The sequence below is a fragment of the Brassica napus genome, chromosome C9 (assembly GCF_020379485.1).
Source record: "Brassica napus cultivar Da-Ae chromosome C9, Da-Ae, whole genome shotgun sequence".
NCBI lineage: Eukaryota > Viridiplantae > Streptophyta > Magnoliopsida > Brassicales > Brassicaceae > Brassica > Brassica napus.
Genome location: NC_063452.1, coordinates 19,337,181 through 19,409,022, shown reverse-complemented (window position 1 = coordinate 19,409,022; position 71,842 = coordinate 19,337,181). Strand labels below are relative to the sequence as shown.

Sequence of the window (71,842 nt, the reverse complement as noted above, 5' to 3'; positions counted from 1 at the left end):
AAGAGCTAGATTTGCGAGAATTTGTGTGGAGGTTAACCTTAATAAGCCATTGAAAGGGACAGTGATGATTAATGGTGAGAGGTACTGCGTATCATATGAAGGAATCTCGACGATCTGCTCGTCATGTGGTATGTATGGACATCTAGCCTATTCATGCCCACGTAAGGTACTGGAGGAAACTCCTATAAATGCGGTTCTTCCAGTGGACATGACACAAAAGAATACGGAGGTTGCAGGTATGGATACATATTTTATCCCAGTGAGACAGGCGAGGAAAGGGCTAACTCAGAATGGGCAGAGAGGAGTTACACTGCGGAATAATGAAAGTAGGGAGATGGTAGAAAATAAGACGTTGATTGGTAGTAAAAGTCGGGGGGCTCGTCAAGAGAGTATGTCGGAGGAGATAAGGGTTTCGAATAGGTTTGGAGGGTTGAATGTGGAGGAGGATACGGAGGAACAAGTGGAGGAGAGTGGGAATAGAGAAGAGAATAAAGAAAATGAGAATACTACTAATATAGTTTATGGAGGAGCGAGCAAAGAGACTGGGAAGGAATTCTCATTTGGAAAGAATGGGAACATAGGGAACCAACAACCAGCTCGATTGGGTCCAAAAGATAAGAAGATTAGCAACATGAGAGGCCCAAATCCTTCTAAGACCAAACTGAGAAATGTTGGGCCTATGCGTGGTTTGGTGTTTGGCCCAATAAGTGGGGAGAGTGGTCTGTCAGTGAGAGGGAAGAGACTACGAGTAGAGAAGGAAAATGTCGGCCGACCAGGTGGTGTTTTCGCAGGAGATGGGGAGCTAGACAGAAATGAGAAGAATTTTGGGCATGTGTACGATAAAAGCAACGCTTAAGAGCAACTTGCAGAGATGGAGAATCTGGAGTTGGATGAGGCAGAAGCTAGTGCGAGCCAAGGACGAGAAGTCCTGGAGAGTGTGGTGGCATAACATTTTGCCCCGGTGATTCTATCTATTGATTATAAAGATCTGATGAAGTGCATTCTGTGGAATTGCCAGGGGGCAAATAAACCCCAATTTCGAAGATCGATTAGATATTTGGTGAAGAAGTTCAAGACAGATATCCTTGCTGTTTTTGAAACTCATGCTGGTGGAGAAGCGGCAGGCCGGATTTGTCGTGGTCTAGGGTTTGAGAACTCGTTTCGGGTGGATGCGTGTGGCCAGAGTGGAGGTTTATGGATGTTATGGAGGGAGGAGATTGGAGAGCTTGAGGTGGTTAAGTCGTCGGATCAGTTTATACATGCTCGAATCGGGAATGGAGCATAGGTGATTATTCTGATTGTTGTGTATGCGGCTCCTTCACCGAGCCGTAGAAGTGGCTTATGGGCTGCTTTAGAAGAAGTTTTGCGTAATGCGGAGGGTCTGGTGTTCGTTGGGGGAGACTTTAATACAATAGTGAGGATAGATGAAAGGAGTGGTGGGAATGAGAGATTGTCTGAGGATTCTCTAAAGTTTGGTGATTGGATAAATGATATGTCACTGATTGATATGGGATTTCATGGCAATCAATTCACATGGAAAAGAGGGAAAACTGAAAGCACGTTTGTAGCGAAGAGGCTGGATATAATATTATGCTGTTCCCAGTCTAGACTCAGGTGGCAGGAGGCAAGTGAGAGGCATTTACCTTTCTTAGCATCAGACCACGCTCCTTTGTATCTACAGCTCACACCGGAGGTTAAGGGTGATGCACGTCGGCATCCATTTCGTTTTGAGGCGGCATGGCTACAACATAATGAGTTTCAAGACTTGCTAACAACTTCATGGGATCGTGATATTGATACAAGAGAGGCTTTGCAGAGGTTGGAAGTGACACTCCGAAAGTGGAACAGAGAAATTTTCGGAAATGTCCAAAGAAGGAAAGAGGACTTGTTGATGGAGATTACAGAGGTACAGGACAAAATTGAGCAAGACCTCTCTGATGAGATCTTGGTAAAGGAGGGAGAGCTATTAAAAGAACTTGAGATCGTCCTCGAGCAAGAAGAAGTGCTCTGGTTTCAAAAGTCGCGGGAGAAGTGGTGTGTGCATGGAGATAGAAATACCAAGTTCTTTCATATGTCGACAATCATTAGGAGAAAGCGAAATCGAGTGGAGATGCTAAAGAAAGATGAAACTCAGTGGGTATCAGATGCAAAAGAACTTGAGAAGCTAGCGGTGGATTATTTCAGAAAACTATATTCTCTGGAAGACGTGGATACAAACATACAAATGCCATTGGAGAGGAGATTTGTGGGGCTTACAAGACAAGAGAAAATGGATCTTGACAAAACGATTTCTGCGGAGGAAGTAGAGAAAGCGGTGAGAGCTATGGGCAGCTTCAAGGCACCAGGTCCGGATGGGTTTCAACCAGTTTTCTATCAGAGGTGCTGGGAGACAGTTGGTGCATCTGTGATCAGGTTTGTCCTTCTTTTCTTTGAGACGGGGAAGTTACCGGAGAATACTAATGATGCACTCGTGGTGCTAATTCCGAAAGTGATGAAACCTGAGTATATTACTCAGTTTCGACCGATAAGTCTCTGCAACGTGTTGTTTAAAACTATCACGAAGGCCATGGTAGGGATACTGAAGAGTATTATGCCTAAACTGATTGGTCCTGCTCAGTCAAGTTTCATCCCGGGTAGATTGAGTGCGGATAACATTGTTGTGGTTCAGGAAGCTATTCATTCGATGAAAAAGAAGCAAGGCCGCAAGGGTTGGATGCTGCTGAAACTAGATTTGGAGAAAGCATATGATAGGCTGCGTTGGGATTTTCTAGAAGATACACTAAGGGCTGCTGGTTTGTCTGAGAATTGGGTCAAGAGGATTATGGAATGGGTGTCTGGTCCATCAATGTGTATTTTGTGGAATGGGAAGAAATCTGAGCCGTTTAAGCCATCAAGAGGACTGCGACAAGGTGATCCACTCTCCCCGTACCTGTTTGTCTTATGCATGGAGAGATTATGTCAACTGATTGAGAAAGCAGTGGAGGATAAAAAATGGAAACCGATAAGATTGTCGAGAGGTGGTCCACAGCTATCTCACATTTGCTTCGCAGATGATCTAATCTTATTTGCAGAGGCATCAGTGACGCAGATTCGAGTGATCAGGAAAGTGTTGGAGAAGTTTTGTAAAGCCTCTGGTAAGAAAGTAAGCCTCCAGAAATCGAAGATTTTCTTTTCTAATAATGTCTCTAGAGGAAGAGAAGAGAGAATAAGCAGAGAAAGTGGTATTGCATCAACAAAGGAGTTGGAAAAATACTTGGGGATGCCGATACTACAGAAAAGAATTAATAAAGATACTTTTGGGGAGGTACTGGAGAAAGTAGCTTCACGGCTAACAGGATGGAAGAAACAAACATTAAGCCTTGCAGGAAGGGTAACATTGACAAAGTCGGTTCTGTCATCAATCCCGGTGCATACGATGAGTACGATTAGCATGCCAGTGGGTACACTGGAGAAGCTTGATAGCCTAGCGAGGAGCTTTGTGTGGGGAAGTGGACAACACTTAGTCTCCTGGGATAAAATATGCAAACCGAAGGCGGCCGGAGGTTTGGGGATCAGGGTGTCGAGAGATATGAACAAAGTCTTGTTAGCTAAAGTGGGATGGCGTCGGTTACACGATACTGAGAGCTTATGGGCCAAAGTTTTACGAAGTAAGTATGGTGTGGGGGACATACATGACACAGATTGGATGGTAGGGAGTAGCTCTAGCTCGTCAACATGGAAAAGTGTGGCAATGGGGATAAGAGAAGTGGTTCTTGTGGGCCATAGCTGGGTCACTGGTAATGGGAGAAATATCAGGTTCTGGACGGATAGTTGGATAGCAGGCCAACCACTCATGACTGAAGTGATTGCAGGGCTTCCAGAAGGATATGAAGATATAACAGTTAGAGATATGTGGGGGGGTGGGAAGGTGGAGGTTGGGATTTTGATAGAGTTACCCCGTTGGTAACAGCTGAGAGAAGACTAGAGCTTATGGCAGTAGTAGTGGATACTGTTACTGGAGCAAAGGACCGTTTGGCATGGGGGCAGACTCCGAATGGGCAGTTTACGGTGAAGTCTGCATACACCTTGCTTACAAGAGATGAGAATCCAAGACCGCAGATGGAGAGTTTCTTTCGATCTATGTGGCGCGTTGTAGCACCTGAGAGAGTTCGAATGTTCCTCTGGCTAGTGGCAAACCAAGCAATCATGACGAATGCAGAGAGACATAGGAGGCACCTGAGTGGGACTGACTTATGTCAGGTCTGCAGAGGAGGAATTGAGACTATAATACATGTGTTACGTGATTGTCCTGCGATAAAAGGTATATGAGAGAGATTTGTTCCGAGAACGAGAAGGGATGCTTTCTTCAGAATGCAGTTACTGGAATGGTTATATAAGAACCTATGTGACAACAGTGCAGGTGGTGGTATTCTGTGGGCTACTATATTCGCTTTGACTCTGTGGTGGGGATGGAAGTGGAGATGTGGAAATGTATTTGGTGATACCCGACTGTGGAGAGATAGAGTCAAGTTCTTACGTGACTTGGCTAAGGGAGTCATAGCAGTGAATAGAGTAGAGAATGCTCACATAAAGGAGAGACATATGGTTGAGATAATGGTGGGATGGAAGCCACCTTGTGTGGGGTGGATGAAACTGAACACGGACGGGGCATCACATGGGAACCCGGGGCCGGCAGCTGCAGGGGGAGCACTGCGAAACGGAGAAGGCGAGTGGTGTGGTGGTTTTGCGATTAATATAGGTAGTTGTACGGCACCATTAGCGGAGTTATGAGGTGTGTACTATGGTTTAGTGGTTGCTTGGGAGAATGGGGTGAGAAGGCTGGAGGTAGAGGTCGATTCTATGATGGTGATGGAGTTTCTTACGATAGGGATTGGGGATACTCATCCGCTGTCTTTCCTGGTACGCTTGTGCCATGGCTTCTTGACAAGGGACTGGCTGGTCTGATTCGTTCATGTGTATAGGGAAGCAAACTGCTTAGCTGATGGTTTGGCTAACCTTGCATTTTCTCTTTCGTTTGGTTTTTATAGTTTTGTTGTGGCACCGATTGAGGTCGCTGTTTTAGTTCATGAGGATGTTGCTGGACTGTTGCGGCCACGACAAACTCGTCTTGTTAGCTGAAGTTTGAGTTTTTTTTAAAAAAATAAATTGGGAGTCATTCTCCCATATTCCTACCAGAAAAAAATGCTTTATTAATTAGAACAAAAATAACCTTCCAAGCCCACATAGCATACACGAACGAAAACATTATCCAAATCTCGAGTGGCAAACATGATGAAAGGGAGGGCCACCAGAGATGCGATGAAAGCTCCAAAGAGATGCAAGAATAGAGAGGGAAAGGGAGACAAAGCGAAATCAGAAAACCATGGAGCCGTCCTCGAGCTATGAAAGAGAGCATAGAAGTCAGAACACCAAAAACTAAATCTTGAAAACCAAAACGAGCAAAGACTATTGACGGTAAGCCAACGACGAGGAATACAAAATCAAAGACGAATAAACTCTGACCCAACCAAGGAGATGCAGTTCCTAACATCAGCTGAATCTAAGGAAGAAGAGGAGCAGTCAATATTGACTGGAACAGCCTACAATGCCTTGGGAAGCAACCGAACAACTGGGGTTTGTTGACATGTGTCCTCATATTTTTTTTTTGTATTTAAATTCTTCTCCTTTTAAATTATTGCAATTTTCTCCATCAATTTCTAATTGTGTATTATCTAATCCTTCTCACACTTATTGATCTCTAAAATTCAAGAAATAAATAAAATAATATAAATATATTTTAAATATTTAATTTATTCACACCTAAAAATAGCAAGACTTTTCATCATTTTATTATTTTTACTAATTTTTATTCTGTCATTTACAAATTATATTTATTTCACTATTAGTATCATAAGATAATCAAATTAAGAATAAGTAACTAGACAACCAACGCATAAACTAAGAAAGCGGGCCAAAGGGAGAATAATAATCGAAAGGCCAAAGCCACCAAAAAGCAGGAAAATATATGCCTAAAATACCGGAATCACAACCAATAGCTAAAAAGTAAGAAACACCTCACAAACTAAACAAGAACATACAAGACGGCATGCAACTGAAAAACCACAAAGCTCTGGATAGAAGGGACCAAAGCTCCAAGAGACTAACTCCGCACACCTATACCAAGGAAAACATGGAAAGAAAAGAAACAACTTGAGAGAGGGAGAATGAAAGACAACCACCAAAAAATCAGAGACTAAACTTGAGACCAAAAATAACCTTCCAAGCCCACATAGCATACACGAACGAAAACATTATCCAAATCTCTAGTGGCAAACATGATGAAAGGGAGGGCCACCAGAGATGCGATGAAAGCTCCAAAGAGATGCAAGAATAGAGAGGGAAAGGGAGACGAAGCGAAATCAGAAAACCATGGAGCCGTCCTCGAGCTATGAAAGAAAGCATAGAAGTCAGAACACCAAAAACTAGATCTTGAAAACCAAAACGAGGAGAGACTATTGACGGTAAGCCAACGACGAGGAATACAAAATCAAAGACGAATAAACTCTGACCCAACCAAGGAGATGCAGTTCCTAACATCAGCTGAAATCTAAGGAAGAAGAGGAGCAGTCAATATTGACTGGAACAGCCTACAATGCCTTGGGAAGCAACCGAACAACTGGGGTTTGTTGACATGTGTCCTCATATTTTTTTTTTGTATTTAAATTCTTCTCCTTTTAAATTATTGCAATTTTCTCCATTAATTTCTAATTGTGTATTATCTAATCCTTCTCACACTTATTGATCTCTAAAATTCAAGAAATAAATAAAATAATATAAATATATTTTAAATATTTAATTTATTCACACCTAAAAATAGCAAGACTTTTCATCATTTTATTATTTTTACTAATTTTTATTCTGTCATTTACAAATTATATTTATTTCACTATTAGTATCATAAGATAATCAAATTAAGAATAAGTAACTAGACAACCAACGCATAAACTAAGAAAGCGGGCCAAAGGGAGAATAATAATCGAAAGACCAAAGCCACCAAAAAGCAGGAAAATATATGCCTAAAATACCGGAATCACAACCAATAGCTAAAAAGTAAGAAACACCTCACAAACTAAACAAGAACATACAAGACGGCATGCAACTGAAAAACCACAAAGCTCTGGATAGAAGGGACCAAAGCTCCAAGAGACTAACTCCGCACACCTATACCAAGGAAAACATGGAAAGAAAAGAAACAACTTGAGAGAGGGAGAATGAAAGACAACCACCAAAAAATCAGAGACTAAACTTGAGACCAAAAATAACCTTCCAAGCCCACATAGCATACAAGAACGAAAACATTATCCAAATCTCTAGTGGCAAACATGATGAAAGGGAGGGCCACCAGAGATGCGATGAAAGCTCCAAAGAGATGCAAGAATAGAGAGGGAAAGGGAGACGAAGCGAAATCAGAAAACCATGGAGCCGTCCTCGAGCTATGAAAGAGAGCATAGAAGTCAGAACACCAAAAACTAGATCTTGAAAACCAAAACGAGGAGAGACTATTGACGGTAAGCCAACGACGAGGAATACAAAATCAAAGACGAATAAACTCTGACCCAACCAAGGAGATGCAGTTCCTAACATCAGCTGAAATCTAAGGAAGAAGAGGAGCAGTCAATATTGACTGGAACAGCCTACAATGCCTTCAGAAGCAACCGAACAACTGAAAACTCATAAACCCGATCTGCAACAAATACTATATAATCTCATAGGTGAAGAAGGCAAGAAGAACAAGAGAAAAATGTGAGTCTTTTTCCAGTGATGGTGAGAAGCACCGCACACTAGAAATGTAACGAAATACATAGACGGTGAGAGCTCAAGTTTAAAATATGGGGAGAGGGCAAAAAACATCTTAAAAATACAAATGCGTAGATGAAAAGTTATTGAAATTCAATATTAATTTACGTTAGAGACTCATTTGACTACTAACAAGTACTATACACACAACAACACATTATTCAAAAAAAAAAACAAACGCAAAATATATTAACTTATCACCTACTACATAACACACTAAAAACATCAAATAATGATCTTAACAAATAAAAACGACAACATAATTACACTATCCAAAAAAAAAATCATGCTCTTGGCAATAGTAAACAATTCTCTCTTTTTCAAGAGGACACGTCACTAAATAGGATCACCAGAAACTGCCACGTGTCCCTCTTCATTGAAACTTTGCGTTTCATTTAATAAGTTTTGGGTTTATTCGTTGGGCTGCATCTACATTATTTGAGCCCATATATTGATAGATAGATCTAGGCTTCCCCCGTAATGAAATGCTGCATTTTTTTAAAGGGTTTGTGGTGGCTCCATCTTCGCGTCTCTCCTCCTCATCGCGCAAGCGATCTTCCATCTTCTTCCTTCCGGCGCGAGGTGGTAACAGTAACCAACATGCTCTCTTAAAGCCATCCATTAATCGACCACTCACGATCCATATTCAATGCGACTCTTGAGATTGGAAGGCGGTGGCGTTCGACTATAAAAAGGAATGAATTCCTGCTTTTAGAATCATCCTCTCATCTATTCTAAACTAAACAGCAAACAAAAAAAGTCTAAGTTATGGCTAATGCTTTGGTCTTCCTCTCTGATTTATAGAATGGTCGCTCTTCCACCACCGTTCAAGTTTGCCTGCTCCGTTTCTGGGACGCCAGGAATGTACGCCGTGGTGGAGATTGTATAGGAGTCGACATGCTCCTTCTTGATTCTCAGAACTCCGATTTTAGTTCATAGTCTAAATAATATCTCCATTCTATACACATCTCTGCCTTATTGAATCCAAAACTTATTTTTTCATTGTGTTTTGAAGTTTCTGTTATAGGATTTTGGCTGAGCCATTCCCCAACTATTGATGATTGCTATGTCTTTTATTTTTAAAAGTTCATATTTTTAACGTCTGTGTAATTTCTCCGGTTAACTTCTTTACACATCTCCCCCGTCTTCAAATTAATTAATGAAATATGAAGAATGGCTAATTGTGTTCACCTCCTCGCTGATTTGAAGTCTGTCTGTGATCTACTGCTTAGGTTTTGGGAGGCAAGAAATATGAAGAGCGGCGGCAACCAAATCGGTGTAGACCTTCTCCTCCTCATGCAAAAGTGATTCCGGTGAGAAACTCATGATCATCAAAACTATTTCAAAAAGATTGAGTTTACCTGTTTGGGAGATGATTTGGTTTGTTTGTTGATTTTAGTTTTTTTTTGTTTCCGTATTTGTAGGCGACTCTCATCTAAGTCACCGTCCGGTTCATGACTGCACCTCTATCTCCGGCGAATGCTTCTTTATTTACAGGTCAAATGACTCCTCAAAGCATCAGTTGAGGAAACGAGGGGGATTAAATATCTGAGATTACACATTAAGGCAGTGCTTATTCACTCAGGTAACTTCTACAGTAGTAAGTAGCACAGGTTCTACGAATGTGTCAGACTATGATTTAATATCCTAAAAGCAGGAAAGTATCGAACATAAAAAGGTAATTTCTGCGGTTAGTGGTGGATTTGTATGAGCTATTTAGAGGGTATAACATGACATGAGTATGAGTTATATTATGGGTAGGGCCGTCAACTAGGCGGCCCAACATTCAAATGGGTGTGTTCAGTTGGACATATATTTTTCTGGACTCAAAACACTCACACTCATATTTAGCCTACACCCAATAATACCTAAACCCAACTTCACCCATCACCCAGCTGAACAGCCCAAACCCGCCTAATTATAAGTAAATCTGTTTAAACTCAATCTAAGTCCAATTTTAATGTCGTTAAAAAATTATGAATACAAATGTGATGTAAAATAAATTCAATAGATTTCAATTTTTGATAATTGTGTTTTATGTAAAAAAAATTATAACTCTCTGTTTTATATAAAAAAAAATTATCTCTCTATTTTATGTAAAAAAATTATAACTTTGTTTTATATAAAGGAAGTACACTAGGATAACAATAAAAAAGTTTATGTCACAAATATAAATTCTAAGGATCAAAATGACCAAAATGTTTCATTAAAGAGGTAAATATACACTAGGGGTGTTCAATCCGGATATCGGTTCGGTTTCGGTTCGGTTTTTTCGGTTTTTCGGTATTTCGGTTAGTAAAATATAACTACCATTCTAAATCCATATTTACTTCGGTTCGGTTCGGTTTATATACCGTCGGTTTTTGGTTTATTCAGTTTTATACCAAAAAACATAATTCTTTATTTTGGAATCATATTATATGAATTTTAGAGTCTTGTTGTCAACACATTCATTTATTAAAAAATATTATAAGTTTAAATAAAAGAACAAAAATAAAAATGTTTCTATCATCTAATAAAATAATAAAATCTATAATTAAAATCAAAGCTCAAAATTTTGATAATAAAAATATAAAACAAAAAATAAAACAGAAGCACAAAGCACAAAAAATAAGTTATTATATTTTTTCATATTTAGCGTTCATCAAAGTCATGTTTCTTCTATTAAACACGAAACTCTATTCGTTTATAGATAAAAAAAATTGTGAAGAATTTCCACTAATTATTATCATCAAATTTATAATCGTTATTTCAATTTAGTCAATGCTAAATTAAAGCAAAAAGATCAAAAGAATGCTAAGAAAATAAGAAGCATGTTTGCGATGAATTGTTATTTAATTATAGTTCAAGTGTTTTACAAATGAGGACTATTTTATTACTGTAAAAAATATGGTAATACTTATTAGCAAAAAAATTAACTTATGATTTTCATACGTTGTTATAAAATATATACATATTTACATGTTTCTATTTTTTGATCGGTTTTATTCGGTTTATTCGGTTTTATCGGTTATATTCCGAAACATATCCAAATCCTACGGTTTTTAAAAAATCATATCCATTCGGTTTGTATGGTATATACCAAATCCAAACCATATTATCTATTTCGGTTTGGTTCGGTTCGGTACGGTTCGGTTTTGCCATATTGAACAGCCCTAATATACACTTATACTCCTAGGGTTAACTAATCCAAACCTTAGGGTTTAGAGTTAAAGGGTGGTGATTTGAGATTAAGATTTAAAATTTTATAAAATAAAACTAAATATTAAAAATTTGAAACAAAAAATTTTAAAATAGTTTCAAAAAGTATTTTCGAATTACAAAAAGTAAATTTGAAAAAAAAAATTAAAAAAAAATCGAAAAAACATTTGAAAAAAAAAAAGTTTTTCTAAAAAAGTTCGAATTTGAAAACATATAATCTAAAACTATTAATTTTTTTAATTTTTTTTTTAATTTTTTTTAATTTTTAATTTTTTTAATTTTTTTATATATAGAGTATTAGAGTCCTTTTACTTATTAAATGAAACATTTTGGTCATTTTCTTTTTTGTGTTCTATTTTTGTGATCAAGACTTGAAAATAGTCTATTTAGGAGAATTGCCCTTTATATAATGGAGAAATCTGGTTCAGACCGAAGAAATCAAGTCACAAAATCGCAGATGAATCATATTGTTGATTTTTCAATTTCCCCCAATATTAAAAAACCTATTTTTTTAATGTAAAGGGTTAACCCATTATGCAATTGGATTGACCCAACTTGTCCATGAGCAAATTTGGTGTTCAGCCCAACTGGACCATGAAATACATGGACTCACCCATTATCCGTGCAACACAGTCTGGACTGGACCACACATGAGCACTCAACCAATTGACAGCCCTGATTATGGGGACTTAAAAGGATTTTTATCCTAAGAGGTACCTAAACTCTCTACTCGCTGGTACTTTTCCTTCTTCTCGGAAAATTTCATCATTGATCGCATGATTCTTTGATCATTGTATTGTATGTTTAAAATAATCTTTGAACTCCAGTGGACGTGTGTCTTGCGTCTGAAGAAACATTTATATCTAAAAACCAAAGTGTCGTCTGAATCAACGTTTATGTCATTGTGGTTACTTGATACTAGGTGACCGCCTGTGCGGGCATGATAAAATTCAAAATATGGACTAAATCTTATATGATTTTATAAGTAACGGATTTTATACTATGTCAACAACCGTCTTTGGGAGAATTCATCAGACGTGGAAAAAAGATCGCACACCAATTTGAGATGGACGAGAGGGAACAAAGTAACTTCAGTATGAAGAGGCAGATATTGTGGGTACCGTGTACGTATAATTGCAACGTCCATATTTTCTTTGTATGTTTACGAAGGAACTTTCATTCAAAATATGGAATAAATATTGCATAGTTTTAGAAAATTCAGATTTTATATTATCATTAATTAGAAATGTATTGTATATCTGTCGTTAAAATCTATGATGGAGAATAAAATATTTTGTTTCCATTAATAATAAAATAAACTTTTGTGTAGACATAGTAAAAGAAAATATATTTAAAAAAAATCAAAAAATTGTCCATAAAAATATAAATTATGAAGTACAATTGTCGAAAAATAATGCAAAATAATTTAGAAACCTGCAAAAAATTAAATAAATATTGTAAGTAATTTGTCGGATGAACATTATTTTACAGATTTATAAGTAAGAAAATAAAAGTTAACATGAAATATTATTAAAGTAGACATACTTTCATCGAAATAGTTAGAAAACGGGATGCTCCTGAATACAATCAGTTCCTAACCCATCACTACCCATCTGGAAAATACAAAAAGTAGATTAAAATTGCATACCGTGACTATGAAATATTCTGAAAAACTTGTTTGTAGACAACATTCAACATTTTTGTCTGTGTTTTCCCTTCTTTACCAGTTATTAGGATTTTCAATCCAGATCTCGACTTAACTCTTGAAAGTGCAACGTAGAGCTGACCATGAGAGAACACTGGCCTAGGCAGAAACAACCCAACACTTTCCAGTGTTTGACCTTGACTTTTGTTGATGGTCATCGCGAATGCCAAAGTAACTGGAAACTGTCTTCGACGCATTCTGAAGGGGAACTTGGTGTCAGGTGGTGTGACAAACATTCTAGGGATCCAAACCGGATGTCCAGCAATTTTGTTTCCGGTTATAATTCTACCTTCTATCACATGGGGCAGTAATTGAGTAACAATTAGCCTAGTACCATTACATAAACCATCTGCAACATCCATGTTACGAAGACACATGATAGGAGCACCAACCTTGAGCTTCAAGCAATGTCTAGGCAGTCCAGCCACTTTAACACTGTTCAAAAACTCTGCAAGATATACGACATTTTCTTCTATGTCAACATCGGATGGGATAATACTGTCAGAGCTAAGGTAAACATTCTCTTCTCCTAAAAGCATATGTAAATCCGTTTGTTTAGTGATATGTACAAAGTTAGTTGAACATAAGAATAAATGATAAAACATGTTACCTGGCAACTGCGAAAGCATGTAGTCATTTATTTTATCCACTTCATCATTTGTGGGAGTAAGAATGGCTCGATGTCTATACAAATCCTTATCTGTTGAAGTTTGAAAAGCTTGTCTATAAATCTCTTTTGCCATAGTCTCAATAGGGTCTTCTCCACTATTTTGTATCAGCAAATCATAAGGGATGTCAATCTCAACTTGACCGTCGTTAGGCAAATTTATTTTTCCATCTCCTATATCCAAAATCCAGTTTGAGAAGGATTCAAGCTCTTTTGCTGCATCATCAGTAAGACCAGCCAGCAATCTCATGTTTTTTGTTAGCTTCAGAACTTTGCAATGCTCCCAAAGATATGACGAATTCAGAGCCGCCAAAACAGTCTCTGCTCTACCACCTCCAGGTATAACCGGTAAAATCTGTCTGAAATCTCCACCGAAAACAACAACTTTACCCCCAAAAGGTTTTTCTTCACAAGATCTTATAATATCACGCATAGTGCGATCCAACGTTTCAAAACAGTGTCTGCTCATCATAGGCGCCTCATCCCATACAATTAACTTTGCCGCTTTAACTAATTCTGCACGATCTGATCCTGGCTCCATTTTCTTGCAAGTGCTGAATTCGTCTGCATCTATCGGAATACCAAATCTGGAATGTGCGGTTCTACCTCCTTCCATTAACAATGCTGCAATTCCACTTGATGGGGTATTTAGAACAATCATACCTTTAGATCGGATAGCTGACGAGAGTGCTCTGTATACGAAGGTTTTTCCTGTGCCTCCATAACCATAAAGAAAGAACACTCCACCGCTATCATTTAAAACTGCATCCAGAATCTGTTCGTATACCCCTCTTTGCTCATCTGTTATCATCGCCATAAGTCTTTCATTTTCCTTTAGATGATCTTCCACAACATAATTAAGCTCATCATCTATAAGACGATTGCCGTTGTAATCTCAAAAATTTTCTGGCTTTGGCATGTGGGGCCATTTCTTGAGGCTACGACCATTGCTGAGCAAATGATTTTCGATCTCAGTAAGAGCAATATTTTTGATCTGCTCTATGGTCAAGTTCATATCTGCAAGTTTGATAATTCTATTAAATTAACATAGACATTCTTACAATAAGAAAATTTAATTGGACAAAACTCACCAGGTCTTCCAGTTTCTCGCCGTCTTGTAAAGAATATCGTCGGTAAGATACTCCCAAGTAGCTTCCCACACTACATGAGGCTGAGACAACGATTTGGAAACCAACATTCTCGCAAAAAGCTTCCTTGCATACGTCGCAGAACTACAGTCACTGGCATCTTTGATAGCTTCTATGAATTCCTTGTCATCATCCATCAATCCCAACGCATAGCAAGCATCTTCGTATGTATAATATAAAACACCATCAACTGTTCTTATATCCTCGTATGATGTCGGCCCTCTTACCCAGTTTAGCAATACTCTTAAGAAATATAGCTCATCACCTGATGGCTGAATATGCGCAATCCTCCCTATCGCAAAGCCTCATTTCCGTGGTACCCATTCTCTCGTACCTGATTTCCAAACGAATTTTGTTGGAAATTCCGCATATGTCAACTCTCTTGCCTCTGCATATTTTCTGTTTGCTATGAACCAGACCAAAAACATGGTTTGGTTGACAGTCTTTTTGTTGAGAATACTCTCAATAGGTTCGTCTTCATCAAAAAATACCAGTTCCTGATCCGGAAGATGAAAGCCAAGTTTCTCTACAGAAGTAGTACGAAAATGTGTAGGAAAAGCAAGAATCCGCCAAGACGACTCGCATGCAGTAATATATCTAATTAAGAAACACGAAAACATAAATGAGTAAAGATGAACCTTGGCCAGAAAATTAAAAGATAGATAAACTCTATTTGTTAATAATGTATTTATTTTATTTATAACAAATGAGTTATTTAAATTTCATCTATGATATTTGATATTTTTTAAAGTTTATACATATATATTTGTACTAATAGTAATAGATTATTGATGTAATTTCGTTTCCTTTGAAGAGACATAGAGTACAATACAAATTTTGTATTATCTTAGAATTTTTTCGTATTATATTTTTTTAATAGCGGATTACTTGCGCAAACTTGGATTGGAGAAATTAAGTTAATGTATAAAGTTCAATATTCTAATTAGTATTAATTTATTGATCTTCTATAATTAATGAATAGCTTATAAAGTTTCTACTGAATTTTTAATATATTGTTATAAATTTATAGAATATAGTACTTTCTAAATAGTAACACGAATTGGTATAAATATAATAATACCTGCAGTCGTAATACGTTTTGATTTCCTCAATGACGCCATCTTCATCTTGTTTATCTATTGCAGCTGAGGCATAATCAGGTCCCTTATGAATATATTTGAAAAGATACTTAACAGCTCGTGTTTGGACGCACCACTCTACATTCATATGGGCGCGATATCGAAGCATGAGGTCTCTGTTGTATGGTACAACAAATCCATTGTCTAATCTGATTCCATTTTTCTCAATGAACCTACCATCAATCCGACGCATGTAAGCTGGAAATCCATTTGCGTCAATCGATGTCCTGATGTTGAGAGGTTTCGGAAACATCTTAGAACATTTACCGTTAACCATACATACATTATCCTTCTTTGCTGCACCGCAAGGAAAACGATCACATACAGGTCTGGATCTACTGTCTTGTCTGGTATTTCAGCGGAAATAATCTTATCTATATCATCGGCTGTTGGAAATTTTAATCCTTTTCCATGAAGACAAGAACATGAGCGTGTGGCATTCCTCTTTTTTGAAACTCAATCGTGTACATTACTGACAAAATAAAAAAATAAAATAGTTAGTCAATTTTAACAAACAAAACAACTATCTACATTAGTTGTTTTGATTAAACAATTAATATAAGTAACATGTAAAGGAGATTTACCTGCAGCAACAGGACCGAATAAGGAGCCGTTCTTTTTAGTCAACTCGCCGATAAGATTATCGAGTTTCATCTTGAAAACTCTACACAATATTTCTGGCCTGTCTTCGGTGGTCAGGTTATATTTTTTCAGATACCTTGTAACTTCAGGCCATTTTGGATTACACGTAAAAGTGATGAAAATATCGGGAAATCCATGGTATTTGCACAGAGCCATGGCATCATAGTAGTGCTGCTTCATATACCTTTTTCCCCCGGTGAAAGTTGCTGGAATGAAAATTCGGCTCCCTTGTTCCGCCATCTTAGCTCCAGCTCTTGTAGCTGCTTTCTGGATTGCAGCGTAACTACTTGACCGGAGCTTTTTCTGATTCAGCCACAAGTAACGTAGTCTACTCGATTCTATCATTGTGTAAGCGTCCACAAGGAACTGATGAAACAATCTGCCTGATCTTGTAATTGTAGGTGCTTCCCACCTCCTCTCTAAAATCCGAAATGCAAAGTACTCACGCATAGTTACATTCTTGCGTTTTCTCGCAGTGCTGTCTTCAAAACCAATAGGAATATTTAATCGAAAGCCATCCTCTCCATATGGAAACAATAGTGGATATTGCAGAGGCAAATACGCCGGATGTAATTCACTTATCCTTTGCAACTTTCCACTTGTACTCTCTAGAACAATATCTCGTGTCTCCATATTTAAAACAAAATCTCCAGGTATCAAAGCAGCAACTTCATTTGCAGTCGGCAGATTATGGGTCCGTCCATCAGATTGTTGACTTTCAATCAATCTCATCCTATAACCTGTTGATCCTTCCACGTCGAATCTGTCTCTTGCAGACCTAAAAGCCTTGACATGAGGGTTATACTGATCTAACATATTCTTCAGAAGAAGAACAAGTGGTTCTCTTAGTTTCTTAGCAGCAGCTCTGTCAGACCTGCAAAGTTTTAAAAAAATCCTAATATAAGTTAACAAAACGTCAATCATACTACAAAGCGAACAATATAATCATAGTAACTTCATATAATGAAGTAAATTACCCGGCATAAGCGTCAAGTCTATTTTTGATCTCATTTAAAGTGTCAATGATATAGAGCTGGGAAAATTTTGGAGCTTGTCCAGGCTCGGGAACTATATCACCAATACGATGATAGTTCTCACCGGACATTCGGAAAACAAATGGTCCACGACCATTGTTAATAGAATGATCTATCTTCCCCCCAAGAGATGTGAAAGAGAACATCATATTGTAAGCTCGTATGAACTCTCGATAATGTTTGCTTAACTCGTCTCCTTTGCATAACAAAGTCATTAACTCCATTGGAGGATTCGCGAGCCGAGGAAGTACAACTTTACCATGTTTACAACACATTGTGAATACAGGATTGGCACTACGCCGGCGTTTTCCAATTCTTTCACCATACCACATATATGCTTGACAAAACTTACAATTCCAACCTGGATCTCCGTTGTCGTAGTAACCTGTGTTTCGTCAAATATCTTCATTAAAAAAAACTAATATCGAGGTTATTTATTTGTAAGAAACATTGTAGTAATTTTCAGGTCATCACCGTTTTTTTGTATCCCAATGACAATAGGCGAAGTAACTGTATTATTAGTTTCTTGTGGGATATGTTGTGGTGATGTGTTTATCAAAGTCTCTCCAGGAGGATAGGTAGTGTAAGTCTGATTCTCCTCATCTTCATTATCATTTTCATTTTCAGACTCACTTTCCATTGCATATCGATTATTGTAAGCTGCGTGAAAAAGTGTACTACAAAGTCAAAATATATGATCCATAAATAAAACGTTTTGTATATGTATAGATGGAATAGACATTTTACCTTCAGGATGATCCTCGACGATGAACCTTGGTGGAGGAATGAATTCATTGGTTTTGGTTTGTTGGAATGGACTTTGAGTAGCTGAAAAAGATTTATTTAAACATATAATCAAAGGTCTAGCGCAAATAAATTCATGAAATAGGTATAATATTAATTTTTACCTTTCAGTATACATCATATTAGTACGATTACAAATATCTAAAAAATTACCTTCACGAGGTGCATCTTCTACAGACACTGCTGGACCAGTCGGGATACTATGGTGTGTCATGTTGGGACCTTGTCTTGCTGTATAAATTTGTTTAAGTTTAGTCGCACTTTTGAAATAGTAGCATAGAACTTATAATAACGACAAAACATTATTTAAAACCCGTTGTTACCTTCCTTATGTCTTGTCTTTGAATTCACCGATGGAGGTGATCCAATTGTCTTTCGTTTCCTCAAGGTACTCCGGGATATAATTTCTTGATAACCAATAGTACCTTAAGGAATGATAATTTTTAATTATATGTAACTTGTGCTAAACTATTAATTTATTACTATTTTATTAACTATTTGTATACGATCATACTATATAAGCACTACTTATATAATAAGCAGTAATTAATAAACAATGCTATTACTCGATGGGTGCATGTTGATTCCAGAAACACTCAAATTTGCAACAGTAGGTGAACTTTGCGTTGAATTATAGGGACCTACAGACATAAATAGAATTCATAAGCTAATTTTCAGAAAAGGTTCCATCATTACTCATTCTTTAAAAAGTCATCATTACTTATTCGTTTATTAATTATGCTTTTTTTGGAACTTTAACATATATATAACAACCTTATGTTTAAAATGTCGAATATATAGTTCTATACTATCTTCTAGTGATAAGTTCCGCACTTTTAAAGTTTAAAACAATAATTTTGCTATAATGTGGAAAAATAAATAGATTAAAGGAGTTGTTATATATAACGAACCAAATAACACCTCATAATTAATTCTCATAAATATAAAAGCCAAAAGAGAGACAACGGAAAACATTATGAAATTTGATGAACAGAAAAAAAAATTAATTCTTAAACTCTTGCACTTTGACGGCCATATTGGACTTCAACTTAGTTCCTTAAGAAAGGATTAGCATCAGTCCTCGTCCGACTCATAATCATTAAAAATCACAAAATGTGGCTGCAAAAAAAATAAAAATTCGTTAGAACTTATACTGGTCACAATTAATTTTGATTTATCACTATTATGATTGTTACATGTGGATCGAAGTGTTGAATTATTTCTGCATTGTCAATCACTAAATCAACAACATATGCTGCATTATGTTCTTGTTGACCATTACTTGCGATAGTAATCTTAAATAGAAGTTTTCTCCCAATCAAATCAGTCAGAGACTGAGGTAGAAAATGTGGATTTTCCTGTAAAACAATAATACATCTTTCAAAGAATATATATAAATGCAATTTCCTTAGTTCCCCTAATCTTGAAAACGAAGAAAATACCTGACCAGCCTCTTGGACTAACTCAAACGCAGGTCTCCTAATGAGCCTCTCCGCAATATTGTTGAAAAGCAAAAACTTGACTTCTCCCTTTGAGTCATCAGAGACACGTACAACCAAGTAGTAACTAAAAAAATACACTATTTAAATTAGTATACAAACATATAATACTGATTTATTACAAAGGCAGCAAGATAAATCTTTATAAACGGCCATACCAGTGAATAGCATGTTCAAAATCCTTGTTGCATGTTTTGCAGTTGTATATAGGATTATGTTGAAGATGTTGCACGTTTCCCTCAAAACCATCTCCTTGTCTGGCCATTTTTCTTTTGCAAAAATTGCAGGCAGTGTAGTACCATGGTTTATCCAAATCAATGGCCTCAATTTTTGCAACAACCATATAAGTTCCAGCCTAATTTGATGCATTTAAATGACAATAAATTTGTAGTTAAATCATATTTGTCTTCCTCTTTCAGAAGAAAAAAAACGCTTTCATATGATAATTCCCAAAATATTTACCGTTGGTGCTTCAATAATTTCAGAAATTGTTCTCTTCATGGTAACATTGCTTCAAGAATACTATGTTTTGACAAAGACCTATATAAAAACTACTTAGATCGATTTGTATAACATACTAACAACATAATAACAGAGAAGATATAGAGTGGAGATTGTAACCTCTTTGTACTGAATACGATATAGCATGTCGAGTAAAGGTTAGTTTTATTTATAGGAGCATATGAAAAACCTAGCGTCAAATTAGAAAATCCAACCACTTAAGTAAAACTGATTTTATTATTCTTGTTTGAACAACAAAAAATTCTTATTCGTATGAATAAGGACATGAGTACTGGTCAAGTAAACTTCTAACTTTTATTATCTTTTAAGAATGAAGAAATCTCGGATGAACTTATTCAATTGATTTAATGCATTTCCTAAACTAATACATATCGGATATATTATTACCATAAGTTTAAGTGGTCTATTGTTTGAGAAACTATTCTATTCAAATACATACTAATAAGGAAATGAAAGTTGGTCAAGTTATAGTTTTACTTTTATAAGTTTTTGTTGAGAAAGCTTTAAAAATCCAGTCTATATAGTTGTTTAATTGTCACTTCGATTGGTAATATCAATAAGCATGCAAATAAAGCAACGACCAACTTTTCTGAGTACGTGACAACTCTTCATGAACAACAACCTTTTATCAATGCATGTGTTGTCTCTTGACCTTTTTAGCACATACTTCTAGCACTTACACAGCATTTTCATCATGTACAATCACATCATTTTCCCACCACCAGCTTTATAAGTATCCTCCTACAACATCGAACATTACCTATCCGCATTCTCATCATCGACTGAGAGTAGAAACAACTTTCACAAAACTTAAAATATCAAACAAAATACAGACAGTTATGTGAATATGGGAGAAGAAAAATCGGTGAACAATTATGACATTGTTTACATCGGTCATTCCTCTAATTCAAACGACGACCACTCCATCTCCGATCCCACCATCTATTTCAGAAACATTTCCTTGTCATATTTTGCTGCCGAACCTTTCGAAATGCTCACCAAGCACTACAGATTCAAGGAACTATGCTTGGAGAACGATAACCCTGAGGCACACTATATTGAGGGCATACTTCAATATTTCGTCCACAAAGAAAAACACAAAGGCCTCTATCATCTACGCCAAGCATCCATTGGTGAGTATAGAAACGGTACTTATCTCTACGGTTTGTTATTGCTTGCATTAGAACACTATCCAAAAGGTAAGAAGTATCTGGATAAACTCCAATGGAAAGAAAATCTATCAACCTCCGATTATTGCTGGAAAAGAGTCAAGAAAACTCTAAGTACAATCCCTGCAATTATGGAGACCCGCTACTATACAGCTATGGTGAACCTTGAGCCATGGACTGAGTGCCATCCCGATAACATGGCTGAAGTATGCAAGCATTGTTACTACTCCAAAAGGCTTACTCAATTTGTTCAGTTTGCTATGAATCAAGACTGAAACAAGCAGAGTTGTGGAGATGTATTATCTAAGCACGCATGTAAAATAACTTATGTTTTTTACATATGTGATTTATCTATTTCGTTCAGTTTCGTACGTTGCTATTTTGTATGTTTTGCTTGTATTTTTATATAATATCAATTCCAAATAACCTCAGTCTCATTATCGTTATTTTAATCTTATATAAACGTTTTTTAATAAATGGTGTGTCCGTCTAGGAACATCCACTTTCAAAGATCTACAAAATTATTACGCGTATATCCTCTACTCATATTTACTGGGAATCTTAAATTTGTTACCAAATCTAATTAAGAAAGTTACCGACCAAATATCTACGATGATCGACATCTGATGTAATATAAACACATTTAATTATTAATTCGGCAAGTGTGTGATATACAGTTTTAAGAAAGATATCAATATGAATTACGTATTGGTCAAGTTAAATCAGTTCCTAGGTTATACTTTATAAATTTAATATTAGAACGGCTTCATGCATGTTACCTATAATATTTCTGATATTAAGGTAACTGATTTTTTCTTTCTTTTAAAAGTTGGTTTTACTAATTTTGATATTTAGCCGTCTAATCACTTCAATATTTAAGATATTATTATGCTTCAAATTAATGTATATAATATAAGCATAATATTACGACGGCTGCATTCATAGTAACAGTAATGGATAAATATATCAGAGAAACTTCTATACGACAAATGAAGATTTTTAATATTAAAATTAAAAAAAAAACCAACGAAGTAATTAATAAAACCAAATCCAATAATTAAGAGTTAAATACGAAAAAAACATATAGTAACTTCAAATCTCAAATTTAGATGACCATGTTTTAGTCAATGGATCCCAAACAAAGTTACGAACAGCACAACACTTTCTAATCAAAGACTTTAGATTTACTCCTTTACGTATTTGTTTGTTAGTCTCCATCCAATCCATAAACTTGAATTTATCTGGTTCATCGTGGATATTGGCTGAATGTTGGTTTCCGTGTGTAAAGCGCATCATAATGTGAAACTGATGCCTCTTAATGACTTTATTGTCTGTATGATTGTCAACTTTTTCGTAACACTGTCACATAACAAACATCAAATTATGACTTGTAAGTACTCCAAACGTATAATAGAAACAAAATATTTTATGTGTAAAAAAACTTACATAGCCATAGGAATCCAATGGAGATTTTTCAGGATCAAAAGTGCATAATTCCTATAGGATCATAAAAATTATCTTTTATGCTGAACAAATTTGTATTGCAAAAAAATTTAGTTTAGTAGCTCGCTAATACCTGGGTAGGAATTGACCAATTATATTTGAGCGGCTTCATTGAAAGGGGAGAATGTTCAGACGCTATGATTGTAATTTTTGGTAGCAGATTTATAGAGACCTACTAAACACGTCGCTCAATTTAGGGTTTCGAGTTTTGAAATCCGTCTTCTTTATATTTGGGCTTAACTATGTTTTCAGATCGACTTTTTAAATGGGCTTTGACTGTATTAATGCATATAAAAGCCTAATAACGGGGGATCAGTTCCATTATGGTTTTCTACATGTTTAAATTCATAAAACAAGGTTGGTTTCATTTGGATAATAGTCGGTTCTGGGTTTATTTATAATCAGGACTCAATGTCATATTGTATAATAACATGTTTAAATCAATGGTATTTTATTATCGGTTTTGCACATTGAATGTTTGTGCTCTCTTGGTGATACGAAATAGTTAATTAGTATTTCTTATGTTCATGCCATCATTATTTCACAGAAAAATGATGGGACGAAATAAATGTCATATATTTCTCAACTCTAACTGAAGAAACTCTTTAACCCAAAAATGAAGTCCTATACCCTAAATCCAAACCGTAAAATTAAAATCCTAAATATATATCCCTGGACCCTGTACTGTACACCTGAAATTCAAACCCTAAACCCTAAACCAAAGTCCTATACCTTAACTCCTAACCGCATACTTTCTATTCAAATTCTAGACCATAAACCGAAACCGTTAATTTGAAATACGATTTCCCAATATACTTGTATTGCTCCTTGACCTTAATCACAAATCATATGCAATAAACCGGCATCTTAGACTTAAAACCGAAGCCGCAAACACTAAACCCAAACCAAAGTATTTAACAAAATTAGCATGAAGGACATATTTGACATTTTTTAGGTTAAATATAGGGCAATTTTACATAGGCTGCGTTAAAATTTAAAAATCAGTTAAACCCAATATCTGTAAAACGATATATGCAAATCCCCCCTTTCAAGTAATATTTAGTATGTGTCGTTTTATAATTACGAAAATCTAAATCTAATAGTAATGGCTTAAAAAAAATATTTAAAAGGGTTTAAATATGTTTAGTCAGTGAACTGGTTTTATATTTAAAAGGGTTCTTTTCATAATCGCGTGTCAAGTTAAGACCAAATGATGAACAAAATCATAACTTTTTTTCACGATTTCAACCAAATTCATATCACAAAATACTCTTCAAGTAGATCGAAACTACACTGACTGAACACACAAGCTCAGCAAAGATTGTGTAAAAATCATTTAAACGCATTGTTCAACAATCATATTCCCTATAATGCAATGATCCAGGCTAATATAAAAGCAGTTCATCAATTCAGTACAATACGTTGAAACTATTGAAAATAACATGTTATTAAACTGGTTTACAAAACCAAAAGATAGATTCCGATATTGGTAGCCGAAACAACACAAAAACTAAAACATTGCAAACTTGGAGATTGTTAAAACAGAGACGTCAGTCAAACATTTGTGGCTCACCCATATTGAACCAATCAACGTAAGGAATCTTAACCCCATCCATCTTCTCCTTTGCGAGCACCAGTTCAGTCTTTAGTTTATTCTTCTCCTTCCTCCTTGCGTCTTTCTTGAAGAGTTCCTTGAGTAACTCTAATTTACCTTGCACGCGGTAGACTTCACGCTCTTCATCATGCTTGGCTGTGATGGCTTCCAATTGGTTCTGATACATAAAGAGCATGGCTCGGTAACGGTCCCTAGTCTCATTCTTTCCCTTGTTGAAAGCCTCTTCGAGAGAATAACTGTAATCTTCAACGATCGGTTTTTTGAGCTTTAGATCTCTGTTGAATGCCATCGCGAGATCTTGCCTTGCATGTGGAGCAAAGAAATATTGATTAACATATACGTCGTTTATGTAAGCAACACAATTAAAAACAAAATTATATTATTGCTAATTCAGATCAAACATAGAGACAAAGCGACTAACAGTACTGAAAATTATCTATTTATTTTGATCCTCAAAATAAATCAACTAAAGATTATATAAGCAACACAAATTATAACATAATTTAACTATACCAATTCAGATCAAACATAGAGACAAAGCGATCCACAGTGAAATATATATATTTAGTTAGATTCTCAAAATTAAACAATACATGATACTATAGAGATCTTACAAAATGTATTTAACTATTCCGATGACACCTTATATTTCCCTACAAAGATGATCCACATGTATTGAAAACTGCCCACATTATATTACGTCAAATTGAAGTAACAAACCGTGATTCGATAATCAAAAAACTGAGTAATGATATACATGTGTTGCTAAGAAATAAAGAAAATCAGTTCAAAAAAAAAAGAAATAAAGAAAATGAAAGCTTACAAAGGATTTCTTTTGAGGGAAAGAATTGTAGAGACAATGTCGGCGAAGATGACTGAAATTAGGTTTGATAAAATAGGCGTCAGTCAATAGTTTATATAGAAATATGGGTTCTAGAAAAATGCCTTTCCGATTGCCCTATAAATGATAAACCCTTTAGATTCATTTCCAAATATTTATTAAATATCATTGAAACTATAAAGGTTTCCAATATATATATATTACCTTATAAAAATATATAGTCCGAAAAAACAGAAAGCAATAGATTTTGAACTAATATATGGATCGCAATGTAGATCGTCATTTAAAATGTTGCCTTCCTTTCCGAAAAGTAGATTCTATCATGTTTAAATATATGTCAAATAATTAGATATTTATAAAATATATTTATAATCTTGCACGCATGTCAATAAATTAAATTATAAAGATTTCAAAAAATATCATCATTTCCATACCTCGATCAAATATATTTAACTTCACAAATCCGATACGAAAAGACCTGTAGTTAAATTAAAGATATAAATTCTTATTACGTAATTATTTTGTCAGTACATTTCCTTCTTAAATTTTATTAAATCAGTTTCCATTGGTATTCTAAGATCTCAAGAATCCAAACATGATGCGATATTGTCTTTGACATACTCACGCTACCTTGACTAATGTGATTTAGACAAATCTATGAACAACTTACCCCACCACTTAGGTATAACCTACTTCCTTTTCCAGTTCAAAAAACTACTTCCTCTTCGAAAGTCTTATATACAGAAATTTATATTTTGTAACTAAAGCAACTAAATCAAACGAATGTGTAATTGGAACATGAAAGCCAATTATAACAATAAGAAATAAATTGAGATAGGCTAATATAAAGACAGATTATAATATAACAAACTTCAAATAGTTTAATAACCGACCAAATTTTGCTGGAAAACTGGTTTTAAAAACCAGAAAATATGTTCCATAATACAACACCAAAATATAAAAAAGATTAAACGTTTTAACTTGAAGCAAACAAGGTTAATCAAACATCTGTGGCTCATTCAACTTGTACCAATCGATGTAAGGAACCTTCACATCAGCCGCCTTGGCCTCTGCAAGCACGAGTTCCGACTCTATCTTCTCTTTCTCTTCGCTCAATGCAGACATGTTGAAGAGTTCGTCAAAGAGTTCCAGTTTACCTTGTACGCGAGCGACTTCAAGTTCTTCAGCATGCTTCTTGATGAGCGCATCATGTACTTGCTTGTACATAAAGAGAATGGCTTTGTAATGCGCAGTCGTCCCCTCCATTCCATTTTTGAATGCCTCTTCAAGAGAAGTACCGTAATCATCAGTCATTGGAGACTTGCGTTTAAGGTCCTTCTTGAATGCCATCGCCAGATGTTGGTCGATCTGCTTATTATAAACAGTATTAGTTATAAACGTTATATTATGCCAGCGGAAAAAATAGTTACAACGATCAATAATAAGCAGTTGTACACATAAGATCTCCTAAATACTCATTGATTTTCACAGAAAACAAGCCTACCAAGATCCTAGACAGGTTTTTGAACAAAAAGACGCATGACGGATACAAAACCTAAAAAGTCTTGATTCAATTGGTAACCGCTTATACAGAAAACTGATGGATCTACATGCAATATATTTGAAAGAAAAAACTAAAGAGAAAGAAAATAAACTTACCGAAAGTTGGAGAGACTCAATCGGAGAAGAAGTGAGATGAAAGATTTTGTATACAATTATTCACTGCTGTCTTTATAATGTCTAGGGGACTCTCGATGAGTCGTGTCTTTTCACATTACTTATCGAAAACATAAATTATAAATATGTTAATTGTATTTACCTTTTCAGATAATTGTACATTATACCGACTTAATCATATTTTCCGTGTATGTTTTTATTATAAATATGATAATTATTTTCTTCCAAAATAATCTCGATAACCTTACTCTCTCAAAAGGTTATGCATTAAACTCCAGTTTTTTTAATAATTTTCGATTTTCACTTCCTGTACAAAGAACCCATTGTTTGCACTACCTTGGGTTTATATCTATGATCTATTTGCATGATTTTTTTTAAATAAATGTTTAGTTAAAGAATCAACAAATTAATATACAAAGAAGTTTTCATATTAAAAAATATAGTCTAATACTGTCTATAAAAAACGTCAAAAAGTATTTAATAGTATAGCAGCTACAAAATTATGGGCTTAAATACTATTCGGGCAATAAATTGGTTTTTAGTTGGGTATTACAAATGGGCTGAGACTGTATTACTACCAATAAAATTCTAATAAGGGGGATCGGTTTGATAATAATGTTACGATTAGTAAAATTTCGGTTACATTTTTTTGTTATTCAGTATTTCGAATGGGCTAACTTTGTATTTATGCCAATTTGAGCTTAATACAAAATCTATTGTCAGAACCAACCAAAGAACTCTCTCAATAAGGAATTTTACCAATGTAATGATTCTAAAACGTTACCGATTGGCATAAATACTAAATCAAAAGTCAGAGACAACCAAAGAAAAGGTTGTCTGGTTTATATTGGAACTTGATAAATTTTTATTCCAATTAAAAGCAAAAAACAAAGATGATCAGACCAAAATCTTAAACAAAACCAAAGACAAAGATACTCAGACAAAGTTTTAAAAAATGAAGCAAAAACAAAGCCATAACAGTATAAAGGACGGCAACTCATCAAAAAGAGACAGCTCACTCGCCCTTGAGTTTCTTTTGAGAGAGTTTCTTGTTAACAGAGTGTTGATCCTCAAGGCAACTGTCGTCATCTTGTTCGCTTTTTCTTTTGGACAAAGGAGTTGCTGTAAAACCAACAGAACCAGAGGAAATATCATCTGCGGACTCCAACATTAGTACCTGCAAGAAAAGATTTAATCGTATCACTATTATGCTCCTATAACAATCAAATTAATCGCAGGTATGAGCGAAAATTACCGTCTTAGATTTAGGAGGCAAATCAGCAAATTCCTCAACCATTTCACGGTCATCAGTAGCCAATCGAACAACATACTGAGAACTCTTTCCTTTGATGTTATCAGCGTCGACTGAAATCTCAAAAAGGACTCTTACCAAAGAGATCGCTCACTGCTTCAGGTAAGAAGTCTTCATCTTCATTCTACAATTACATAAATAGCGGTCGGCTAATATAATTTACTGTGTTAATTGATGTACAATGGAATTTATAAATGAACCTCGTCATAGAGTTCAGCAGCAGAATGACGCACAATTGCTTGAGCATTAGCATCAAACAACAGAAAATTAGCCTCGCCGCTATCGTCCTTGACATTGGCAATTAATTTGAACCAGAACAAATTCAAAGGCAAAACGTCACAGACTATTTCAATGACGATCTACCTAACTGATATTTTTGTATATCTAACCCGATCAATACCTGGAAATAACATCACTGTGTTCTTTGTCACACGTATTGCAGAAGAACAAGGGCCGATCATCAGCATCAACATTAGTTGTAGGCATCACTTTTTTGTTGTGGTATTTGCAACTTAGATATTGCCAGCCACGTTCAGTATCAATTGTTTCAATGGTCCCAAGAGTAACAAAAGTGCCAACCTATTATTACTCAATGAGTATTTTTTAAAAGCACTGATAACACATGGAGTATATAAATGTGTAAAAAATTCAAAAGCGAAGAGTGTAGTCTATATACCACAGAGCTATCAATGATCTCTCCGATGGTTAGCCTCTCATTAAGAAAAAAAAACCTGGCACGAATAGAAGTAGCAGTACCAACAGACCATTGGCTACTATCGTTGTTCGTAAGAGCAAGTGAATCATCAGGGAGACTGCCAAATAAAATAATCAAACTTTATGTTAAAACGTTTCAGTGAAAACGATGTTCAAAAAGAAAAACAAACATCTATATGTAGTGAACTTCTCCATAGGTTTCCATCCGGTGAACATCGGATACATACCTTGCTTTGAACTCCTCAATAAAATCGAGTGTTGGGTTGAGCAGGATATGGGTTGAATTATACCCGCTAGATATGGAGTAAGCACCTACAAAGTATATTAAGCTTATTAATATGTTATGCTCAGTAATATTTTACACAAACCGGAAGAATATAATTTACCTTTCCACTCTTTAACAGAACAGAATCTGATCACACAAATAATCATGGTGGACATGTTACTCCTACTGTAATCGTATACTTGTTTAGCATAACAACCCCACAGAGTACACATCATCTTCACATTACTGTATAATATAAACTTAAGTTAAGGTCCAGTTAATAGAGATTTTCTAGCAAAGTATAAATAAGGTTTAAAACCGGGTCTTATTTTGGGTCACGCAACTCAACCAAGAGCCTCATGTTGTCCTTTCCTTTTATTATTTTGTTTTCCAGAGACCTGAAGTTAACTATTTGGCCAACCACGTCTACATTACAAAAATAAGACTAAAATCAGAAACAAGTATATACAAAGTGAAAGACTCTTTAACTGAGTAAGAAACTAACTCACCAACCAAACAGCTATGATCCAGATTTCCACCAAGAATATCAGAGAAGTCCGCGAAATACTTTTCGGGAACTGCAGTTGGAAAATCATCAGCTATTCCAACAAATGTTGTGTGAAAGAAGCCAATTTTGTAAGGATGTGGCGTCGTACGTTATTCACCAGTAGCATCGTACACTTTGAACAGCTGGAGGACAATCGCATCTCCCTCGCGTAGCTTGTCATCGAATTTTTTGATGAGTTGTTCACCAACTGAAGCATGAATTCTGGTCCCCTGGACAAAAAAAATTATGAAAATTTTGTATATGCAGAATAATTATATAAACGATGCTTCCAAAAAAATGCATTGATAAAGTTACTTACTTCTTTATCAACAACCACCATTTCAATGGTGTTTCCTGATTCTTTGTTATAGTTTCTCCACAAGCGAACAATCCTAACTTCAATACGCGACGTATCTTTACGGGGTTTTAATTCTCGCACATAAGAAACAATATTTTTTTTGGCACGCACCATTGCCATTGTTCTTGTAAGAGCTAAATGTTTGTACCTTAAGCATTCGGGTTTCTCATATATATATTAAGCCATTTTATTTATAATATTAATGACCCCTAATAAAGATTGAAATAGTTTAAAGAAATATATTAATTGTGTATTGTCATAAATTGATTTGCATATAATATCATTTTAACTTGCGCAAGTAATGTAATAAATATGATAATAACCGGCGCAAGCAATTGATTCGAATAATAAGGAAAGTTATTAATATGCAAATTAGTTTACAATCTTGAGCAAGTTATCTACTCATATGGGCTTAATATCTATCGACAATATATTTGGGATTTCTAAATAGGCTTTTCAATTTTTTTCTCATAATTAAGAAGACCAAAATTGAAAATCTTAAAACCAACAGACCGGATACCGACTGACTAAATTAGTTATTTGAACCTCTTAATCGTTCTGCAATTAGCGATGCAACAGACTATTGGAATTAGTAATGTAAAGCTCTAAATCGTGCGAATGAAACAAAAAAACAAAATTTAAAATCGAAAGAGAGGACTCTCCAAATGCTTGTTGAGTTATAAAGGAGAAAGTAATCTTACAGTCCTTCTTCAGAGAATGAAGTCGAATGCAAGTTTGTTGTCAATATCTGCCTCTGCTTGTTCCATCAGTAGAAAGTGAGCGAATTACATCTCTGGTCGTGGCAATGGTCTTGTTTAAGAGAAGCAAGACCTCAACAGCAAGAATGTTAATCAATCAATTAGATACGCAGATTCAAAATGTAAAAGTTTTTTTCCCCTCATATCTTAAAAGTCGAATCCAATCAGAAAACAAAAAAAACTTTAAATTTCGAGAGTCATGACAAACTTCACCTCATCTGGTTGTCGTTGCTGTTCGCGATGGATAGGATTGAGTCTTTAGAATATGGAGAACCAAACTCATCTGGTCGGACTGTCTTCATCGGTTTGATACCATCTCCCCCTTCAATTGACACGCGATTGGAAAAAAAAAAAAAGAAAAAAATTCAGGAAAACGACGGCGTTTTCAATGACGCGGAAGGGAGTGAAAAAAATAAATCAAAAAGAAAAATTCTAAAAAATCAGCTAATAGAATTATAACGTTTTTACTGAGAAGCTCTATATTAATGTCACCTCAGCAGAAATCACTAAAGTGACTTATCTTTTAATGTATAGGGGGATCTTCCACTACAAAACCTAGCTGGCCAACTTTGACAACGTGGACCATATAGTGTTTGTTCATTATTGTTTTGTAATTATCAATTATAAACTTATAACTCCATAGAATTGTTTTAACTGATAAATGCTTTCACTCTTTCTCTTTTCTATTTAATTTGTGATGTATATAGGTTAATCCATTTTTCACGCCATACACGGCAAGAAAAAAAGAAGAGGGCGATAATGAAAGAAAGACAACAACATTACACATTCAGGGTCGACAAAAGTTTCACGTTTGAAGACAATGGAAAGAACAAGAAAAACATCATGCAACTCTGTATCTTACAGTCTTATCATTATTTGTTGAGATTAGTTGAGTATATGGGTATGAAGAGATGAGGAGGTGAAGAGAAGAAGAGATGAAGGAGTTTAGGGAAGTTTAGAGGAGTATGGTACGGCCATCCGTACAAGCCGTACCATCCAAGCCTCGACCAAGACTTACCTCAACTCGGCCAAGTAAAACGGTAACTAAGGAGAAGTTACTTTGGGGATCCATGGAGATGGATCAGACCGTTGAGAGGATAAGGGAAGAGCGTGACAGGCTGGAACAGACTGTAAAGAGCCAAAGCATGTGAGCCTTCCCGTCCGTCCATTCCAAAAGGAGCATTTGACTCCACATGCTTGAATAGTGCTTGTTCTCCCTCTTGTAAACCCTTATGTCTCTCATATAAATATTGTAGCCACATCTTATAATAAGATTAAGCAGTTCTGAGTCTCTTTAATCTCTTAAGACACAATGATTCTCTCTTAGACACTAAATCTGTTCGTAAGTCTTATAATCTCTCATAAACTTTCCCTAATCTTTCCCTAATCTCTCACTAGTGTTGTAATTACTCTAAGGATTTATAAAGATCATATGGTATCAGAGCCAGGTTCCTTAGAATATGGGGTTGATCTTTAGAGTGTTACAAGTTGAAGGCTTTGAGGCTACACACGGGTAGCTTTGAAGGTGTTGAGGCTGCGATACGTTATATGTGTGTGCGTGATTCAAGACTCAAGTTTGGTGTGTGTACGTGATTCAAGACTCAATATTTCATCAGATTCAAGCTTTTCAAGTCAAGCTGAGCAAAGATGGAGCATGGGATGAACATGAACATGAAGGTAGCGGTTACTTTCAAAGGAAGCATCTATCTAGTGTGGTCTCGAATGGTGAAGACCACTGTGGGAAGTAAGGGCTTGTGGGGACATCTCACAACAGGAGAGGCTCCGAAGCTCATTACTCAGGGAGGAGATCAAGAAGAGGTCTCCAATGAAGCGGCTGTAGAGAAGTGGCAACAAGAGGACATGCTGGTGATGTCAGTTCTTCAGGCATCCTTGGAGCCAGCTATCTTGGATGCCTACAGCTACTGTGAATCAGCTAAGGAGCTGTGGGACACGCTGAAGAAGGTGTATGGAAACACTTCCAACCTCAGTTGTGTCTTTGAAGTGAAACAAGCAATCAACGGCTTAGTTCAAGAGGATATGGAGTTCACCAAGCACTTGGGGAGGTTCAGATCATTGTGGTCCGAGTTGGAGATGCTGAGGCCAAGCACAACTGATCCTGATCAGTTGAATGAAAGGCGCGAGCAAGAAAAAGTATTTGGGCTTCTCCTCACACTGAACCCGTCCTACAATCATCTCATCAAGCATATGTTGAGGGCAGTCAAGCTCCAGGATCTATGGGGTTGTTTGGTGGCAAGGGGGAGCTGTCTCTTGCAAATCAAGCAGCTCACGATGATCCAACTGAGGCTCCACAAGCAAACAAGGCATCTCACGGGAAGTATGAGGACCGGAAGTTCAATGGCAACTGCGACCATTGCAAGAAGCATGGCCACAAGAAGAGCCAATGCTGGATACTCCACCCACATCTCAAGCCGGCCAAGTTCATGAAGGAGCGTGAGGCAAGGGAAAATGTGACTGAAGGATCAAGCGGAGCCAGCACTAGCAAGTCAAGTGAAGGAGATGGACATGGAGGCAATGATGGGAAGTCTCTTGTTGCTTACACGGGTGCACCAAGCTCACACAACAATGATCACGACTACATAAGGAGATCAGACCTTGATGCTCTCTTCAAAATGCTTAAGGAGAACGGTAACACCTATGGTTACTCTTTTGGAGCATCTATGATTGCATACAAAACTGATAAGATGGCTAGAGAACTAGTGAATGCTAAGAATGATTATGAATTTGCGCATATTGCTAGAACTGATAGTGTGCATCAATCACTTAGTACTCTTTGTCATAATGCTAAAAGAGTGTCTAAACCATTGATTGTTGATTCTGGTGCATCTCATCATATGATAAGTGATGAAAACCTGATTAAGGATATAGAACCTACTAATAGACATGTAATGATTGCAAATGGAGATAAGATACCTATTAGAGGAATAGGAAATCTTAAATTGTTTAGCAAAGAATCTAGAGCCTTTTATATGCCTGAATTCACATCGAAATTATTATCTGTTAAGAAATGCACTAATGATTTACAATGCAATGTTATCTTTAGTCCTAATGATGTGAAGTTTCAGGATATTGAGAGCAGCAGATTGATTGGGAAAGGAGTTACTAAGGGAGATCTCTATATGCTTGAAGAGCTTGCTTATGTTCCTGATTTTAGTTGCTCATTTACTACTGCTTCTTTGTTGAATAAAAATGCATTGTAGCATGCTAGAGTAGGACACCCTCATGTTAAAGCTTTGAACTTAATGGTACCAGGTGTTGTGTTTGAAAACAAAGATTGTGAAGCTTGCATTTTAGGCAAGCATTGTAGAACTGTGTTTCAAAAGTCTACTACTGCTTATGACAATTGCTTTGATTTAATTCATTCAGATGTTTGGACTGCTCCTTGCTTATCTAGAGATAATTATAAGTATTTTGTCACATTCATTGATGAAAAATCTAAATACATCTGATTAACCTTAATTCCAACCAAAGATAGGGTACTAGATGCATTTAGAAACTGTCAAGCTTATGTAACTAACCATTATCATGCTAAAATTAAAATTTTGAGATCAGATAATGGAGGAGAGTACACAAGCCATGTATTCAAACAACACTTATCACATCATGAAATCTTGCACCAGACAAGCTGCCCTTATACTCCACAACAAAATGGTGTAGCTGAGAGGAAGAACATGCATCTTATGGAAGTGGCAAGATCACTTATGTTTCAGGCTAATGTTCCAAAAAGATTTTGGAGTGATGATGTTGCTACTGCTTGCTACTTGATAAACAGAACACCAACCAAGATTCTGGCTGAGAAGGCTCCATTTGAGGTGTTAAACAAGTACAAGCCGGCTCTTGAGTACTTGAAGGTCTTTGGCTGTCTATGCTTTGTGCTCAAACCAGGAGAGATGCACAACAAGCTAGAAGCAAGGAGTACCAAGGCCATGTTCATAGGCTACTCAGCTACACATAAGGGATACAAATGCTATGATCCTATATCTCGGAGAGTACTTGTATCTAGAGATGTGAAGTTCTTGGAAGATAGATGGTACTATGAAGAAAAGAATCAAGAAGACTTGAAGGATTTGACATCAGACAAGGCTACAACCTTGCGGATCATACTTGAAGGTCTTGGAATCAGTACATCCCAGGATCCGAAGGCTAGTGATAGGAGACATCACGCAACTACACCCCCTGAAGCTGTTATACAACCTCACCTTGATCATGAGGGAGGAGAGGAGCCTATGCAAGAGGTTAACAGTGATGGAGGAGGCGTAGAGAATGAAGAAGAAGAGAGCATAGGCTCTGATGATCATGATCATGGTGTGATACAAACACCTTCTCAAGATGAAGTAATAGAAGAACAAACACAGCTGCAAGAAGAAGAACCGGTTGTGTAGCCATTGAGAAGGAGTACAAGGATAAGGAAGGATCCTTCTAGTTGGGTAAACACGAGAGTGTACTACAATGCCCAGGCTGTGGAGCATCCTTCTCAAGCCGTGTGCTCCTTTGCTCAATACCCTGAAGAGCATTGTGCTTTCATGGTAAACTTGGATGAAAACTATGTACCAAGAAGCTATGAAGAGGCAATGCTTGATAAGGAATGAAAAGAATCAGTAGGAGCTGAGGCAGGAGCTATGATAAACAATGATACATGGTATGAGAGTGAACTACCAAGAGGGAAGAAGGTTGTGTCTAGTAGATGGATCTTCACAATCAAGTACAAGGCTGATGGGCAGATTGAGAGAAAGAAGACTAGAATAGTAGCAAGAGGATTCACTCAGACCTATGGAGAGGATTACATTGAGACATTTGCACCAGTAGCCAAGTTACACACCATTTGTATTGTTTTGAGCTTGGCTGTTAACGTTGGATGAGGATTATGGCAAATGGATGTAAAGAATGCGTTCTTACAAAGAGAACTTGAGGATGAAGTCTACATGTATCCTCCACCAGGTCTGGAACATCTAGTAAAGAAAGAGAATGTGCTGAGGCTAAAGAAAGTTATGTATGGGTTGAAACAATCACCAAGAGCCTGGTACAACAAGCTGAGCACAACACTTAATGGCCGAGGCTTCAAGAAGTCTGAATTGGATCATACCCTCACTACTCCCTCAGGTATGGTTGCACTCCTTGTGTATGTGGATGATATCATTATCACAGGAAGGATAAGGAAGGTATCAAAGCAACCAAGGAGTTTCTTAAGTCCATGTTTGAAATTAAAGATTTGGGAGAAATGAAATACTTTCTTGGAATTGAGATTTGTAGATCCAAGGAAGGTTTATTCATATCCCAAAGGAAGTATACACTTGATCTCTTGAAAGATGCAGGTGCTTATGGAGGCAAGACAGCAAGGATGCCTATGGAGGATGGCTACAAAGTACCAAGAGAGGGGGAGATTGAAGACAGCAAGTTATTTCATGATCCCAAACTCTATAGAAAGCTTGTTGGCAAATTGATTTATCTTACCATTACAAGGCCTGATATATTCTTTGTTGTGAATCAGGTGAGCCAACACATGCAACTTCCCAAGGAACATCATTGGCGCATGGTGGAGAGGCTGTTGATGTATCTGAATGGCTCGCCGGATCAAGGAGTATGGATGGGGTGCAATGGAAGCACTGAAGTGGTGGGCTATTGTGATGCTGATTGGGCAGGTGATAGAGCTGACAGGAGATCAACAACCAGCTATTGTACATTCATTGGAGGCAACTTGGTGACTTGGAAGAGCAAGAAGCAGAAGGTGATATCTTGTTCAAGTGCAGAAGCTGAGTATAGAGCCATGCTGAAGCTTACAAACGAGCTAGTATGGATCAATGGCATCTTGAAGCACTTGGAGATTGATCAAGCCACGCCAATGACTATGCATTGTGACAACCAAGCCGCGATCCACATTGCCTCCAACTCAGTGTTCCATGAGATAACAAAGCACATTGAAGTTGATTTCCATAAGGTGAGACAGATGATCGTGCTAGGAATGATCTTGCCATGCTATTCTAGAAGTGAAGATCAGTTAGCAGATGTGTTCACCAAGGCTGCAAGACAAAAGACTATGGAGTCCATTCACATCAGATTGGGACTCATAGATCTTAGGAAGAAGAGGAGCTGAGCCCCTTTGCCATGAGGTCTTTACTCTTTTTTCCTCATCAAAGTTTTGTCCCAATGAGTTTTCCTTGGTGAGGTTTTAATGAGGAAGGTCTCATGGCTGTCCAAGCTTAGGCTTTCACAAAGCTAAGCTTGAGGGGGAGTGTTGAGATGAGCTGAGTATATGAGTATGAAGAGATGAGGAGGTGAAGAGAAGAGGAGATGAAGGAGCTTAGGGAAGTTTAGAGGAGTATGGTACGACCATCCGTACAAGGCCGTACAAGCCGTACCATCCAAGCCTCGACCAAGACTTACCTCAACTCGGCCAAGTAAAACAGTAACTAAGGAGAAGTTACTTTGGGGACCCATGGAGATGGATCAGACCGTTGAGAGGATAAGGGAAGAGCGTGACAGGCTGGAACAGGCTGTAAAGAGCCAAAGCATGTGAGCCTTCCCGTCCGTCCATTCCAAAAAGAGCATTTGGCTCCACATGCTTGAATAGTGCCCGTTCTCCCTCTTGTAAACCCTTATGTCTCTCATATAAATATTGTAGCCACATCTCATAATAAGATTAAGCAGTTCTGAATCTCTTTAATCTCTTAAGACACAATGATTCTCTCTTAGACACTAAATCTGTTCTTAAGTCTTATAATCTCTCATAAATTTTCCCTAATCTTTCCTTAATCTCTCACTAGTGTTCTGATTACTCTAAGGATCTATAAAGATCATATCATTTTCTTCATTTTGTCAAATTATAGTTTATTTGCATTTTTTGTTTACTTCATTTGTATTTATCTGTAGCACACTCATTCTCTCTATCAATATGAACAGTTAAGTAAGCTTATGAACTCATCTTAAAGAATACTGATAATGCTTTTATGTTGCACGTTTGCAACAATTTGCTATCCAGTACATTCATGTAACGAAGATGCTTTCGTAAATTGTGTCTTACATTTGTTCTACAAAATGATGCTTGAAATATTGATACAAATACACGTTAGAAATATTTATATATGGGAATTGACAGTCTTGGACAGTACCTAAAATCCAAAAACCTCAGTGTTAGCAATCTCTTCATTACAAGAAAAAACGAACAAAAAGTAAGCAGGTTTTGAAAAAAAAAAGTGTTTCAAAAAAAAAAGTAAGCTATTGCTCCTAATGATGTTCCAACAAACTTATAATATTTCGAACTTTTAACATAAAAAGTTTTTACCTATTTTCTTTATATGTTCATGGTTTCTGTAAATAAAGTATTCATTTTAGCCATCACAAACTTAAACATGAATCATGATATTTTATACCATGATTCAAATTATTTTAGATAAATAGTTAAAATTTTTGTAAAAAAATTAAGCACGTGGATTATATTTTTAGTTAAAAATAAGTTAAATATTTAAAATAAAATTGTATTATTAGTTTATTTATTCGTCCGCTCGTAGTGCGGGTTTACCCTAATAACTTTCATAAAATAAAACTAAACAGTTTTCTACCAAAAAAAACTTTTGTAAAACCAATCTCGAAAAAGTTTTACCAAACAACTTTCATAGACTAAAACTAAACAGTTTTACAAAAACACACTTTCGTAAAAATAATCTCGATAATGTTTTCCGAAACAGCTTTCTTAAATAAAATTGAATAGATTTAAATAAAATTGAATAGTTCTTTTACGAACAACGTTCGTAAAACCAAAAAAGCTCAACATTTTAAGAAATAATATTTGAAGAACCAAACAAAATTACACTAAAAATTAATGGAATGGAAGACGAAAGAAGACAAGAAAAGAGCCAACAGGGGAATCTCTCACCCACTTCTCTCTCACACACACTTTTCTTTCTCTTTCTCTCTCTCTCTATCCTTTCCAAGCTTCTCACCCACTTGGTGAAACCGCTCGTCGCCAGCTGCAGCTTCTCACCCATCAGCTTCAACTTCTTGCCCATCAACTCCAGCTGCTCTCCCATTGTCCGTTAAGCTGCTCACCCACTTCCTCCTCGACCAACCTGATCTCCCAATGTTTGATCGCCCAAAGCTGCTCCCCGTTGACTCCATTTCGTTGCAACTTTATTTGTTCACTAGTAGTTGTCGAACATTTTGCGGGTTCATATTAGAAAATTCTGATTTTGATCCAAATGGACAAACATTGAGTTTGAGACAAAAATGGTTAATTGTAAACACCACATGTTTTTTGAAGAAAACCATCAGCACAAAAAAAAACACAACTCAAATCGAAAAGATGGAATTGGCGAGAGAAGTCACATAACATCATACATTCCTAAAACATAAAAGAGGCCCAAACAAAAAAAAAACAGTTTCTTTACTTGAGAAGAAAGAAGAGATAACAAGAAAATGAATACTTTCAAACACAAAAAGATAAACTAAGAGATAAGAAATAATCCAAGAAAATGGGAAGAGAATAAACTCAAATCTATAGTAAATCGGAAAGTTAGACCGACCTAGGAGCACTATATAAAGAAGAGGTCAAGTCCAGAGCAAGGGACAGAACCATTCATTATGATTTCTTAGACTCCACACTTTTGTCATCTTCTGCATCCGAATTTAGTTTTAGAGAACTTAGTTTTAGGTGATTTTAGTCTAGCAAATCTAAGTTAGACGTAATTCTGCCATTCTTTGTTGTTCTACCACTACAAGAATCAAGCGTCAACTCCGACAGTCATATTCATCTGAAGTTGGTCGGTAATGGATATTTTTGACAACTTTCCGACAATCAAACTTTAGTCGGAGTTTGGGTCTCGGAAACTCTATTTGTCGGAAAGTGGTCGGAGCGTTCCGATGAAATTCCTATAACAAATCGCCCGTCAGAAAGTGGTCCCGATGAAATTCCGAGAAATATACTCCGATAAACTTCCGACAACTTAATAATTTTAATTAAAAAAAACAAAAAAACAAAAAAACAAAAAAACAAAAAAACAAAAAAAACAAAAAGAAAAACAAAACTCGAATAATATTAAAATTTACCGAATATTCTTTACATATAAAGAAATTTATATAAAACTTCTATAATAAAATAAATAAACATAAAAATATTATAGTGCGACTGTGCCGGTGAATAGTGTGACGGTGAAGGCATTGAGTTCGACGGTGAAGGCGTAGAAATCGACGGTGCCGGCATAGAGTGCGACTGTGCCGGTGTTACGGTGTAGGGTGCACGGTGGCGATGTAGCGGGCGATTGTACCGATGTAGGAAATGGAGCTGGCCGTGATGGTGGAGGTGGAGCGAGCTGAGACGGCGGTGGAAGGAGATGCAGTGTGGCGGTGCAAGGAGTTCAAGGGTGGTGGTTCAAGGAATTTTGGTTTGAAGAACAATACACAGATCTGAGTGAAACAAAAAGAAAGAGACGGTCTACAGGAAAGAGGAGAAAATACAAAGAGAATGATGAAAATCGAAGCAAGGAAGAGAAGAAAATGAAAGTGAAGATAGGATATTGAAAGTGTAGATCTGGAGAAGAAAGAAGGGACTAGAAGGAAGGTAAATATAAATAAAACCCCTTAAAAAAAGATTAAAGTAAAATTAGGGAGAGAAGAAAGCAATATACTATATAGAAAACAAACTTTATTTATTAAATTGTATATGGACATATTAAAATAAACACATTTAGTGGATATGGAAATCATGGACCGCAAATATTAGGTTTAGCTATTATTATTGTTTTCTTTCCGTATTTTCTCTGTGCAATGGACCGGCGCTTCTTTTTTTTACTGGACAACTTCCGACGAAACTGAGCAAAGATAAAAAATAATTTATTTTAATACTGAACTTTCCGATGCTAGTCCAACCAGATACCGAGAATGTTCATACGTCGGAACAATCCGAGATTTTTCCGAGAACTTTACCCAGAAATTGCCGAGAATATTTATTTGTCGGAACTTCATATTATTTCCGAGAAATTTCCGACAAACTTACCGAGAATTCGTCGAGAATCTTTTTTTATCGCAAAGTTTCTACAAATTTCCGATGAACGTGAAAATTACTCATCGTTTTCTCGCCGAGTCATCGGAGATTTTCCGAGAACTAGGTGTATCGGAAATTTTTGTCGGAGTTCATTATGTTTTTTTGTAGTGTACTACTTGTTTCTGATTACAAACAAACTTTGTGAAAGCAGTTAGATCTCTTGTACAGAACTTTGTAAAACGAACTATCTTTGGGTTTATCTTCAAAAGGGATACGTAACCAACCTTTCATAAGTTGTAGTCTAATCAATAAAAAAACTATTTACATCTCTTTTGTCTTTTTCGACTTGTAGCATTTGTCGTAATTATCAAAGAAACTTCGGTTCACTCAAAAGTTATGTAATTACAAATTTTGATTGTGCGAATTTTGGTTCCCAAAACAAACTCAAACGGTTGCGCACCAACTCAGCCCTGGCGATCTCATGTGTAAAAATGAGAGAAACTCCGAGCAAAGAGGAACTCAGGATAAAAACAAAGATCTGCGCGAGCGACTGAATCACTCAAAAATGAAGTTTTCACGAGAAACAAACATTGGTCCAAAGGTGGCAATAAGCAAGAAGAACGACCTAAGATCTTTCGTCAAATCAGTGTGATCATGGGCAGCTGTTATCGGTGTGCAACGATTCAGTACACTCCATAAAGCAATAAGTCATAACGGCTAGATAATGGTCCCAAGAGAAGACCATATCAAAGTCACATTCATTGCAGCAAACACTTTCGGCATCAACACACCTCAAAACGACACACCGATGAACAAAGAGATTGATGTGTTCTTCATGAGAGCTTGATGTCGAGAGAGTATGTGTGTGTGTTATGAATGATTGGGTCCCCCTATTCTGGTCTCATCTCTCCTTTTATCCATGCCCTTCGTGTTGTCATCCCCATGTATCTTCGCCATGATCTTCTCTTGCTGACTTCCATGAATCTTGGGATTTCCTTCTGCCTTCCGACGACCAAGTGATGGTCATCCTTTGATCTCGAGCTTGGCCATCTTATCTCCTTTTCAGTTGGCAGCGATGTTTCGACCTTGTTGCCCGTCAATCTCTGGAAGATCATTCTCTTATGCGTTTCATGGTTCATCTACTTGACCTTATACCTCGATGCACATATGAAATTCTACGTTAGCTACGCTCGGAGAGTTCTAGTGAGGATGTAAGACAAAATTTCAAACTTATAGAAGTAGTTTGTTCTCCTGTTTTATTTTTCTTATAGAAGTAGTTTGTATTTCTAGAAGTATTTGCTAATACGAGGTTGTTCCCAGATCTTCTGTGCAATGAGTTTTTAATGATATCATACTATGAGATGAGTTTTGTGACAAATGCTTTTATCAATATTCAATATTGTGTTAGAACATTGTCGAACTGGGAAAGTAGGAAGACAAACCTAATTCAGCTGATTCACTAAGAAACAACGTTTGACTAATGTTTGGTAAGTTCAGATATGAAATTTATATACATTACGATCTGAACATGAAAAAACACTTGCAACTTTTTGAGACGGTAAATTGCCCACTTTTACTGATTTGTTTTCAGGTGACTGCTGAGTAAAATTTTATTTTTGTCAAAACTAAATATGCAAAGTAATAAGTACTAATATTTGATTTAAGTTTACAAAAAAAAAAAAAAAAAGAGTACTAATATTTGATGAGGTGGCATCGACATGAGAACTCCACATATTAACCTGCCCTAATTGTCATTCCATTCTTTTTCCTCTTTTTTTTTTCTACCGAAACTCTCCCTCTCCGTCTGCTTTTTTTTTTTTTTTTTTTTTTCAATCTCGATAAATCTTCTTCTCCAAGGACTCATTATCAATTTCACTCCAATTGTGTGAACAGTCTCGTCGCTACCTTGATCGTCTTTGACTAGACGTTCTTTCTCTTGAGGTACACCTTCACGTTCCTGTTTCTCTCTTTTCCGCCGTTCGATTGATTGTCGCAGCTTGCGAGGATCATGCAAATTGATCTCGCTTGCGTCGCGTTAACCAATTAGGTCTACGTTCGACTCGATTTTTTGGTCTGTAACGATCGATTCGTTTTTGCTTCAGATTTTCCTCATTCAATTTGAATTTCTCTATGTACTAATTGGCTACGATTTCAATTCTAGTTACATTACTCTTCAACTATTGTTGATCATGGTTTTGGTATCTCTTATGCAGAGAAGATTTCTCCAAGGGCCATGGTTGCACTTGATTCCTATTTCCCAAGGAAGAGACTCTCTGCTTTGGAACCAAATTTCTCTGGTTCGACGTGTATCGGAGTCTACAGTTCCGATGATTCCATAGCAGCACAAGATTACTCTTGTGACGACAGGTGCCACTTTGTATTTATAATTTGTTTAATTTGATTGTCAAATCTTTTTTAAAAAAACTGTAAATTTGTGCTTCTCAGCTGCGATGATTTGGCAACTGTATCTTCCGCTCGTTGCGATTTCGACGAACTGTGTGGTCTGGATTCAGCCTTGGAGATGAGCTGCAGGTCTAATGGAGAAGGCCGTGAGGTTCATGAGGCTGGTGGTGGTAGTGGCGGCACAGACAAGAGTGAGGTTCCAGGGTATAATACAATGTATGCGAGCGGTTGGATGTACGTTAATCAGCAAGGCGAGATGTGTGGCGCTTATACGCAACAGCAGCTATTTGATGGCCTGTCCACTGGCTTTCTACCTGAGGATCTTCTTGTATACCCAACTATCAACGGTTATATGCAAAATTCTGTACCGCTTAAGTACTTCAAGCAGTTTCCTCAACATGTCGCCACTGGCTTTGCCTATCTACATAATGGAATGATAAATGTCCATCAACATGAGACTCGAGCAGAGCATACAGCTTCTTCTGCTGCTCATTTGATTTCCCACCCTCCACAGCCCAGTTCTAATGGTTCCCTCTTGGATCAGCGAATGTTAAACCAGGAGGAAGTGAATTTGTTAGCTTCGTTCATCTCATTGGTAACTTCCTTTCACGGTGATAACTCGTTTCGAAAATTCATCGGACATGATGCTCGAGTACACATAAAGAAACTTCTTAAATTGATTTTGTTAGGGAAGCGAACATGCTTGCTGGTTTCTTGTGGATGCTGAGGGTAGAAATCATGGTCCATATTCTTTATTGGAGCTTTATAATTGGCAGCAGCATGGACATGTTTCAGATGCAGCAATGGTAAGCTGTAAAGAATAGAGACATAAAATGATTTTCTGAAAGATTGTGATTAGTTGAAGAATATGCAATTATAGTGATACCTCTTTGAAGCCTTGTGGCTGCCTAGCTTTGCTTATTTATGCATCTGTGTGATTTTTGTCTCGTTGCATTTACTTTGCAACTCCTTACTTAGTATCTTAGAGTACTTGGGGATATGTTTTCTCTTCTTTTTCTCACGTTTGCTTAAAATTTTTGTTTTGCAGATACGGGATGTTGAAAATAAGTTAAGACCAATCACATTAGCGTCGTTAATTGGTGTATGGAGGGATAAATGTGGTGGTGAAAATTGTGACGAGTCAATGTCTGGGGCGAGCTTCATATCTGAAGTATCTGAAGAACTCTCTTCTCAGCTTCAGGGTGGAATAATCAAAATAGCTAGAAGAGCTCTACTCGATGAAATCATCAGTAGCGCAATTTCAGACTTTCTTAAGGCGAAGAAAAGAGACGAGCATCTCAAGTCTGATCCACCCAGTTCCGCTGCCAATGTTGTTAAATGCATATCGGTAATCCAATTTGTTTTTGCGCATTTATATGCACATGCACACACCTTTTATGCACATACATGCAAATACAAAACTTGTGGGGCTATCATTGAATCGTAAATTAATTTAGTAACGCTTTGTGTGAGCAGTCTCAAGTTATCAATCCGGAGAAAACTGCTGTCTCAACCACTGAAGCAGCAGGCTGTGAGAACATAGAGAATGAGGAGGATCCTAGTCGAATAGTTTCAGAGTCGCTCAAATACACTAAATCTGTTGGAAGCGCCGAGAACTTTGAGACATCTTGCTCAGCTGTATGTGGAATCCTTCACAACAATTGCATGCAAATTATGTGGAATGCTGTCTTTTATGATACTGTGGCAACGTATACATCATCTTGGCGAAAGAACAAACTTTGGTTTCGTTCTCCTGATACCCCAACCGTTTCGAGCTACTGCAAGGGTTCCCATACCAACCACTCAGAAAAACCAGAAGCAGCTGAGAGTGTCAGTTTTTTTTTTTTTTCTACTAAACGAGTGTCATTTTCTCTTATTAGTTTTGCTCATTAATGTGATGAATGTCATTTTTTAATGTTTTGCAGTTTACTTGTAGGGTGGATTCCTCTTCCTGCAAAACTGCTAACTCTAATGCATATGACTTAGCTACCAAAGCAGCAAGTTTTCATGAACCGTCATCTAGGAGAGTAACCTTACCAGTCATTGATGGAACAGAAAGCGTTGTAGCAAGCATATCGGAACACGTACAAGGGGAGCTCTTTTCGTCTCTGGAAACTAATCTGACTGATTATATTGGCATTCTCATTGAAGATGGTGCGAACATTGCTGCTAGTACTGTCCAAGATGGCAAAATGCATGAGGTAAGGAGAAACATTTTTGAAAATTTCCTCCTTTCTAGTTCAGTTCTTTATTGTGACATGCTAGCGTGTGGATACTGAATTCATATTGTTGCAAACTACTGCAGGAAAACTCGTCATGTTTGGAAAAGTCTGGTGAAAAGGGAGAATCGTCTGAGCAAATCACATCTGAGGATATTGTTGCTAATATTTTTATTACAACATTGCAGACATCATCAGACAGTCCGGTCGGTGATGAAGTTGATACTCTGGATATTCATGAGCCACCACCACCTGGGTGTGAAAGCGGCATTACAAGGCCATCTCTGCGCTGTAACTTTCGGCCTGTAAGGTCCAAAGAATCCATTCCTGAGATTGAAGAATATGTTGCAACGGCTTTATGTAGACAGAAGTTGCATAATGTTGTTATGAAAGATTGGAAATCACTGTTCATGAAGTGTTCTCTTAAGGAATTCCTTGCTTCACAGAAAGGAAGCCATCAAGTTTCTCGCAAAGAAACAATCGCCCCGAGGAAGCTCAAAGCGATTACTCAGATCAAAAAGCCAGTAAAGTCTAGTATATCAAGTCATACAGCCGAGAAGCCAAAGAAACAATGTGTCAGATCTTCTGAAAAAATTCTGGTTAAACGATCTAAGAAACCTCCTTCTAAAGATACACCCAGTAAAGATTTGTCACTTAGTAAACCAAGTCAGCCGAAGATAAGGAATGCTGTCCAGCAGGATCAAAGTATGTATTTTCACCCTTTATCATCCAAATTAGAGAAACTGCGTTTACCTTACATACTGTTCTATTATTATTATGCAGTTATCATTAAGAATGTGACGAAGGTTCGGAAAGAAAAGGTTGGTAAAGATGCTCATCGCAAGGTGATTTCTGAGAAAAACCAAGATGTTGGAATGGCAGATGAATTTGATGACGAACTTCTTATAACAAGACTAAGAAGTAAGTTTTCTTTGTACTATATATGTGTGATTCTATTTTTGATATCAGGGTTTGTGTTTTTTCTTTTCCGTTTCATGTTATTTCGTTAAATCTATTAGGGATATCAAAGAGTAAAACAAAAGAGTTAAGAGAAGGTACAGACGCTGGAAAATCCTGTGAGGAGATTTCATTGTCTGCTGAAGAATCCGTGGAAACTGTTGGCTCCAGAGATCATGAGGAAAATCTTTCAAATAAGTCTTCTCAGAAAGTGCAAAAAGGTAGAAGACTCTTTTATCTGTTTCCTGTACATTTAACCTCCTGTCGTCGGGCTCTTGAGCTTCTTTACCATGTACCCCGAGCCTACTAATCCCTTCCTTCTGAAAAGCAGCTAATGTGTCAAAGCTAAAGAGAAAGAATACATCAGAAGTCGAAGGAGCACAATCTTGTAGTGGAGCAAACGGAGGATATACTGAGATTTCTGGAAAAGACACTGATACAGAAAGCCTTGGATTTGAAACCAGGGATAAGGTTTCCCATGAACGCCTCAGCAAGAGACGGAAAAGTAAGATCTCTTTAAATTTTTTTTCTCAGGTTTTGGGAATGCATCCTGCAATTAATTTACTAATTTACTATCTCCAGAAGATGCAGCTAAAGGAAAAAATATTGTGGAGAAGTCTGCGTGCAGCGTATCACATAAATCTCTTAAGCGTAAGTTTCTAGAATCGTACTTTGTTGTTGTTGGATACTTTAGTTCCTTCAGGAGAGATCTGGCTTCTTGAATGCATGGTCCCCAGATTTTAACAATTCAGTACTTTGTTTCATGAAGCATCGGAATCATCAACTCTAAAGAGAAAGCATTCATTAGATGAAAATGTCCCCAAGGATTCTGAGAGTGCTGTTGGAAATGAAGGAAAGCTTCCTGGCAATACATCAAATAAAATGCAGAAAGGCAATTATTTCTTAAGAAGTTTTCACTTTTTAGGTTTTATGGTTTAATATTTCTCTCTAATATATATATATATATATATATATCATTTACCGTAAACTAAATTTATTGGTTGGTTTGTATAGTAGGTTCGAAGAAATTGAAGCTTAAAAGGAAGCTATTACCAAAACATACAACAGAGCTTTCTCCCATTGAGGATTTGGCAGTGGATAATGACAGCAGACCTACGTCGATTGCACTAAAACCATTGGTAAAATTGGGACCGAAAGCAAGCAATAAAAAGGTGTTAGTTCCAATGCCAAAGTCCGATGGATGTGCACGCACATCTATTAATGGCTGGCATTGGCGTGCATGGTCATTAAAGGCTAGTCCTAAAGAGAGAGCCAGTGTTAGGGGAAGTTCTTGCGTGCACACGCAACATTTTGGTTCCAAAATTAGTTCTTCTCAAAACGTTCTTTCTGCAAGAACTAATAGGGCAAAGATGCGTAATCTTCTAGCTGCTGCCGATGGTGCTGACCTCTTAAAAGTTTCTCAGTTGAAGGTGAATAAAATAAAAACAAAACAGTTTTCTTTTTGAGTGACACATCCGTGTGGTTTTGATATATATTTTTCTTTTGTTTTGTGTCATGACGGTGACAGGCTAGGAAAAAGCGTTTGCGGTTTCAACAAAGCAAAATTCATGATTGGGGTCTTGTCGCACTTGAACCAATTGACGCAGAGGACTTTGTGATCGAATATGTTGGAGAGTTGATACGTTCTTCTGTAAGTATGACTTACTTGATCATGTGTTCCATTGAATTGATTTATTGTTGTAGGTAGTAGTTCTGTACAGTATCTTAGCTTCTTTGATGAACCTTGATGTTCTACTTAAGGAAAAGACTATTTCTATTTCTTTTTGATCATGATTGTCGTTCAATATGTCAATCTCACAGATATCTGAGATCCGTGAACACCAATATGAAAAGATGGGAATTGGAAGCAGTTATCTTTTCAGGCTTGATGATGGCTATGTGGTTAGTCACCTGTGCAATACATTAATTCTTATCTAAATTATAGTGTGGCTTTTGAATTTGTTGTTGTTTACTGTGAATCTTAGATTGATGCCACAAAGCGAGGTGGCATAGCAAGGTTTATAAACCATTCATGTGAGGTAATAATTGTATAGTATGAACGAGTAATTTGTTTTGTGGATTCCTTGGGGAGTCTCTTATAGAAGACATTTGGTTTATTGCAGCCTAATTGTTACACCAAGATTATAAGTGTGGACGGTAAGAAGAAGATATTTATCTATGCGAAACGGCATATTGACGCTGGTGAAGAAATAAGTTACAACTACAAATTCCCGCTTGAGGACAACAAAATCCCTTGCAACTGTAAAGCACAAAAGTAAGTTGTTGAGGGGTTGATGATTTGTATATTTTCTTGATTATATTTATTGTTGATGTGTTGTGCCTGAGTTTAAGTGTTGATTTCGTGAGCAGGTGCCGTGGATCACTGAACTAGGAGGGGTGTGGTTGGTAGAAGAAACTGAATCAGATGTATACTATGTACGGGGTGAGCACAATTTAAACATATTTTGTAGATTTGTATTAGTGAAGAATTAAATTAGAAACGGTTTACTGATGAGCTAAATTTGACTTGTTTAGAATGTTTTTTAGACATGTCCAGCAGGCAGCAGCAGATGAGTATCCTCTCTTTGAACACAAACTGTAACCATTTTATCCCACATACTAACACTTATAAATAAGTTATTTTCTTTTTGATATTTTTCTAGTTTTCTTTTGTTGTTGTTGCCATCAACAACGAAAAATATTCAATAATAAATCTATTTTATTATTATAATTAACTTAATTCCTTATGAATTTAAAGAAACGAGATTGATATTTATTGTGTTTCGTGTAACAAAACAAAAGGTTATTATTGCTAAGCATTTTTAGCTGTCCATTGTAAAAAACAAATGCCAACTTATAGAAATCAGAACTTTGTTGGATTGGTTTCATTTGAGCAGAAAGAAAGGAGAAGAGAGATTATCATTGTTACGGCTCAATGAAAGCTAAGTGGTTTGTTTCTGAACGTTTAAAGCATTTTATTGATATTTTTGGGTTGTGTTAATATAGCATGTATAGTTTTTAATGTTTTTTTTGGTTTGCAGGAATTGTAAGTAAAAAAAAGATTAGCAATGTGATAATTCCATTTCCACAACCGCATTGTGCTTGATATGGTATGTATAATGTTATATATGTATCCTTCGCTTTTTTTTTAAAATTTCTTACTATTGCAACTTATTGGACACTGACGTTTGGTGATTTTAATTTTAACTAAACCGAGAAAAGCAAAATTGCTTCATCAGACGCGAAACGGGACAGGCCCTACTTTTGCTCTATCTAGTTAAAAGGCAATATTGGAGTAGTGTTGCCTTTCTTTCCCCTGGCTGTTTGGGTTTGCCAAAGACAATTTGTTCATCGACTTCGTTTCTTGTCGTTGGGGTACCAAGTTTTTTCTATCTGTAGTTTGCAAACTATTTATTGTATGAATTAAAATATTTGAATCATTAAAACACTTGAAATGGTGCCAGTTAGTGTGTGAGAATTACATTTGCCTTTTATAATGATTTGGTTACATATTTATTATACATAAAAGATTATTAATTACGTAGAAACTACACAAGTAGTTTTAACGTGTTTAAAGTAGTTTTGAAGGAGTGATGCGTGTGTTGATTGTTGGTGCTGCATGCATGTATTGAATAGTCTTTAGTACTTTCATCTTAGCTTTGTGCTTAACAATAGTTTTGTAACTTAATGTAGGAACAAGAAGGTTCTTGTTGTCAAGCTTGCCTTAACTAATGATATCAAAGTTCAAAAAAAAAAAAAAACTAATGATATCTCATGCCTCTTGTAGTAAATTTTGCTTAACTAACGATATCTCCTGTTGGAACATGTGTTTTCATCTTCTTAATTTGGTTATTACATTTTTTGTTTTGCAGTTTACCAAATACCGTCCAAATAATTTCGAGTATCTTCAAATGTTTCAATACTCGATAATATGTAAGAAGACTCACCAATCACCATTAGTGTTTTTTTGTAAGAGAAATAATTATTTACCATTTTCAAATATATTATTGATCATAAAAGAGTTCAATAAACAGTTTTTGTTCACATTTTCACATTGACAGAGTCAACAGTACCCCCAACTCAAAATACAAAGTCAGATGATTTTGAATTTTGACGGTGTTTGAAGTCAAACTGTCCTATTTTCTTCACGTTAATACAAAGTCTCTAATTTGGTTAGTATAGTTTTGATTGAGTCTGTTTATGTTGCTTTTTTTTTTTTGCGTAATGTATGTATCACTCACTATCACTTTCCGGCTATCGGAAACAGCCGTCAGCATAGCAGAAGCACCACAATAGTATGAGATTTTTTATATATATCGAATGTCGAATTATCATTCGATAGTGAATGTGTTGAAATTCTTGCCAATAATATCCAATTTATAAGTTTGACCCGATCATAAAGAAGTAGAAATCCATTGTGAAATTTAGAGTTTGGGTCTATGAGGTGGTTATTGATTCATAGAATAAATATTGGCGATGACAATTATTTTAGTGAAAATAGTTTTTATTGAATAAATATAATAAATGTGAGATTTAATCATTGAGATGATAAGAATATCATTAGATATTTTAGTTGTTAGTTATGAGTTTTCATAGATAAAATGTGTCACAAGCTCTAAATATCTTCTATTGCCAATAGACTATTGGTGTTTACAAACATTTATGGTGTGGTGCAGTTTAGATGTATGAGTTGTTTTAACGCTTCATGTTAAATTTTAGGAGGACTACGATTGTAGTTCATGTCAATGTCAGTGTTTTTTTTTTTTTTGTGCACATTTTTTTTTGTGCACAATCAATGTCAGTGTTTATCCACAAAATAATCGCATCACTTTTGAATAACATGTAGTTCTAATAAGATGCACAGTATTATGTAATCCCGGGCAGAGGATAACCGAATGATCCAACTGATATACACCATCTGCGAAAAAAAAGAAATTAGTTTAGAAGAGAGGTCGATAATTCAATTTTTAAAATTTGATCGCTAAACGCCTCCAATAAGATTGTTAAACAGTTCATGCCATAACGTCCTAGGTAGCTTCTGAGTCGATGTCATGCTCCGTAACCGTAAGCCATAAGGATTCAAGAAAAGCGTAGGTTATTTCCTGACTTCAAACATGAATTTGAAAAATAAGTAGCAAACTGTTGGTGATAATTAATACATGAGCAGATCCTCCTAGAAAAAGTAGGACACCAGGCTCTTGCCTCTGAATTCTGGCTTACGACCTCTTGGTCGTGAGTTCTTCTTGCCTATGGGCCAAAAAGGAAAAAACTTATAAATGGAGATTTTTTTCATATCTCAAGATATAACCAAATCTAATATAAATTTTGCTTAAAGCTACATATATAAGAGACTCTAAAACCCTAGAAGGGGGATCCAACATTCAACAGATTAAGAGATAAACAACTAGAACTAAGAGTTATATACACCAATATGTTGTATTCCTACTCTTAAGATTAATAAAACACCGCTTTTGATCTCTTTGATTATCTTACTTCATATTTCTGTAGTGCCACGAAGGACTTTGCATTATTTTTATCCTAACAATTATTAGGTCAATTCTCTCGAATATTAAAAAAAAAATTCTCTCGAATATCCTTTTTTGTCACAAAAATTGCTATTTTTAAGTTTTTGTCCCAAAAATAACTCTAAAAAAATGACCAAAATAGTTTTTTTTTTATTTTGAAAATTTTAATTTTAATTTTTAAAAAATTGAACTCATTCCCTAAACCAAACCTCTTAACTCTAAACCATAAGTCATTAGTTAATCTTAAGGATATAAATGCCGATTTATCCTTCAATAAAACTTCTTTTGGTCATTTTTTTTCCTTAGGAGTTTATTTTTGTGAAAATAAACTAAAAATGGCTATCTAAAAGAATTTTTCCAATTATTATTTGACACTTCAAACTAGATAAGATACTTCAAAATGACCTTTAATATATTTTATCAAATATAAGAGCAACATAATTTGGTTTATCTATATTATTAAAACTGAAGTACCTTTTGGTTCCGTTTGGAAACATGAATAAAAAAAGATAAATGAGAATTGTTTGGAAACATGGATAGCAGATTAATTACTTCCTTTTATTTACACATGTAGCTAGGCCTTGGCACTTTACCCGATACCCGAAGCTGCACCCTAACCCGACCCGAAAAATCCGAACCGAAGTAGCAAAATACCCGGATTTAGGAGAGATTGGATATCTGAACCCGAACGGATAATATCCGAACCGAATGGATACCCAAAAATAACCGAACATAAGTATATATAAACTTATATTTTAAATTTTAAATCTTTTATTTTATTTAAAATATTTATATTGATGTTACACATACTTTAAAATCATATAATATACATATAAATACATATAAAATGATTTGATACTCACTTAAAATGCATGTCAAGCTTTTTGTTTTATGTATTAACAAAAGTTACATCTAATTTTTTTTTAAGAAAATGACCAAATTAATGTTTATTTATTTTTGCAATGTTATCTTCAAATCTATTAATCACTCAGTCTATTAAAAATAAAAAGTCAATTAAGTAAAAGTTATATTTTTAAATACAAGAAACTTAAAACAATGAAAAAATTATTTTTTTATTTCAAAATCTAAATATCCGAACCCGATCCGAAATAACCGAACCCGAACTAAAAATACCCGAACCCGACCTGACATACAAAAATACCCGAACAGATTCTATATCCTTATACCGAAATACCCGAAAATCCGAAATACCCGACCGGAACCCGAACGGGTACCCGAACGCCCACCCCTACATGTAGCCATTGCATTTATAATAAATTACGTATTTCCTTTTTGTATTTTTTTATTTACAGATTCTCCCACTACATTTAAAATCAATTTAATTAATTACTTACAATGGTTGTTGCTTCTTTATGGTGAAAATAAAAACACAAACTGAAATATATAGTATATATTATATAAAATAATATTAAATATAGTCTTACTTTATTTAGTTTAGTCAAATATACAAATTTCGAGAGTTCAATTTTCAAGAAAACAAAATCTCATAAAATTAATAATAATTCATAGAAAACTAATGCAAAAATTAAAAATTTAGGTATGTTTTTTTCATTTGAAAATAAATTAACAAAAAAAAACCATAGGTTAATATATGAATAGTACAATTATATCAAATTGTATTAAGTTATAATAAAAATATAATATTATGTAAACTACAAAATATAAAAAATATACATGGATTTTTTTTTTTATAAAATCAGCGGTTCATGAGTTTATATTGAACACAAATTAAATCAAACACCCGCGCGGAGGCGCACTAGAACTAAGAATTAAGTTAATAGACATAATATTCAACCAACAAATTGGTGTATAAATCGTGATCAATTAAGACAACATGGACAAAGTGTGGAATTAGCTTACACCGGAATATGGTCATACGACTCAATCCACTGTTTTGAATTGGAACCCTATAAACTTAAATCAAAAGATACTATTCATGATTAAACTAGTGACTGAGTATTCTGGTAAACCTTCTTGTAACCCTATAATGCACACTGGTCGAACATTCACTGATATTTTGTGAACCAGTTTGTTGTAATCTGTATCACAAATATAAGCCGTGCAAACTGGATAGAACATAGGAACCAACTTTCCCTATATTTTGATCATTTTCCAGTGACCGACCTCAAACCATTAAATCACAAACTACAACTATTGGTTTTCAACTTTTTTACTCACTTTTCTTGGTGTCATTATGTACCCTTAAGCCACCAAATTTTTAACCTACTAGTCCATGATCACCTCCAATGTTTTCACTGATGAGTATCGATTTAAATAACGTTTACAGCTGCATAAATTTTGCACCGTACTAGTAACGATCCAGTAAAAAAAAAGGTAAACTAATTTGGTACTGTTACAAATACGAAGTAGACCAAGAGATGAATACTATAGATACTTATGTTAAGATGATCACAAAGAAGTATACAGTACTCTTGTATCACAGCTCTAATGATAACCTCTGATGAAGCTTCTTCCGAGCCTTATGATGTTTCTGTAGTATCGTATCTATGGCACACGTCTTCAACTACACATTACAAGCCAAAACCTGCTGATCAGGTTGTTGGTCTTGTGGTCATAGACGAGCCTCGTCCCACTGGAAGAACTCCTGAGAAAGAATCTTCTGGTTCTTCTTCTTCTGAAAGAGCTGCACAGCAGAGAGATGAGTTTTTCAATCCACAACTGATCGGAAAACTATTTTGCTCAAGAGATTGTCATACTTACCGGTAACGTCTTCGCCAGCTTGAGCCCCAGCAATTCCGATGCAGGAGTACAAAGAGTCCTCGTCCACTTTCAATTGATTATAAGCGACGTATATGTCCTCGACTGAAGCAGCTTCGTATAAGGAAGTAAGTTCTTTAATGCATGACAGTTCCTAATAGTCACAACAACCCCCATCAGAACAAGTCAAGTCAAAAACTGACAAATCACAAAAACCTTTTACTTTTCCGAGCATGCAAAGTCAGTCTCACCTTCCTCGGAACAGAGGAGGCCTGCAAGTGAGCTAATAGGTTAAGCCAATAGGCGTTGGACTTGAGTTCAGCTTCGTGTCTCATAAGAAGAGTTCGCTTTGCCTATTGATTGACAAACAAACGCTACTTTCCATTAAAAAAGAAAACAAACTAACAATAGCTGAGCTGAGAAGGCAAACGAGACAACTAACCCGATCCAACTCCCTTGGAGCAATTTGATTGCTGTGCAAACCTCTAAGAACGCTCTTGCAGGCATCAACAGCTTTGAACACCTGAAAAGGGCATTGAGAAACTTTGTAAAGGAAAGTGTTGACAAAAGGTGCAGTACATCTATGGTAAGCAAAAGACAAAGACTGCACACACCTTGCCGGGAGTGGAAGTCACAGATATCACATACCACCCAAGATTCAACCTATCAAATAGGTTTAGCTCAAATGATACATCATATGTCAGTCCAAGAGAGTCTCTTACTGTCGTGAATAGCCTGCAATGAATGACGTAAATTTTCTCTTTCAGTAATGGGTTGAAGATAAGATTTATCTAAAGTAATAGGTACCTAGAAGCAGAGCAAGCTTAGGCTAAAGTACAAAAAAACAATCAGATGTATAAACATAAATTCTCTGAACCATCATTTTTGACACTAGATAAAAAAGCGTTCATCTCCTAGACACTAATTAATAATGGACATGGCCCAAATCAGGCACTACAATAGCAGCATAGAAACTCAGCTTTCGAATAATAAGAGTTACCTTGAGTTTATAATTTCTGCCAGCAGACCCATTGAAATTCCAAAGAAAAGAGGGTGGGAACGTAGCTTTCTTTGCAACTCCCTGTTGCTTCCATCTAGCAACTGGTCCTCTGATTTCAAAAGTCCATCTGCCATTTCGTTGTGTTTAAATGAAATACTGAAAGCTACTTACCTCAGCGCTAACCGCTAAAATGATAAATTTCTGGGGCATGAGAGACGAGCGGAGAACTAGACCTATACACAAAACTGCTACACTATACGACTCCTAGATTTATGTGTAAGTTACCATGAGCAACAGAATGCTTGCTAACAGACTGAAAAAGGTCATCCCCGTCAACTGTAAAGCCCCAACGATTTGGGGCTGGTCCCGCAATGTATGCGCATGCTCTCTCATCAGTATCCTTCACGAATACCTGTCCAGGTTTAATATGTGTCAATACATCCTGCTTGGATCCCACGTATCTAAGGATCTGGGAAAACCAAAGAGAAGAACTAGAAAGTGCCTTGCACTACTGCTTTGTTCCTGACCTGTTGAAATTGCAAGCCATCTGTTGGTTGGCGAAACACAATAGGCTCAGACCCTAGTGGTTTTGCAGAATCATGGCTAGCTTTAACTGTACCAAGGTAATCGAGGACACAACGCTCAATTTCCTCCTCTGAGAAGTCCCCCACAATGCTTACCTGAAGTAAACCATATGAAATCCAAATAAACGAATATTACTCAAGCAAATATAAGCGTTCAAATTTGAGATATTACCTCCATATTTTCCCCAACAAAATGACTCATGACCGCGTCTCTCACAGATTCTAGATTCAAGCTCTGTAATGACTTAGGTGTCGGCTCAATAAAGCGCTCATCACCGTTCAGCATTGCGGTCATGAGTTTATGAGCAGTCGCACGCTCCAAGCTTTTAGGAATTGATCTATAATACGAAAGATATAGCTGCCGTGCTCGATCAAATGCATCTTCCAACCAGACACTATGCTGCAATGCCATATAGAATCACCACCCTTTATCAGCAAAGATTAAAAGAAAAAAGAACAAGAACAAGCGGAAAAAAACACTGGACAGCTTATTAGTTATAACCTAATACCTCAAGCACCATGTGAAGCAGCTGAAAAGCTGCTTGCATTCCATTGTCCCTCAGAGTAAACCGGAACTCCATGGCAATGAATTCCTCAGTTGACTCTAACGAGCAGTTTATCAAATGATTTACACAGAAAAGCTCCACCTAAACGGAAATTAAATGGCTTTCAAATCAAGCCATATCCTTTTTCAGTACTAAGTAAGAAATCACAATGCAATTGTCAACAGCTTAACTTGCCTGCTCCCTTGAAAAGTCTCCAACTCGACCACCCTCGCTCAGTGTACGAACACCAACAACCACAGCTCCTTTGGAATCTGATGTTTCAGCAGCTCGGCCACCACCAACAATAAGCCGCATGACACCGGCCCGAGACTCGGTCTGTGATATCTGTATTGAAGAAGGAAAATTTCAAGGGGATGGTTTATATATCTATTTGCAAATTGTAGTATCAATCAACACCACAGTTTGTAACACCCATAATTACTTACCAAGAAACATGGATTTTCTGCTAAAACTAAACATATTTTTAAAAGAATGTTTAAAACTGCGATTTGTATGCTGAGAGCATAAGACAATACAAAACTGAAGAAAACAGCTTATAATGTGGTAGGAAAACAATGTTACCGAGGAGTTGCTTAGAATAGTATGCGATGGGATAAAAAAAATACAAAATGTACCTTGAAATTTACAGGTATCCCATTGGATAGGCGAAGCTGAGTGATGCCAGTCTCTTTGTCATGCAATTTGGTTACGCCTGACCCAGGAATAGGGACAAAACATGGGTTTCGCTGCAAGGTTAACTCTTGTAATTGTGATTGAGAGATCAATTCTTTTGGCACCTCTAACTGCAAAGATGAAGGGAAAAAAACTGATTCAGAACTAGCCTTTGTTCTAGACTTGAACTATGTGAAGTTAAAATCAAAGAAGTTCCAAACCAAAGATTACCTCAGGCTCAGCTTCAATGGGTGCTAGTAATCCTGATTTTACAGAATCCAATATTTCGCTGGGAGTTATATTGAAATCACTCTCATCAACCCCCTCGCCATGCATCTTTGTGGGAACACAAGCAACTATTGCTGCAGGAAGAGGTGCAGTGGGCTTTCCAAAATCAGAAACAAATTCTAATACCTTGGCGCCAACAGTGTTTACCTGGACAGGAAACGCATAAAAAAATAAGAGAACTAATTCCAATATTATAAAATAAAATTAATAGGATGATATGGAGGAATAGAAATTCCACAGTTATTGATGAGCATTTTGTTGATAAACACCAGGAATTTCGAAATAAATATTCACTTTTCGTGTCACATTCTACATGAAAAGCTAATAAGAATAAATGGAACTGTGAAGCCTACCTCTTCAAGCGTAACAGTCCCAGCGACAGCAACCAAGGTCTCATGTCCTTGCGTCTGATCCATAACCGTGTGACCTAGTGCATCACTTTCCATTATAAAGTCCAGGTTATCAACAGACGACACATTATCAATCATAGCTGCAAGATGTTCGCTGTCTTTTAAAAGAGCATCCATGTAACGTGTAAGTTCACCCTTGGTAACACCAAATTCTTTGAGTCTTCGAACCTAGGGAGTAGAATTACATGTTAAATATAGCCGAACGAGTTCTCATAAGCAAATAAAAACTGACAAATGGCTTCGACCATCTCTTTAGCTTATGAATTCAACCAATATATTTGACACCAAGTCCAAATTATCGGTTCAACCAAACAGAACAACAGTATTCACTATGGCGAAAAGTGAGAGCAAAGAATAAGCAAACCTCTTGGACAGCAACTTTTACAGCATTTTGCCAATTTTTGGGCTCTGCGGTGACAGTAAGAGTCGTAACAGTGCATCCTTCCCTTCCTGAATCACTATGGTCCAGTTCAACTGAGGTAAATGGCGGATTTGAACTCTGAAAGGTACACAAATAACATCACCAAATTTACGGACAGTACTAACTCCCATTAGATTGACCACTTTTACAATACTTGAAGGGCTACCAATTTACTTTACAAAAAGCTAAGTTGCATGCACAGTACAAGAAAATGAGAACATTTTTTTTTCTTCTCGAGAAAAATCTGAGAACAAATGTCTTTAAGCAAGGCAACATCCTAAATCATCATAAGCCATACCTTGTATCTTGTGTTAATTCGAAAATGTAGAGCAGAGAGAAATATTCTTTTCATCAGAACATTTCGCAGGTCACCAAATGTCTGAACCTTGCTTACAGGTATCTGCAGGCAGGCCAAAAAAACTTGTAAAAATTCATAGAACTACCACCCTAACGTGGGCTGTGTCAAAGTCAAAAGATTATAAACAAAACCTTGCAGAACATGTTGATTGCAAAATTTTGAAGAAGCTCATGCTTAAATATCTGCGGAGGCTTAAGATCAACACTGGTTCCAGGAAGCGACCAATTATGCTCCACCGGAGGACGAATTGCATGTCTTTCTCTTTTAATGATCTTGGATTGATCAGCAGTATTTGTTCTCTCTTGGGAAAAGGTTCCACCAAGACCAGCTGGTAGCTTCGGGACAAGAAAATTAGCCATGGCACCGAAGGCACCAGGCGTAGAAGAAGTGGGTGTTGCCTCATTATCCAAACCAGTTTTTCCAAACACAGCCTGTGCAAGAGCGATGGTCCAGTCAAGATAGGGTAAGATAGACTAGGAAGCATAAATCAATACATATCTACTAAAGAGAAAAAGAACATGCAAAAGAAATGTAAAGACAATATCATTACTTCAATATTGTGGACAATCCGAGGTATGTTGTCAATGTCTCCCACAATATATAACGTGGCATTCGCTGGGAAGTACCATCGCTCGTGGAATTTCCTGATTTTGTCAACATCCCACTTCTTAATCTGCTCTTCCAATCCAATAGGGAACCTTTTACCCAACTTGTTCTCAGAATGTAGATGTTGCAACAACTTGTGTCAGGAAACAAAACACAATGTGTCATTGACAACCCACCAAACACTGAGCACGAAAAAGAAAATTTATGCTGACATATAGATACCTGGCAGTCAACACGATACTCAATGGTATTCATCATCTGAAGTTCTGAAAGTATGGCCCGCCTTTCTTTCTCAACTCGAGAAGAGAGGAATTTTGGGTGAAAAGCTATCTGTAATCATTAGAGAAATCAGATCTTGTCCACCAAATGAATCATATCTATGAAATTTAGACGGATTCTAATTTTCAGTACAGAAGAACTCAGGACATATCCCATGGGAAGACATCATCTAAGAGAGTAAAACCAATGATGTATACCTCATTCAAGGCGTCGAGCACCGATGGAAAGAGGTCGTCCTCAGAGTCCTGAAAAGTTTCAGCACTTCAATTAAAATGAAACTAGTATACTCTCTGTCAAACTATCAGCATCATTAACTATAAAATAAGAACACCCACTCCAAATTATCACAATAACATCTACAGAGGAAACAAACAAAGAAACTGGCTTCAAGGTCAGTCAACAAATACAGATCAATGACAAAACCGCTACTTCTTATGCCACATTTAGATATACATATACATATATAGTGAAGTCTTCGGAAGTGATAAGGAGAAGAAGAAAAAAAAGAGAGGGAGAATGCAATAATTGGTAAAATCAATGTTATTACTGTAAGCACCATAAATAAGTCATACTGTCTACTACTATAAGTAAATACAGAGGAAACAAAAACCTGTAAAACTCAACTAACCAAAAGAAGCTAAGAATCAATAAATATGACAACCCGTGAACAAGAAAACAAACCTTTGTGTGCGTTGGAGAATGGATATGAAACACTGTATGGTGGAAATCAGTGTAGGCATTAGAGCGGGCACCTGTACCAAGAAGTTTCTCACGTTTCTTGCTCCCAAGAAACGCAACATGTTCTATCATATGAGCAATGCCTTGCTCATCATCTTCCTCATCAACCGATCCTACATGAACTTCCATGTGCGCCTCAAATCTAGCAATTGCACATACAGTAAAATGAGGGTAATCATAACGGGAAGGTAGTACAAATAAACTTCATCTAGCCATTTTATTTATTTTTATTAACAGAAGATAAGTGATATGTGGATATTATGTACGAGGAACCATGTTAATTATATCTTATTCTTACGCCTGAAGTAGCCATTAAGAGTATCATGTGTAGACCAACTTCAAGCAGCCTACTCAATTTACCTGTTTGGAGGAACTTTGTTAGGCAAAATAAGATACCGAAGCCCATTTTTCAACTGACCCCTGTGCAACTTGGGATGAGAAGGAAGTTCACAACCAAGAAACGCTTCTAGCTCTGCCGAATCAAACTCAGGGGGCAATAGCTCCACATCTTGTCTCTCCTCAACAATACCATCTGGCCAGGCTGTACCAGCAGCATGTGGCTCATCTGGTCCAACAGTTGCATTCACAATCTGAGAAGGTTTGCCCTGCAAGTGGTGGAGTCAAGTTAAACACAAGAAGCAAACAATAGAATGCAAATGAGATGTTTATATAGCTTACTAACCAGAGAAGAAGACTTCCTGGACAAAGGAAATGAAGTTGTGTCCACGAAAGCTCCTGGTAAAGATCTTCTTCTGATCCCTGGTTGAGTCTTTCTACAGGTACGACAGAAAATACGTCCCTGAGAAAGCGATGGCTGAGTAACTCTCTCCCCCAGAACAATGTTCCTCTTCCAACGTCCCTTGTTCGTAGTTTGCTTCGCCCTTTTTCACAAACAACACAAAAAAAAATTAACAACCTATTGGGAGTCACACTGCTCCAAATTATCAGGAGAAGAAACTAATCTCAACAAAGCAAAGATGTTAATTTTTCTAATCAAAATCTTAGCTCTATGAATAGATAGACATAACAAAGAAGTTGGTGATTGAATACCAAAGACCGTTGTAAGGGATTAGAGACTGAGCTTCGACGCGAACACGGTGGTGCGCCGCGGGATTAAACCTAACTTTGTTGCGGCTATCTTTGATAAATCCAGAGCGGCGGCTATCTCGGGAGTTGAGAGGAGCTAGGATCGGGGAGAACTTGACGCCGGTGAAAATGGAGGAGGAAGATGAGGCCATCGCGTGTCGATGGCTAGAGGTGGAGGAAGAGAGGGGAGATGAGGTTTACTACGTTTCTTTCTCTTCTCTTCTCTAATTTCTTTTGGGGTTTTTTTTTTTAATTGGTGCCAAAATATTTCTGGCTTCTCCTTTTAGATATTTATTATCGCGCACTATTTTTATTTTTATTTTTGGTAATCAATTATATTTTTTGTTATTAGAAAAATATTCCGATTAAATTCTGAATTATGGTCTAGTCCAGCTAAAACCCTAAGCTGTTTAATAGGAAACATGGGCCTGTATGAATATGAATAGATATAGTAATTGGACTCCTCCGCGTTCAAATGAATCTGTGAGTTATACTGCTGCGGAACGTGGTCCCCCCAGACCCTATGACTAATCCCGCCCATTCTATATTCTTTAACTGCTTACAGAGTTACAGCTAAACGATCTTGGCATTTTTACCACTGAGTTTTTAAGCTTCGGTTACAAGCAAAAGTGGTTTTATTAGCCACTATCCACGGAAGACATTTTGTATAAGCATAAAGAATCACTTAAGCTCTGTATATCAGAAGTGGTCCAAAGAAACCAAGTCGGCTTCGTTCAAGACCGCCTCTTGTGATGTATTACTAGCATCAGAATTAGTAAGAGATTTTCACTGTCGAGGGAAGACTAGGTTGTTTGAAGATTGATATTTTGAAAGCGTATGATAATCTGAATTGGGAATTTTCTTTTGGGGATTTTGAGGACGATAGAACTGCCTGATGAGTTCATTGGATGGATAAAGGAGTGTATCCCTTCACCGTCATATAGTGTTGCAGTCAATGGAGAGTTACATGGCTTCTTTCCTGGTCGTAAGGGCTTGAGGCAAGGAGACCCAATATCTTCTCTACTGTTTGTCATCGCTATGGATGTCCTGTCAAAGATGCTAGATCAAGGAGCCACTAATGGCAGGTTTGGGATACATCCTGAGTGTGAAGCTCCACTGATTACTCACTTGAGTTTCGCGGACGATGTTTTGATTTTCTTCGATGGTTCATGGGAGTCGTTGAGAGGAATTTTACAAATCTTAGAAGAATTCAGGGAGGTCTCGGGTTTGAGAATAAACCGAAACAAACTGAACTCTAGTCGATGCAGAGAGTTGGCAGCTGAGATGGGTATCGCGCAAGGGTCTCTGCCGGTTCGCTATCTTGGAGTACCGCTGTCACCTAAGAAGATGACTCGATCAGACTTTCAGCCGTTATTGGATCAAATCTCCACTAGGTTTAATTCATGGACGGTGAAACATTTATCTTTTGCTGGGAGATTCTAGCTGATCTAAGCTGTGATATACTCAATAATATCTTTTTGGGCCTCCATGTTTATCATCCCTAATGAGTGCGTGAGAATTTTGGAAAGAATGTGGGGAGCCTTTCTTTGGAATGGGGCCCCAAACTCAGCTAGGGGAGCAAAGATATCATGGGATTCAGTGTGTACTCCGAAAGAAGCAGGGGGCTGGGTTTAAAGATACTAACAGATTGGAATGTTGTTCTTGGGTTGAAGTTGATTTGGCTTTTATTTGCGACGGGAGGTTCCTTGTGGGTTTCTTGGGTTAGAAGAAACCTGATAGGAACAAAAAAAATTTGGATGTTGGTTCCGAACAGGAGAAGAAGTTGGATTTGGAGATCGTTATGTAAGATGAGGTCTACAGCTTGGCGTTTATTCAGTGTCAGGTTGGCTCAGGGATCACAGCGAGTCTGGATGGATAACTGGACTTCTCTTGGTCCTCTTATAGAGCTGGTAGGCAAGAGAGGACCAGTTGTTACTGGACTAAGTATTAACACAATGGTGGCAGATGCGTTAACAAGTGAAGGGTGGTGCTTTGAGAGGAGTAGAAGTAGGAATCCGATCATCACCTTCCTCAGAGATAGCATGTCTGATGCACAACCAGTTTTGAGCTCAGAAGTTGATGATACATATATTTGGGTTACTAATGGTCAGAATGGTTCAGAGACATTATCCACTTGTGAGACTTGGAAAACCTTATTTCCTTGTACGTTGGAACTATTTTGGCACAAAATGATCTGGTTCTCAGGGCGTATTCCGAAGCATGCTTTCATATCTTGGGTGGCAGCAAGAGATAGACTCATTCGTCGGGGCTTACTAGTGCCTTCAACTTGTGTGATGTGTGCTGGTCATAATGAAGATAGACAACATCTGTTTTTTGATTGCGCCTTCAGCAGTCAGGTGTGGTCTTTCTTTACTTCTAGATTGCAGCTGATACCTCCGCTCTTTTACAAAGATGGGTTGAGATGGTTGGGCAATCCATCAAGAGATAAAAATGTGAAGTTGCTTGTAAAGTTGTTTCATCAGGCTTGTCTATGTCTCATTTGGAAGGAGAGAAACTCAAGAATCCATACAGATGTAACTCGACCACCTGAAGCCATTATTGCAGAGATAAAGCAAATCATTCGGCTAAGGTTGGATCCTCTAGCTCGGGTTCAAACGTTAGGTCATGGAGAGATTATGGTTCTGCCCACTTGGCTGTCTTTATTTTAGGTTTTTTAAAGCCTTATGCCTTGGTCTGGTTGATCAGTTTTGGTAGCATAGCATGTTCTGTAAATAGGGCTTTTGGTTTCCGTCGTTTGTAACCCATTAATTTTTTTTGAATAAAATTGGGACTTGCAAAAAGAAAAAAGAAAAAAATCATGTTTTTGGCTCATTAATCAATAGTGTCGTCCATGTGCGCGGAAGATTGAAGTTAAAGCGATAAATCTCATTAATGTCATTTGTGTGCGTAAGAAGATTGAAGTAACAAAAAAATGAAGTACCAGGAATAAAACTAAATGTAATTGTAATTAACAACCAAAACCAAATCCAAACAAATCAATCTCTAATGTAAATAAAAATAAAACACCAAATCAAATTTCTCTTTCTTCAACTTCATCCTTGGTACATCATTTTGATTAGGAAGAATGAGAATATGAACAGTAAACACATCAATTTTGAGTTAACACTATTTGCAGTCTTATTTTGTTGTTAGACTTTTTAAAGTTACAAATTGATCCTTAAAATTTGATATAGTTTTGTTTATACCTAAACTATTAGATATATGTGTTTTATACTTTGCAAATCACTAATACTTTCATCAATAAAATTATAAGTTGATACAAATTATTGTATATTCTATTAAAAGCTAAACTTATGTATGATATATAGATTTAGTTAAAGTAAAATAATTGTTGGGTAAATTTGTAAGTTTTAAAAATAAAAAAAATAATATTAGAAATTAATAATAAATATCAATAAAAAGAACATTTTTAGAATATTTTTTGATGGAAAAAATAAGGAGAATTATTAGAGAAAATTTAAAATTCATTTTTAAGTTTACATCATGTTAAAGGAAAGATGAGGATAATCATTGGAAATTTTCTTAGTTGGCCATTCATACTCTATGCAACCTTGCAACCTTCAAAATATTAAAATACTATTTACCTCCCGTGCCAAGCACGGATCAATTAATTTCACTCTCATCCTATTTTTAACTAAAATTATATTTTGTTTGCAGAAATCATAAAATTGTAAAGCTTATCAATATATCAGAATAAATTATTTATTTTTTCACATATTTTCTAAACCTAAATAACACATCGTACATAAAATTCATTTTATAAAAGTATAAATTTCATAGAACATGTTTAATCTATAAATGTATGTAAATCTATTAAATGAATATTTACCTGCTTTTCATATCTGAATTATATATATGCAAAAAAAAATTATAGCTTGATTGGAAAAGTTAATAAACTTTAAATAATATATACATAAAATACTTAGTAAATAGAAATCAATAGCAAGCTGATTTTTTCTAATTTCCTTTCAAGTTTTTTTTATCATGTTTTACCACAAAAGATTTTTCAAAAAGCTTGAATTTCATTGCCTTGCTATATACAAAGCTGAGTTTCATCTATTTAAACAGTTTGGATATCATAATTATAAATGAAAATGTGTTTACCTTTTTCCACAAGAATATAGTTTTTAATATTAAGAATAACTTCGTGTCTCTGATAATAGTACTTTACGAAACAAAACCCAGATTTTTCCTTTATGCTGTGAACAATAAAGTTATAAAATAGAAGTATAATGTGAGAAAACCTTCAACTTGACTTACCACTACAAGAAAACGGAGCAGTAACAACGGCGGTTTACGACGAAATTAATTCCTCGTAACTTTACATGGGCTTTACAACGCAATTACGACGAGACATTATTTCGTCGTAAACTCCATGGTAATTTACGACGAAAGGATTTCGTCGTAAAGTCAATGTAAGTTTACGACGAAAGTACGTGGAATGCGAAATAGTTGTAAACGTTACATCGACATTACAACGAATCATGTTACCGTTATATAAAGGTGAAAACGTGCATTCAATGTGCTTTAACTTACCTAAATTCGTTGTAAAGTCGTTGTAAATGTTCCATGTAAAATCCATGTAAAACTTTCCTTGTAAAATCATTGTTATATTTCTCTATATATATATGTCATTTCCCACAACTCTCTTCTTCACAACACACAACTCTCTTCCTCTCGAACCTGATGGCGTTTAGACTATGTTCCTCATTCAGCCACCAATTACTATTTCGAAGATGACGATAAGGAACATGAGTCATTCGTCTGTCTGCCAATTCAGTGGAGCGACAAGGAGAAGTGGACGAAAGTGCAGTTGGTTTATACTTGAAAGGAACCTCCAACCATCGTCAAAGGTTCCTCTCAAGTACAAACCAGCTGCACTTCCGTCCACTTTCTCCTTGTCATTCCACTGAATTGGCAGACAGACGAACGACACAGGTTCCTTATCGTCGTCTTAGAAATAGTAACTGGTGGCTTAACAACGCAATTACGACGAAACCAACGAAACCAAATTTCGTCGTAAACGCCATGTAATATTACGACGCAAGTACGTCGAAAAGTAAACTTTACATCGACATTACAACGAATCATGTTACCGTTATATTTAGGTGAAAACGTGTATTCAATGTGCTTTAACTTACCTAATTTCGTCGTAAATTCGTTGTAAATAATATGTTAAAACCATGTAAAATCCATGTAAAATATTCCTTGTAAAATCGTTGTTATTTTTCAACTACCCAACTCGAAAATTTCTCTATATATATGTCATTTCCCACAACTCTCTTCCTCACAACACACAAACGGGAGAAAAAAAATCAGAAAAAATCAGAAAAAAAAAAGATTTGAAAAAAAAATCTAAGAAAAAATAGCCGGTGGCGGTAGTATTTACGAGTTACAGAGTTGGATGTATTTGCACAAAGATTCCGACGGGAGGGTGACAAACGCATTTCTGAGCGGGCTAGAGACATTCATGCACCAGGCGGCCTGTACACCGATCACACAGGAAAGCGGTAAGATGTTCTGCCCCTGTCGGAAATGCAAGAATTCAAAATTTGTACGTAGTGAAACTGTATGGAAGCATTTAGTAAACAGAGGATTTACACCACAGTACTACATTTGGTATCAACATGGAGAGGGTTATGGGGGAAATGAAGCTAGTAGTAGTAATAATAATTTTGAGGATGGTCATCATAGTGAAGAACCGAATCATTTGCATAATGAATATAATTATCATCAAGATCATGAGCAGATGGTAGATCATGATAGGGTTCAAGATATGATTAGTGATGCATTTTTAGAAACAACTACAACAATAGCTGATGGAACTGGAAATGTAGAAGAACCTAATTTGGATGCAAAAAGGTTTTATGAAATGCTAGATGCTGCAAATCAACCAATCTACACTGGTTGTAGAGAAGGTCTCTCTAAATTGTCTCTAGCAGCTAGGATGATGAATATTAAAACGGATCATAATTTACCTGAGAATTGCATGGATGCATGGGCGGAGTTGTTTAAAGAGTATTTGCCAGAAGACAACGTGTCTGCTGAATCTTATTATGAGATTCAGAAATTGGTTTATAGTCTTGGGTTGCCTTCGGAGATGATTGATGTTTGCATCGACAACTGCATGATCTACTGGAAAGAAGATGACAAGTTAGAAGAGTGTCGATTCTGCAAAAAACCACGATTCAAACCGCAAGGCCGTGGGAGGAATAGGGTACCGTACCAAAGGATGTGGTACCTACCAATTACAGACAGATTGAAAAGATTATATCAATCTGAGAGGACTGCTGCATCGATGAGGTGGCATGCGGAACATGTCCAGAGAGATGGTGAGGTTGCACATCCATCAGACGCAAGAGCGTGGAAACATTTCAACAAGGTACACGCAGATTTTGCTACAAATATTCGGAATGTCTATCTTGGGTTATGCACCGATGGATTTTCTCCATTTGGAATGTCTGGTAGACAATATTCTTTGTGGCCAGTCATTCTTACGCCGTACAATTTACCGCCGGATATGTGCATGGAACAAGAATTTCTATTTTTGACCATATTAATCCCTGGGCCGAAGCATCCAAAACGGTCTCTTGATGTTTTTCTTCAACCGTTGATAGAAGAGCTAAAGCAATTGTGGTCAGAAGGGGTGTGGACGTACGATTGTTCCTTGAAAAACAATTTTACGATGCGAGCAGTTCTGCTGTGGACGATAAGTGATTTCCCTGCTTATGGGATGTTGTCTGGCTGGACAACACATGGAAGATTATCTTGTCCATATTGTCTTGGATCGACGGATGCTTTTCAACTGAAGAATGGTAGGAAGAGTTGTTGGTTTGACTGTCATCGTCGCTTTCTTCCACTTGCCCATCCGTACAGAAGAAATAAGACATTGTTTCGGCACAAAAAAATTGTCAGAGACGGTCCTCCTCCATATCTCACCGGCCAGCAGATCGAAGCAGACATTGATTATTACGGAGCTCAGGAAACAGTTAAAGTTGGAGGAAATTGGCATGTTCCTGGAAATATGCCTGATGGATATGGTGTGTCTCACAATTGGCATAAGAAGAGTATATTTTGGGAGCTACCCTATTGGAAGGATCTTCTCTTACGCCACAATCTGGATGTCATGCATATTGAGAAGAACTTTTTTGAGAACATCATGAATACATTACTTAACGTCCCTCGGAAGACAAAAGATAACAAAAAGTCAAGGATGGACTTACCTGATATTTGCTCAAGAAGTGAGTTACATATCAAGAGCAATGGAAACGTTCATGTTCCCATCTTCCGGTTGTCATCAGAAGCCAAAACAACCTTGTTTGACTGGGTTGCATCAGAAGTTAAGTTTCCTGATGGTTATGTCCATGAAGCACTTGCAGGTAATTATAAAACGTTAATATATATACATATGTTATGAAATGTTATTAATTTGATTACTTTTGCAATATACAGCCATCGGCGCTTTTTTCAGAGATCTCAGCACACGTACGTTCAAGGAAGAAGTCATCGAACAACTTCATCATAACATTCCGATCATATTGTGCAACCTGGAGAAGATATTTCCTCCTTCATTTTTTGACGTCATGGAGCATCTAGTTGTCCACCTACCATATGAAGCATTGCTTCGTGGACCTGTTCACAACGGATGGATGTATCCGTATGAGCGACAGATGAAACATTTGAAGGGGAAAGCAAGAAATCTTGCAAAGGTGGAAGGTTCAATAGTTGCGGGAAGTTTGACAGCCGAAACATCTAACTTCACATCATACTACTTTGCTCCAACTGTTCGTACGAGGAAAAGAGTTCCTAGAAGATATGATGATGGTGGAGTACCGACATCATATCCAATTGATGGTGTTCCTGACATTTTCTGCGAAATTGCAAGGTTTGGTGGTAAAACGAAAGAAGTATGGTGGTCATGTGAAGAGGATAAACATAGTGCCCACACTTATATTCTGCTCAACTGCGAGGATGCAATGACCCGTTACTTTGAAAGGTAAATATTTTTGTGAATGTTAATTATATGAATTGCAGTTAATTATGTATGACTTGATTATTTGTTTAATTTGCAGCATGTTTGTATCTCAAGTTGAAGAAGCAATACCAGGAATATCTGCAACTGATGTGGAGACACGTAAAGATAAGCACTTTGTCAAGTGGTTAAAATCACAGGTACGTAATATATCTCATACATTGATTAATTAAGTAAGTGTTTTGATACTTCAATATTAATTAAGAATAACTGCTTTTTGCAGGTTGATTACGACGATCCTTATTATCCCGTATGGTTTCACGAATTGGTTCAAGGTCCAGTTGCAAAGGTCACCACATCACCTATGTATTTCACACGAGGATTTACCTTTCACACATACGAGTATGGGAGACATCGGGCAACGAGTAACTACGGAATATGTGTGAAAGGTGAAACGGACTTTTACGGGATCTTGCAGGAGATTATTGAAGTGGAATTTCCGGGGTTATTGAAGCTAAAATGCGTCCTCTTCAAATGTGAATGGTTCGATCCTGTTGTGAACCGAGGGATTCGGTATAACAAATTTGGTGTTGTGGATGTCAATTTTGGGAGAAGATACAACAAATTTGAGCCTTTCATTTTAGCTTCACAAGCCGAGCAAGTAAGCTTCCTTCCTTATCCTCGGCTTCGAACTTCCGGGATAAACTGGTTAGCTGCTATCAAAATTACACCTCGTGGACGCATTGTCGCTGGAGAAGAACCGCCCTTGCAAGAAGAAGACGCTATCAATGAAGTTGAGGTACCAGAACAACCAACTGATGAAATCCTTTTGATCGACCCGCAAAACTTTCAATATGAAGATATTCCCGAAGATGCGACAGATGAAGCACGTGAAGACGAGTTCGAGAGAAGCGACGATGATGATTGTAATGATAGTGATGAGAACGAAAACGATTTAGAGTGATGTAATATTGATGAGAACGAAAACGATTTAGAGTGATGTAATATATGTCTCTGATGTTGTATTTCTCTATTGTAACGTATGTTTAAAGAAATATTGTTTTTTTACCATCCTAATGTATGTGTAACAAATGTTGTTTTATATAATATGTATTTGTGTTAATTTTAAAAAAATTATTTGGAGTTTTAGGGTTTTAGAGTTTAAGTTGGAGAAAGAGCACAAAGTAGTAGAGAAGAAGAGATATGATGTTAGATGATATGTGACTTTGGGGTTTAGGGATTTCATTCTCGGTGTTTAGGGTTAAGCGTTGTAAAATCGTCGTAAACCGATTTTTCGACGTAATTTCGTCGTAAATGGAAAAACGCGGGCCTGGTAACTTCGTCGTAAACGTGGGCCTTGTAAATTCGTCGTAAACCAATGTTTCGACGTAATTTCGTCGTAAATCGAAAAACACGGGCCTGGTAACTTCGTCGTAAATTAAAAAACACGGGCCTGGTAACTTCGTCGTAATGTTACGAGGAAGTTACGAGGAAACCGTTTTTATATATATGGGAGAAGTCGAAGATACGAGCACTGCTCGTATCTTCCTCCCTAACTCCTCTCCCCCTCTAAGGTAACTTTCTCTCTCTATCTTTTTTTTTTTTTTATAGTTTAGGTTGTTAGTTTAGGTGATTAGTTTAGGGAATTAGTTTAGGTGATTAGTTAACGGAATTAGTTTAGATGATTAGTTTAGAAAATTATTTTAAACAATTCGTTTAGGATATATATTAATTTAATTTTTTAAATTTTCTAGATGGCTCCTAGACCGAGACCAGCAGCTCCTGCACCTACGTATGCGGATTTGTTTGGCGATGGATCTTCCTCTAGCGGTCCATCGTCTTCTTCCGGGACAGTTCCAGACTCTCACACATCTCGGAGAGTTCCTTCGACCCCTCCTCCTCTTCCATCTCAGATGCCTCCCCCACGAGCTCCACCTGTCGCCCCGGATCAGCCTGCCCCACCGGCTGCAGTTCATCCCGATTTGCGGGTGCCAGCTCATGCACCATTCGCAAGATACACCGTCGAGGATTTGCTTGCCCAGCCCGGACGAGAGGGTTTACACGTTCTGGAC

General features: G+C 36.6%; 5 protein-coding genes and 1 long non-coding RNA gene across 23 annotated transcripts in view; 3 read left to right on the top strand and 3 right to left on the bottom strand.

The window, feature by feature from the left end:
- The window catches only part of LOC125592519, a 1,143-nt gene extending 287 nt beyond the window's left edge, over positions 1-856 (top strand). Inside the window, exon 1 of the mRNA XM_048767735.1 lies at positions 1-856. This exon is cut by the window's left edge and continues 287 nt beyond it. Coding sequence (XP_048623692.1) covers positions 1-856 — 856 coding nt within the window.
- Positions 857-12,596: 11,740 nt separating this feature from the next.
- On the bottom strand, positions 12,597-14,226 carry LOC125592518 (ATP-dependent DNA helicase PIF1-like). Its single transcript, XM_048767734.1, has 3 exons — positions 13,353-14,226; positions 12,799-13,271; positions 12,597-12,650 (listed from the first exon to the last, which is right to left on the bottom strand). The coding sequence occupies exons 1-3, from the start codon at positions 14,224-14,226 to the stop codon at positions 12,597-12,599; spliced, it is 1,401 nt and encodes a 466-aa protein (XP_048623691.1).
- Positions 14,227-28,385: 14,159 nt separating this feature from the next.
- LOC125592413 lies at positions 28,386-29,547 on the bottom strand. The gene is made up of 3 exons (XR_007328374.1): positions 29,256-29,547; positions 28,515-29,126; positions 28,386-28,438 (listed from the first exon to the last, which is right to left on the bottom strand). It is a non-coding gene; the product is annotated as an uncharacterized LOC125592413 (long non-coding RNA).
- A 13,132-nt stretch (positions 29,548-42,679) lies between these two features.
- LOC106431623 (histone-lysine N-methyltransferase ATXR7) lies at positions 42,680-50,004 on the top strand. Of its 18 annotated transcripts, none has more exons than XM_048767515.1 (23): positions 42,680-42,888; positions 43,161-43,314; positions 43,393-43,945; positions 44,040-44,156; positions 44,399-44,698; positions 44,827-45,180; positions 45,276-45,551; positions 45,656-46,274; positions 46,353-46,490; positions 46,589-46,747; positions 46,858-47,031; positions 47,109-47,177; positions 47,296-47,418; positions 47,541-47,956; positions 48,055-48,177; positions 48,348-48,428; positions 48,512-48,565; positions 48,650-48,801; positions 48,897-48,969; positions 49,074-49,124; positions 49,424-49,475; positions 49,568-49,636; positions 49,749-50,004. In XM_048767515.1, the coding sequence occupies exons 2-19, from the start codon at positions 43,181-43,183 to the stop codon at positions 48,916-48,918; spliced, it is 3,864 nt and encodes a 1,287-aa protein (XP_048623472.1). In that variant the 5' UTR covers positions 42,680-42,888; positions 43,161-43,180; the 3' UTR covers positions 48,919-48,969; positions 49,074-49,124; positions 49,424-49,475; positions 49,568-49,636; positions 49,749-50,004. The 18 variants fall into 18 exon arrangements, with proteins under 18 accessions (XP_048623472.1, XP_048623471.1, XP_048623467.1 ...); XM_048767514.1 differs by having other exon boundaries at positions 49,394-49,475; XM_048767510.1 differs by having other exon boundaries at positions 49,062-49,124.
- A 4,305-nt stretch (positions 50,005-54,309) lies between these two features.
- LOC106431611 (stromal processing peptidase, chloroplastic) lies at positions 54,310-62,080 on the bottom strand. The gene is made up of 24 exons (XM_048767505.1): positions 61,742-62,080; positions 61,374-61,572; positions 61,052-61,296; positions 60,635-60,833; positions 60,151-60,198; positions 59,897-60,004; positions 59,619-59,807; positions 59,200-59,499; positions 59,009-59,110; positions 58,654-58,788; positions 58,233-58,457; positions 57,823-58,026; positions 57,555-57,722; positions 57,115-57,264; positions 56,884-57,021; positions 56,547-56,774; positions 56,318-56,470; positions 56,076-56,202; positions 55,791-55,917; positions 55,405-55,525; positions 55,233-55,313; positions 55,042-55,143; positions 54,794-54,944; positions 54,310-54,716 (listed from the first exon to the last, which is right to left on the bottom strand). Exons 1-24 carry the CDS (start codon positions 61,927-61,929, stop codon positions 54,625-54,627), a joined length of 3,780 nt encoding a protein of 1,259 aa, XP_048623462.1. The 5' UTR covers positions 61,930-62,080; the 3' UTR covers positions 54,310-54,624.
- A 9,096-nt stretch (positions 62,081-71,176) lies between these two features.
- The window catches only part of LOC111202800 (inverted formin-2-like), a 1,215-nt gene continuing 549 nt past the window's right edge, over positions 71,177-71,842 (top strand). Inside the window, exon 1 of the mRNA XM_048767504.1 lies at positions 71,177-71,842. This exon is cut by the window's right edge and continues 26 nt beyond it. Within this exon, the coding sequence (XP_048623461.1) occupies positions 71,525-71,842 (318 nt within the window). The 5' untranslated portion in view covers positions 71,177-71,524.

Excerpts from the sequence above, each read along its gene's own strand:
- LOC106431623 (XM_048767515.1), top strand. The coding sequence starts at position 43,181 with ATGGTTGCACTTGATTCCTATTTCCCAAGGAAGAGACTCTCTGCTTTG. Across the intron at positions 43,315-43,392 it reads GATTACTCTTGTGACGACAG|CTGCGATGATTTGGCAACTG; the intron begins GTGCCACTTTGT and ends TGTGCTTCTCAG. Across the intron at positions 47,957-48,054 it reads TAAAAGTTTCTCAGTTGAAG|GCTAGGAAAAAGCGTTTGCG; the intron begins GTGAATAAAATA and ends TGACGGTGACAG.
- LOC106431611 (XM_048767505.1), bottom strand. The coding sequence starts at position 61,929 with ATGGCCTCATCTTCCTCCTCCATTTTCACCGGCGTCAAGTTCTCCCCG. Across the intron at positions 61,573-61,741 it reads ATCCCTTACAACGGTCTTTG|GGCGAAGCAAACTACGAACA; the intron begins GTATTCAATCAC and ends TTTGTGAAAAAG. Across the intron at positions 55,314-55,404 it reads TGACTTCCACTCCCGGCAAG|GTGTTCAAAGCTGTTGATGC; the intron begins GTGTGTGCAGTC and ends TGCCCTTTTCAG.
- LOC125592518 (XM_048767734.1), bottom strand. The coding sequence starts at position 14,226 with ATGGCGATGATAACAGATGAGCAAAGAGGGGTATACGAACAGATTCTG. Across the intron at positions 13,272-13,352 it reads CATGCTTTCGCAGTTGCCAG|GAGAAGAGAATGTTTACCTT; the intron begins GTAACATGTTTT and ends ATATGCTTTTAG. Across the intron at positions 12,651-12,798 it reads TCTACGTTGCACTTTCAAGA|ATGGGTAGTGATGGGTTAGG; the intron begins GTTAAGTCGAGA and ends TGTATTTTCCAG.